The following is a 72,089-nucleotide window of genomic DNA, read 5'->3' as shown; positions in this document are numbered from 1 at the left end:
TTAAGACACCAGCCCAATGGAGATCCCCACTGTAGTAGTGTTACCAGTGCAAGAGAAAAATCACAGCCATGTAAGCAGGCCATATAGCAGACTTTTCTCCCTTAAAGTATTCATGAGGTAAAGGTTTGCTCATCCTCCTTTTTTCCTCTGTGAGTGGTAAGGCTCAATTACATCAGTTTGCAGCTGTGTACATCTTCAGGCTGTGCAGTGGAGGATCTGCTGTCCTCACTTGCTGTCCTCACATTCATGCTTGAATTGTTATGGCTGCTCAGTTGCACTAATAAAGGCTGCTAAAGCAATAGAGTTTTAGAAAAGAAAAAAGCATTAATGTATATTATGATGCCATGGCATAGGGTCTCCCTTATCCCCTGTAGGGTAAATGCTAGCAAACACAGGACACTCACCCTGAGATTTCTCCTAGTTACAGATCAAACTGTTGTTGTTTTCTAGTAACACATTTACTTAATTTACAGAATATAATAACTAGTATAGTAGCTTGCATATTAAGTATTATTGAAATAAATGTATTATTTTAAAAACAAACTAAGGAAGTCCAGGAACCAATGCAAAAGTCTTATCTTGTATTATTTTTGCTTGCTTGTTCTGCTTCATTATGTGGAAAATGTGGTTCTTTATCCCAGGTGCTCACTGATTTACATATATGAAAGAGTCTGAATTTTCACACTGGCCTTAAAAGGAACCTTCCTTTGCCCCAAGTGCAGTGTTAAGTGTTGCAGTTTAGTGTCCTCTATTCTGAAAATCTGGACAAAAGTCTGAGGTAATTTCTTTCTTTGGTACCTATTTAAAACATCCAACTCCAAAAGTGATAGTCTTTCCTCAGAGATAATCTTTCATAACTGGGAGTCTCAAAACAGACCTTCACTCCTATCTGCCAAAGCAAATCAACAGACAAAAGTCCAGCAAAGAAAAAACAGCAGCTACAGCAAAACTATGCAAGTTATCTTTGCACAGGGAGGAGACTAGAATGCAGCTTTTGTACAGGTCAAAGGAGGCAGAGGAACTCAAAGGGATACTGCTAAAGAAAATGCTTTCATGCCCCTGGCTTCAATACACTGAAAGAGATAAAGCAACTCCCTGGAGAGGGCTTCACTTCCAGGGAAGTTATGTATGGTCTTTCTTAAGATATTTGAAGAATTCAGATTCTTAGGTTTTAGTGAAAAATATCATCTCATTCCATTAAATGGCTGAGTTAGAGACTGTATAGGGATCAGAGAGTGAAGCAGCTCAATTACAACTACAAGCAATTATGTCAGAATGCTAAGTAAAAGTAGCTAAATAGAAAAAAAAACCACTTTCCTACAGTTTAGAGTTTGGGGGCTTTTTTGCTGCGCTGGTTGTGCAGTTCACTAATACTTTTTGGCTTTGGCAGATTTTTATGCCACTTCTGCCTATCAGAACCTTAATGAGTGTTGTTTGTACCCAGTGTCCTTTGGTTAGACACATTTTCTTTAGGAAAACCACTTCTATTCCTCTACACCAATCTGTTTGTTTTTCTCAATTCTTTGTGCAAATGTTTTGGATTCTTCCAACAAAAATAACGCATCTTGGATCAGTGAGAACTGTCCATAGTGCCACTGTTATTGTTCTGGTGGAGGATCTTGTATTTTTTCATATGCTGTCTTTAACATCACTATAAGTGAGTGGTGCCTCCTGCTCTGATACTCACATGATTCTCATTCCTGCTGAATATATTAAAAAGTGCATTTGCAAATGTATTTTGTATGACTTTGATTTTTGGATTACTTATTAAATTGAAGTTGTAGTAAGTTCATACTATTGCTATGCAGAAAGCTATGTCTTTGTCTTAATCAATATCCTCTATTGATATCTGAATGGATTCCTGTCTTGCATCAGTCTTACAGAGATGCTGCTGCACTGGCTAAACAACCTCAACAACCTCTGGCTCATGCTGGCTATTTGCACAGCCTTCATGATTTTGACTGTTTTGTTCTTACTAAAGCACTTACATTAGGAGTAATGTGATCTTGCCTTTTTTTTTTTTTTTTTTTGTGTGTGTGTGTGTGTGTGTGTGTGTGTGTGTGTGTGTGTGTATGTGTTAGCCATGGTTACAGAACAATATTGGCTGTGGGTGAGTAATGTAGGGTGGAAGGAACCACCTGTATCATTAAATGAGACCTTCCAGCTACTGCAAACATTACATCATATAATAATCACTGCTACTCATTTATTGAACTCTATCTTAAAAGCATTCAGATGGCTTGGACTCATCCCTGTCCTTTACCTAATGCAATTTTTGCAAAGCTATCCCTGAATATGATTGGAAACTACTGTTTTTCAGCTGAAGTTCTTTATGGGAGTTGATATCTCATTTTTGCCAACATTACATTTTAATCAGTTAGCAAACTCTGTATTCTGACATTTTTTCTCAATGTACTTGTAGCTAGCAATCTTTTTTCAATCAGCCCTGGCTGAACAAGCCTGCTTTGTCCATCTAGCCTCTTCTCACAAATTAAGTTCTCAATATCCTCACTGTTGTTTTCAGCCTTCTCCTCCTCCTTTGCCGGTTTGAAACCATCTTTCAGAAACAGAGGTGAACAGAATAATGTACAGCCACTCAGACTTGGTCACAGACAGGTCTTTCCTCTCATTGCTTCAGATGGTCTGGTGCTGCCTTAGACAGTGGACAAGACTGTCAAATCCACGAGAAATTCATTCACCTCAAACCTGGCAAAGGAGAGGACAGCTACAGTATCTGGCATGGGAGATGGCTGCCACCATGCTGCTGTCCAGAGGCTCCAGATTTCTGTGGTTTGGCTTTCTGATAACAGCCTCTCAGTGATGGATCAGACCAATGGAAAAATTGGGTTATTAACTATGGTCCCCATATCCCATGTGAGGAGCACAGCTGGCATTGATATTGGCCTTGTGTCTCAGCAGGGTTTACCACATTTATCCCAACCAAGAGCCTGTATACACATTGTATTAGATTCACTATTGCAGCTCTTTAACCTCTATAATTTCGTTATTAATTTCATGCATCTTTTAGAACTTGTATTCTTTTGGTTTTCTCATATCTAAGCAAGTTGCCTCATTGCAACTTTTCTTGAGAATTCATTTGACAGTTCTCTTTTGTTGCATCATTGTCATTTATTTGTCTGGGGTAATAAAAGTGCTGTACTCCTCCCTGCATGGACAGTTTAAAAACAGTCACAGCCCAATAGTTTCAGAAATGGGTCTCATAAATAATGAGAAAAGAGTGAAATGGTGGACCTAGGTGTGATGTGATGACCAGGACTGCAAAGGTGGCCTGTAGGTTTTTAATACTTTGTTATAATATATGTAATATATGTAATATTTTATATACAGTGTAAGCTTTGCCGCAGAGTTGGAAGAATAGAATTTGAAGGCTGGGCTGTTGGCTTGGTGCTCTGATGCTTGGGAGCATTGCATCAGATAATAGTATCTGAAAAAGTACATGAGAGTTTTTGAGTGAAGAGAATATCAACATCAAAGCAACTGTCCTTGATTAAGCAGATGACACAAATTCAGTGATGTATGGTCTTGGACAAGACAAATAATATTACTGACCTAAAGGGCTGCTAGCACTATCAAAAACATTTGCATTGAGCTTCACAGGGCTGGGATTTAATGAAAAAAAAAATTAATTTAGTACTTCTAGAAGCATGGAGACATGGGAGGTCTCAAGGTGACTTGAGCACCAGTAGAAGTGGATTCTTAATGGCTGTAATTTTTGCGGACAGCAGGAAAAAGTTCTGACATATCTTCAGTTTTTGTTGCTCTGTGGCTAACTTGTCATGCAGCCAGGTTTCCTGGTTTCCAGCCACAACAATTTTTTATAGAAAGAAGAGGAAGATTGTTTTCATTTTTAATCCATTAATTTCCTTAAGAAAGACAGTGTGGATTTGAAAAGTAATGTCTTAACATTTTGAGCATGTTTGACTCATCTTATCTGTCTGATCTCTCACTGCCATAACAAAGCTGTGTGAATACTTTGTTCTGGTGTGTGGTATTTCAATTCTGAGATTACATTTTGGAAGCAGTCCTGTATCCCACTCCACTGTCCAGACCAACTGAACTGAAGCCAGTTCACTCTGTGCTGCTACTACCAAAGAATGTTTCAGGAGTTTGGGTAGCTGGGAGAGAGAAAGATGTACTCTGAAACCAGCCACAGACGTCCCCAGCTGTAAATGGTGTCCATGGTACCTACTCCATTTTATTAAGGGTTTTCACTACGCCAGGTCATATGCCTGTAGACTACTCTATAGGAAATACTGTATTTCTACTCTCTTCCCTACCTAGTATATAAATCATCCGTAAAACTGGCCATTGCCCAACTGCTGGCACTGCAAATAGTCCCACAGTTTATTGCACATACACCCAGACACTCCTTCAGACAATATAGGTAATCCAGTCACCCTGTGGCTGTCAGACCTTGTGCTAATCCTGTATACCTCTTTTAGACTGATCACTGATGAAAGTTTGTTTTCTTGGTGTTATTTAGATAGGAAGACTCGGTAAAAAAGACACAGATGGCAACAATCATTTAAAGATCTCAATAGCTTGTGCTCACCAAGGACTGCTTGTAGAACAAGAAATATGCATTCAGGCCCTGAGGAATCACAAGGGTCAGCGGGGTTCATCTGCAATGTGTTTCAGTGCAAAATTTTAAAAGGAAATGTTGTGAGAGTTAGTTTCTTCTTCCAGAGAAGCTTTGCTGGTCATCTCAGTTCTGTGTAGAGCTATTGTTCTTCACCAGTGCTTCAGGCTGGAATGGGAATTATTTTTCTCTTCAACAGTTTAAAAATGGCAGATTTCATCAAGGCAGGCTACTTCCATGCTTTCCCAGTGCCCCTGGGGTACTATCAGCACTAGCAAAACTTGTGCTCTTGTTGAAGAGTGGGTTGAGTGATATGGTGGTTGAAAGCAGTAGCAGGCTTGGAGATCATGGCAGCTTCACTGAACCATGGCATCATACAAGTGTGTCTGAGTTGGCTCTGAAAGCAAAAATAGGGCCAAGTATGTGGAGTGGCAGTATTACTTCCCAAATTATATCCAGTCTGCCTCAGGCTTTTTTAAAGACATGTCCACTCTGCATGGAGTTTCAAAGTAGAAATTCTTCATTGCAGCACCACTGGAGTCAAAAGGAAACAAAATGAACTGCTTCAAAACAGAGGTAACCTGGATTCTGTTTGTCAGTCCAACTTCTATATGGGAGACTAGAAAGGATTGTGGGAGGTGGATAAAGAAGACAGAGGAAGGAATGTTGGCAGAAAAGGAAAAAAATGTGGAAAGAGAAGGGAAAGAGTGTCTCCTTATCTGTCTGCTCTGCAGGTGGTAGGTCTGTGACTGGGATAGAGATACTAGAAATATGAATGTGGTAATGAATTACAGAAGGGGTTTCATTGACCATTTATTTTTACAGTCTGTCAATGTTTCTCCTAAAGCTAGGGTAATCTGGAGACCTTTGAATTAATTCAGAAGCAGATCCCCAAGCTGCTGATTGCAAATTGCCGATTCCTGTTCCCCTTCAAAAGAGAGATTCTCTCCCCTCTTTTTTATGCTCACAATGAAGTGTGATTTTCTGAGGCTCTCTATTTGTATTCTTTGCACAGAACAATACTTTTATTGTTACATACTCTGGCCATGCTTCTTCTGCAAACACTTTTAAACACAGCATGTCTGGTTTATTTTGGCTTCCTTTCTCTTTCTACCCAACGTATTAGAAAAATAGACATGTATCTCCATTGCACAGTATTCACAGCACACTAATCTGTGCCATTTTGCATCTTCTGCCACTGTTGATCTTGTGTGGTTATTGAGAACCCTTTGTGGCAGTCATTGACCAAAACACTCTAAAACTACAAAAGCTTTATTTTCCCAGTATTATCCCAATTTTCTCAATAAGAGTGGCAGAGCCTAATCTAATTCAATTCTTGCAATGAGGTCTCAGGTCTAAGTACTTACATAACTGTTTTCTAAAGAACAGACTGCCTGCAAGGACCCCCACTCCATCTTCAGTCCTAGTGATGTGACACCACTGAATCCATTTGAACTCCAGTGTTTGAAAACACTGGTGACAATGACAGCAGCATGAGATTCACCTGTGTGTATTTTATATGTGTCTGTAATTTTTTTCATCCTACTCCTAACTTTGTTTTCAGGTCTGTACCACTGATGTTCATAAAGTGTAATGATTGATAGGTCTAGATAGTTTTTTTTTGTTGTTGTTGTAGTTATTAAAGAATTTGGAGTTTTGAAAGAAAGCAGTCAGTTGCCTTTCTTTGTATGACATTTTTCATACAGAAAATACAGGATTAGTCATTTGATAGCTGACATTTGAGTCATGTTGTGTTTTAGTCTTTTTCCCTTAAACACAATGCTACACAAATGCCTGTTGCTCTGACATCAAAATCCATCTATTGTAAAAATGTCCTTAACATTTGGGTTTGCTTGAGGAGATAGCTTTAATTCTCTGTCTGACAGTCAAACAGGAATTCTTCTGGTATGGGTAGCCTAGGAACTATATTTCACAGCTGCTCAGCCTTCTTTGAATGCAGCATGACTTCAGAAATAGACCCATTGAGGGCACTACTGTATTTAATCTTCTGTATAGAATATTCCCCTATCTGTGTAGCAGTAATCAAAAGGGAAGTAATAGCAAAGGGAGAAATTTACTTCTTCTGTTATTCTCCTCCTTTCACAGAATCACAATGCAGGGAATGCATGGCTGAGCCCTCCATCCTCCAGCAGAAAGAATTTCCCTTGTGCTTCCAGTCTTCTTACCTGAAAGTGTTGAGCATTCAGCACCTCCTTCCAGTTCCAAAACTGCTTCATGATCAATTGTTTTCAGAAAGCCTACATCTTGTTCACTTGTCTAGAAAATGGAGTTAGGATTTGTACACATCTTAACCAATCATCTTAATATCTTGTCCCTATCTTGAAACTTAATATTCCCCAGTTACTGCTGTTTTGGATGATCAAATTAAATGTTTACTACTTCTTTCATTGTCTTCATCTTCAGTGGAAAGGTTTGCAATTAAATGTCAATGTTGCCAAAGAAACCACAAAGTCACTAGTTATTTCTGTCTGTGAAATCACAGAGTAGCCATATAATCTTGTCTATGCTGGCTAGTGAGGATAGGCACATGCTAGCACCAGTGTGCAGTTACCACTACAATATCGGGCAGAGAAAACTTCTGAGTTGAGAAAAGAGACGTCTTGGAGACCATTGAGACTTAGGAATAGATGTCCATTAGTTAATCACTGGAATTTGAACATTACAGTAATTTGCTTTTCCACAGAGAACTTGTGAAAACTTACAACAGACTAACTAGATTCCAAGTCCAGCTGAGATAGAAATTGCCTCAGTTCTGCTTCAGTGATTGGAGTAATGATGATACCATCTGAGCACTTGAGTTCATGTTGCTGTTTGTAACCATGGTGAGAAGGGTATATTCCAGTGAGCTGAGTAACCTAGCATGCTGGAGTTTAATTATTTTTCTGTTTCTAGTTCCTCAGCTTCTCTCTGTCTTATTAATGTTAGGAGCAAAAGTAATATTAAAAATATTAAAAAATCCAGATACAATATTTTGTATGTAGCTTTTACAAACTTCATTTGCTGATATAGGGACACAGTAAGTTAAGTTTATTTGCAAATATTTTGTTAAATTTGGAAATATTTCCCACTCTTCTTGTCAAGAGATTAAAATCTTAGATTCTTTTTCCAGTGTGAATGTGATTAATTCCTGATGTTTCTGATGACTCATCCCCTGTTCTTACTTTGTCTTCTTCAAATGTGAATGGGAAAATATATGCAGCCTCTGTCTAATTCTCAGATCTGTTTTGGTACATAGGTAAAATTAACTTAAAACATTCTTAGGAAGACATTAAGGCTTTCTTAGGAAGCATGCAAGGCAGACACACTATTCTTGCAACAATGGAGAATAATGTTTGGATTAAAGTTATGGCATCATTGTTTGTTATCATTTTTCTGGACATATCAAGAATAGTCAAATAAGCAGTTAATTCTAAAGTGTCTGAGTCTTAGTTATATTCTTGTTGGATGGTAAGAATAATTTTTTCTTTCAATTAGGAAGCAAACTCATGTAGAATATCTTGGATGTACTTTGAGAAAGAATAGTGCTGAAAATGTGGTGAAATTAAGTATTTTATTGGAAGCATTAACATAATGTTTATTTCATTTTCAGCAGTGCTGAAAAGCAAGCACAGTGAAACAGAATTTGCTTGCATATAGGCAAGCACAAATGAGTTTTCCCATTTTATCACAACAAAACTGATTTCTTCTTTGTCAAGGGATAGCAAGGGAAAGAAGCATCCTTACAACTTTTTTACTTGCATTTAGCTGAGATTTATCTTAAATACATCTTTTAACCTTGGTTTTTAATCCTAGTAATCAATTGAAAGAATCTTTAAGAAGTTGTCAGCCAAAAATAGCAGCTCTATTGCCAGCACCACCACCCCTTCCCATCCAACTCTGGCAAATGTTTCCCTTCCTCCCTTTCTCTTCTTATCCAGCAGTGTCATCCAACAGAACCAGAGTCTGGGATCTGAGACTATACAGGAAGGCAACTGGGGAGAGAAGAGAAGAGAAGAGAAGAGAAGAGAAGAGAAGAGAAGAGAAGAGAAGAGAAGAGAAGAGAAGAGAAGAGAAGAGAAGAGAAGAGAAGAGAAGAGAAGAGAAGAGAAGAGAAGAGAAGAGAAGAGAAGAGAAGAGAAGAGAAGAGAAGAGAAGAGAAGAGAAGAGAAGAGAAAAAAGATTGGAGAGGACAGAGATGTCTTCTCTTGTTCCTTACATACTTTCTAAGTATCCTGTCTACTTACAGGGAAACAGCACCCTATCTGACAACTAGCTTAGTGTGTTTTAAAGTAATATACTTTTCCTAATCTTGTATTTGGAAAAAAGTTATGACAATTGATAGTCCTGAAGTGTTATTTCAAAAGAACTTTTGAAATAGTCTGTTTGGAAACTTCAGAATTACTTGTCTTGAGTTTTCTAGGAATAAATAAATGGTCTCCTTTTTCTTACTCTGGTTTACAGAACCAACCTAATTTGTACTGCTCTCTCCATCCAACCCCAGAAGGGACTTTTTAAAACAAACTCAATGGCTGTAGCCTGCTCTAATGCTTTGTCAGATCCCAAATATCATTTGCCACCTGCCATCCACTGATATACATCTTGGTAAAGAGTGTTTTTCATTTCATGTGAACTAGGTTGTTTTTGTTTACATGCAGCAGTATAAAACAGCTCCTATTGTCCATTGTTCCTTTATTTACTCTCAGAAAACTTATTTGTTTCTGGCAGCCTTCTCTTCAAGGAATGTGATGCAGAGTACAGATAAAAGTGCAAGCATCTGTTAAGATGACTGGCATTATTCTGACAACAGTGTAGAAATCATCTGCTTGGGAAGGTAGGGAGGCACAGCCAAACAAAAATGACTGTAGCTTTATTCTGCAGTGGCTTTGATAAAACACATGCTTTAATTGCAGGAGAATTAAAGTAGCTGTGCAAAGCCTGCTGCTTATTTCCTCGGCTTCCTATTCATGGCAGTAGTGCACAGACTGATTCCTTCAGTAGGAGCTGACATTTATGTAGATGCTAAGCTCCAGCATCCTTTTAAGGAAAATAGTCTGGATAAAGGCAAAAAAAAAAAACAAACCCAGAATTCTTCAAGTATTTATTGTTCTTGAAAGCTTTAAGGAATGTTTGGAATCCTAGAAGTTGGTACCTGACAGACTTCAAGTCTTGAGCCCTGGGTGATAGAGGAAAGTCTCTCCAGTCATCAGTGCTATTTCAGGCAACACTAAGAAAATTCTTGATGTTTTCTAGTTCAAGCTTTGACCTGAACTGACCCTGTTTAATTTTAAAATCTGACCAGCAGGGTCTGAAATTACTTTTTCTTTAACTAAGAGTTGAATGCCTATTTAAAGGCTTGAGGCCTCTACTATCAATATTGGTCACCTGAACAAAGATAAGTTGTTCTATTTGACTTTTATACAGGTAATTTTGTCTTGGCAGCCCTAAAAAATATTTCCAAAGGAGAAAATTATTGAAATCTGAGATTCTCTGGGTTTTTTTGGTTTTTTTTTTTTTTTTTTTATTTCTCAGTAAAATACGTTTTTAATAAGGACCTAGGGATCTTCAGTGGTGTCTGCTGAAAGTGGTGTTTGCTTCTCTGATGTTATGTTTTTCTCATTATTGCTGGCTAGATTCAATAAAATAATGTTCTCAAAAGAGACCAGCTCTTACTCTTTATTCCGTTCTATCCTTCTGTTTTATTTTCAGTTTTTATTATGCAAAATGCAAGGAATTCCTCTGATGCTTTCAGCAAACACAAGTGCCAAATTCCCTAAATCAAAAATAGCTGTAGAGAGTCTTCTGCAAGACCCCAGCACTTTCATAAAACAATCAAAATTAGATAACTGGCATGTAAACCAGGGAAAGATTCTCTCCCATCACTGATGTTTCTCTGGACTGCACAGGGATATCAGGTTGATACTTTGATAGATTGCAATCTGTTTTCAGCAGCTGACCCAGACATAACATCATCATTTCCTGATTATATTGATATGCGTTTCTATTATTTGCTTATTTTGCGCCTTGAGAAACAATTCCTTTTTGTTGTTAAACTGTAAACAGCATAGCAAGACCTCATATTAAATCATAATTATTTACCATGCTGTTCACGCACCTTTGTCCCTGGGGAATGTGGTGACGTGAATTTACAGGAAGATCAGGGTATTTCTCACCAACAGTTTCCTGTTATTGATATGCTTTTGTTTAGTTGTGATCTTTTTTTTATTCTTTCAGGTTCTCAGGGGAAAAATAAACAGGCACATGACATTAATCACAGTCCTTGGGTATCGTATTGGAAGTCTCACAAATACTTTCAATGTGGAATTGTGAACTAGGTTTGCATATTTGGAAAACACCAATGACAGCTCATTGTTTGCTAGTACTTGCTCCCATATTCTGATAAATTATTCCAAATTTTTTTTTTAATTATTTTCTGATTGTGTTCCTTTTTAGATGCCAGAAGGTCATGTTTATGAATTGTCAAATTTTACAAAGACAACCTCGAATGGTTTTCATCTGTGTGTGTAGATTTGCATAATTGGGCTGTTTTTATTTGAGAGAAAATACAGATCACATAAGAGATATAGAGGTAATTAAAAATACAGAGTCCTTTCAGCAAATACTATGAAACATGGCCAAAAATATTTTCTTTACAATAGTTTGCCAAGTTTTTTTTCTTTAAGAATACATGAAGCCTATATTCTTTCTGCAAAAAATTATTATTCTAAAAATTGTATTTACCAGTGTGTCTAAGATGTAGCTCCTAAATATTTTTCAGTGGTTTTGGCTATCCTACTTTTATGTCTGTCTCTATGGGTAAGTGGTACACTCCTAGCCAAAAATATTTGCAAAATATCTTGATTTTGCAATAAGGAATTGCAGTAGAACAACCAAGAAAGTTATCAACAAGCCAAACTTTGGGAGGTCTAGATATTTTTTCTTCCAAAGCATTGTAGAAATATTGTGGTTATAGGCAAAATGACATTGTGTCCTAGAGAACTCACACCACGAAGGCCACTGAGCAATATATCTGTTGGCTAAAGTACCATCACAAGTAATGTAGTAGCTATTCAGATTCATTACCAAATTCTCAGAGTTTAATAATTTTGTTTCATCATTGTTAAATAGCATCTTTCTTAGCATCTGTGCTATAAGATTTAGAGAAAAATCTCTGAGTTGAACCTACTTGTCCACAGCCTATTTTTGCCTGTAGATTTATTGTATTCGGTACTTAGTACTTCAGTGCTGCACTGAGTGTGTGAAACTGTTGTTTTTCTTCATTTCTGCTGCCAGTATTAGGGATTAAGAATAAGATCACAAAACCTGTATGTAATATAATATTAATAAAAATCATAGGATTACATAATGGATTCAGATGGGAGGAGCCTTAGAGGTCATCCAGTTCTAAAGAGACACCTTCCACTCTCCCAGGTTGCTCAGAGCTCCATCCAGCCTGGCCCTGAACAGGGATGGGGCATCCATTCTTTGGGCAACCTATTCTGATGTCTCACAATAAAGAATTTCTTCCAAATATCTAATCTAAACCTTCTTTCAGTTTGAATCCATTCCCCCTTATTCTGTTACCACATGCTTTTGTAATTGTCTTTCCATGTCATATAACTTCATACTGAGGTTTTTAACTACCTTCTCCTCCTGAAGTGTTTAATTTCTGGATAACATGTAGATGCTACACAACTTCTTAAAATACTCAGTTGTTCCTTCCCAGGCAGGCCATATAATCTAAATGGCTCTGTAAAAAGTTTTTCAATCCTGCTCCACTGGATTTCTGTGAATTTGTCCTCTTTTGTAAGCTCTGCCAAAAGAGATCTGGCTGCTTTTGAGATGAGGAAATGCTAAGAAATATCAGGTTATTAAGTAGTTTTAGGTTGTTCATTTTATCCTCTGGACTTTCCACACCTTGAAAGAAAATTGCTGGTTCATTACTGAGTCAGATGTATTTCTTCCCAAAGCTATCAGTTTAAGAATTCATAAGTAGGCAAAATTCACAAAGTAGGCAAGATACCTTTCTCTTTATGGGGAAAAAAAAATTACAAAACCCACAGTTATTTATTAAGCAGGCTATAGCAAGGTTTTCTATCTGATTTTTTTTCAATAAATAAAAGTATCTGTCAAATCATAAAAGTGTGTCATCCCCCCAAGTAAAGTCAATTTTTTTCCATTCTTAGCAAAACTCAGGACTAACATATTAAGTCCCCACACAACAACAAGCTCACCTCCCATTCTCTGATATCACCCGTCAAGACCTTTGGTGCTGAGTTCTCTCCCAGCACATAGTCCTCAAGAATCCATAAAGTCCTGATTTCCCTTCAGTTTTTTCCCAACACATTGCCTTTTTAGCATCACCTGTTGGGGTGTCAACTCCAAGTTGTGCAAGCTGTGCCCTGGCTGTACCAATTGTTTGTCCTGAATTAAGCCATGGCTTAATATTTCACTCACACTGCTGATGTATTCTTTAACCTATTGCCAGAGCCAGCTGACCCGGTGAAGATGAACTCAGATAAAATGTTTTGGAAATTTAGGAAATACCTAATTCCCTAGTCATATCCACAGATACACTCTGAATGCACAGTCTTAACACAGTTCTTCCTTCCTCAGTAACGGTTTAAGATACAAATCTGGATCTTCTATTTAAGTACCACACAGGATGGAAAGTAGTCAGAATTACATTTTATGCAAAATATTTCAGATTCTTTACTCCTACTGGTTTGATGTTTGGGATCACTCCTCATGAGAGAGGAAGAGAAAGCGTCTGTAATTTTTCTGAGTCATTGACTATTTTGTTGCTGTTGTTTCTCTGTAGTTCTTGCTCTCTGGTAACTACCTCAAGAGCCATTTCCAAAAAAATAGTGAGATGCTTGTACTTTGTTATATCTCTCTGAAACCTCAGTAAGTGATCTTGATATGTTTACCATCTCTCTCAAGATATTTCTATTATTATTCTTTCATTCCACAGGAAAAAGTTATTTCTGTTGTTGTTAAGTGCTCTTTGAAAGCAGAGATGTCTGTCATGATCATTATAGAATTATGACGCCAAATTGGAATGCCTTTTCCTCTGTATGGATGCTTTGGCCACTTTGATTTGCCTTATGTTTGACTAACAGATTGCTTTCATATTTGTCACAATTAGGAGGACAAATGTTCAAGATAACAGTCAAAACTAGACATTCAAAGGTCAATGTTAGGTAGAAAAACTTATTCACACACCCTGCCCTGCTTCCAGAAATACCAAGTTCTGGAAAACTAAACTTTACCAAAAAGTCATAGGTCTCTTCTATTTCCATAGTTCAATGTCTTATCAGAAAATTTTATTTTGACACAGAATGTGTGCTTATCTATTCAATCAGCAGCATATTCCTCTACTTCCCTTGTGACAACTATTTTCTTCTTATTACTTCCTACTGGTCAAATAACAATAAGAAGGTCCTTGATTTCCCTGCCACTGCATTGGATGAGATGTTTTTTGTATGTTCCTTCCAACTGAAACAACCCATTCCATTCCAACTTCCACTCACTAACTGGCAGATAATGTATGTCCTTGGTACTGTGTTGTATTTCACTATATCTAACATGTATATAGCTATAAGTACTATTTTAACACAGGATCCAGAAGAATGCTGTGATATTTATCTCACAAATAAAGATTGAGGTAGTGTTCACCTCAATTAACTCACTCAGGTGCAGTACAGGAATCTACTGTTTCTCTGTGGTTCCCTTCCAACCAAGAATATTCTGTGATTCTGTGGCTCTGTGATCTGCTCTCCCTAGATTCCTTACATAATTTATAGAGAATGATAACTTTTTTGAGACAATTCCGCTCACCCTCTAAACATCAAGAGTGGGTCAGACGAGTGTGTACAGTTGTTGTGAATAACCTTGAATGAATGGGCTTACAATTGTAGAGGTTTAGAAGGAAAGCTGTTTGAGCACCTTAAGTAAGAATTGTGTAGGTGGTAGATAGAGGGGACAATGGAGGGCTGGAGTCCAACCTGCTCCTCAAGGCAAGGCTGCATGAGGTCAACTACAGCTTTGTGGCTGACAAGACAGCCCTGTGTCACCTTGGCACTAGGACACACTAACTGGTTCTCTTAGTCCAGACTGGTGGTGTTTGCAGCGTATTTCCTTTTGATGTAGTAAACCCTGCTCAGAACCCTTGTACTGCATGTGCACCCCCTTCTCACCTTGTCAGCTTTTCTTCTTTTCAAGGGGGTTAGCTCTGCTCATTGTCTAGGTGTGATTTACCAGCGAACTCAAGCTCACAGAGGCACCCAGCACACAGTGGGTACACAGCTTCTCAAGGAGCTGTGCAATGAATGGTCTGAGGGCTCAGCCACTATTACAAGGAATGACAGATACATTCTGCCTTTGAAGAGGCAGGATGCAAACACAGGTCAGCCTTAGGCAGGCCTATACCTGTCATAGATGCCTAAACAAGATACCAGTTTTGCAGCTAAAATGTGTATTTTTTACTTGAGAGATCAATTACACAAGTGGGATTTTAGTAATGCAAATGCCTATGGATGAATTGTACACATCTCTTACCTGCTGTTTTGCTTGCAAACAGAGAGCAGTGTTCCTTAGTATGAAAATCTGATTGATTTGAAGATACATTTAGGCTGGGACAAGTGTAAATATTTGAGTCATCTTACTGGCCAAAGCAGTCTAAGATTTTGTCTAACATCACCTTGGAGGCAGTCTGGTCTCACTGAGACACTGCTCAAACCCAATACATAAAGTGGGAAGGGGAATTCCAGTGACAGCATCACAAGTCCCCAGAAATGTCTCCAGGAGATCTAATTGTCTTGAGTCTCCAAATGGCTTTTCCAAACAGTTTTGATCTGTGTTTTAGCTAAGAAAATGTAACACAGTCATAGTAGAGTTTAAGTCCTGAAGTCTTTTCAGCTGTAATGATGTCCTCTGATGACATACTTGGCTAATGAGAGCTGAGTCACAGTAATCAGGAGACTGACAAGAAATGGGAGTAATTGTATGCAGACAGCCTCTCCATTTATCCCAGAGGTAGCTACAGAATCCCATGAATCTCATTTGCATCTCATGCAGGGAAATTTCCAAGTGTTTCCAATTTTCCAAAGCTGCATGATGGAATATAGTTTACAGTATTACTTATATTCCGAAATTTAAATACACCATTCATAAGGCTGATCTCATGTGAGAACAGAGCTCACAGCCAGTGAGGTCTACCACCAAGAGTGCATTTTTAAAACATAAAACTCTGCTATCTTTCCTCTTGAAAAATACTTATTCTTTCTTTTCCAAAGCTATGTTTTTCTCTGGCATTTTTCAGATATTTATGCCAATATCATTTTACGACAATTTTTGTCTCAGAATACAAGATATTAAACTCTTCCTCTCCACACAAAACAAACAAATGAAACAGAAAAGCCTTTATCTGTTGTATTTTTTTCTTCACCAGAATTAAATCCATTGTTATGATTACCAAAAATCACTCATTAATGTCACCAACAACATTCTGGAGAAAACTGAGTATAATATAGATGTCACTTGATAGTTCTTAGTTAAAAAAAATACCAACAACATAATATGTTATCATAACAATTTTACTTACTGATTTTACTCATAATATTTGATGTGTAATAAGTAATGATTTTACTTAGAAAACTTGATTTTAAAGTACAAAGTGCTTACTTGCCGTTATAATGGCTTATGGCATGATACTAAGATGTATGCTTTTCCTTATTTTTTATCTGGATTTTACATAAAATTTACTAAGCTACAATTTAAAACAAGTCATCACCAATATCCAAACCTGCAATGTTCACAAAGAACTTTGCTACTGCTTTAAGGGGAAAAAACTAAACACAGTAATTCTTACTAATGTCCAGGTTGCATCATTTGTCAATTCTTTATTTGATTCCACCTGGTTTCTTGCACTACAGTGTTAACTCCTGAGATTCCATCCAGTAAAATAATATTTAATTACGAGATTTAGATCAGCAAGAGCTGAGCAACACTTTTTCAGCCAATGGTGAAATTTTCAGGTGATTGACTACAAGCACAATCTCAGTACAGTTTACAGAGATAGAGAAATTATTTATTTCTTAAAAAGAAGTGAACAAAGGACGTGGATCTTTCCCTTGGAATCAGGGTTCTTTGTCATTATGATTTGAGCAAATAGCCACTCCACCAGCAGGCTGGTGCATCATGGTAGTGTTGGCTGTGAGTCTGAAGAAAATTGCCAAGAAAAGCCTTAGTGGCTATGAATTTATTCCGGTAAAAGAGTCTCTGTCAGTGGGGTTTCTTCCACTCTGAACTGGTTTAGGCAGCACCAACAAAAGTACTCTCTTGCTCAGGTGAAGAAATGTTGCCAGTGCTGCTAGAACAGGAAGACTTTTACATGCAGGCAGCCCAGCAGTGTGGGTGCACCATGCACTGCTGGTGCTGCACAGCTGCCAAGATGATTGGTGACCCCTGCTTGTCCCCCAGTGCCTGTTTTGTCTAAAGAAATGGATTCAGATTGGCAGCAAGAGGAACACACTTCAGAAGGACTTGCCAGACAGCTGCCAGGCTGCTTCCATGAATGCCCTAGTCCGTACATGCAAGAGTATTACTGGTTATGCTCACGTTGGCCCTCAGAGGTGGCATCTCCAGCTGAGGAAGGACCATGACTGCAGGTTTATATTGCCTGGTCTCAAGGGTAACCTCTACACTGCCCATATGGCTCTACACAAATCATTTCAGGAGGGCTGTGAATGAGATGCCTGGAAAAGGCATAGGAAGTATGTAGCACTCAGCAAGAAGTGTGCCTGAGACAAGGGAGACACAGTCTGGGATAGGACCAAAGCACTAGAAGTCACACCTTGGGGAATGAAAGAAAACAAGGAAACCAAGGTGGAGAGAAGTAATGAGACAAATAGGATTTGAGTAGGGCACAATCTAGCAAGCCACAGCTTTACAGTAAGCATTACTGGGTGTGGGTTTATGGTTTTCTCTTTCCTTTTGATTTTTGTTTTCTTGTTTTTATTTCTCCCTAGAAGTTTGAGTGTCTGTGTGAATTCAATGGCAAGGCCCCTTCTTCCAAAATCAGAAATATTCTATGGTATTTGGAATTTAAAATTCCAACTTACAAGGCACAAAGTTATTTTCTGAAAATGATGCCTCATTTTAATAAAAAAAGTAGCAAATAAAATTCTCAAGCATAAAGAGAGATTTCCTATACCACTGGTAATGAGTATCTGAGTTTAAACAAGATTTCTGGCTCTTTTAGAAACATACTTTATTAGTTATAGACTATTTATCAAATATAACTTTTGACTGAGTCATTTATTTCAAGCAAGAAGACAGCACCTGTGGCTAATGAAAACATTTGCAAGTGCTAAGTGTACAGATCAGAAAGGAAAATATTTACCTTTCATGATGGCATGATGGCAAGGAAAAAAATCTGAAGACATTTTAAGCTGCTGCTTGGAAACTTGGCACTATGGTCAAGGCATTAATTCTAGCAGACTTTGCACCCTATGTATGAAATAACACTTGCCCTTCTCTAAGCACTCATTGGGGAGGCACTTCAGAAAGAGAACATTCATCTTCATGGGGAGAATCCTAAGGCATAAACTTAGATAGTAGAGTGACAAATTATTTTCAATACCGCAAGGATTTGCAGGAGACCTGAGTCTGTTTCCACTTCTCCCAGTCTGGTGGGTAACCCTGGCTATATTACATTGGTACATTGAGTCTTACTTTCTTCATTTTTAAACAGAAAAGGGAAATGTGCTTTAGAGATAAGGATGTGATAATTATACAAGGAATAAATATGGCTATTTTTTAAATCACAAGTATAGAACATAGTAATCACACTGTATCGCTACAAGCTTCACAGCCCTCAACACTAGCTTAATATTTATTCTATTTTTTTTTCTGTTTTTTTTTCTTACATGTTTCAGATCATGGAAGGAAACTTACCCTTCCAAGAAAAACTGGACAGAAATAGTATAAAGAAGTAAACATTATAAGTATAATTAAATCATTTAAACCTGTTGTGTGGGAAAGGGAATAGATAACAGGTTTTAGAATGAGAAGTCATTTTGTCTTACAGAGTTGGAGGAGAATGAAACATGCTTTATTTGAGAAGTAACTTTTAACTGTGTCCTGGAATAACATCTGTGGTGATAAAAATATATAGAATAACTTTTTTATAATAAGAGTTAGAAAAAAAAACACAGTCAGGAAGAAACCAACTAGCACAGTAGTGAGGTTGAATATGCTTCAGCCTAGCAAGACTCAAGAAGAGAACACTAAATAGGAGCTCAAAGAGCTACTTTAATAGAGACAACAGTGTTATATAGCACACCATAGAGTCAAAGAATGGTTTTGTTTGAAGGCAACCTAAGGATCATGTCTTTCAAAGCCCCATACAACCTGGACTTTGACGCTTCCAGGGGTGCAGCATCTACAGCTTCTCTGGGCAACATGCATGCTGTCCACATACAAAGTTATACCACTTGTCTGACTCTCCTTCTGTGTGACTTAAGCCTTAGAGTCATAGAGGAAATAACAGGGATATTGAACTAATGTTACAAGTTACAGGTGTGATACATCACTGTGCATGATAACCATAGCCAGCATTTGAAGTTGAGGTGTTTTCACATGTGTATACTTAGCTACCTGGCTCTAAAATTGTGTGGTTTTCTCAAAGCAGTGTGGGGCTGTACAGTCCCATACGGTACTGGGACTTCTTTGTACTTTACTCTGTGTAAGTTCACAGGAAGACATGGTCTTTGTCCCAGAGCATGTTAATGTCTACCTAGAAACAATGGCATGAAACAAAAGGAGGGAAGCAGAGAGGGAAAGGGACAATGAGGTCTCCAAGTTACGTGAGTCAACTCCACATACAATGGAATTGACCTGAATCCTCTGAAGGGCTCCTGAGGTAAATAGTTTTGGTGTCCTGGTATGTGTCCGGGCAGCTGGTGCTTTTACACAGCTTTGATGGTCTGTCTATTCAGTTTTATTCTGATGTGAAGGATGTTGTTTCCATTGTAAGAGAAGAAGGCCTAGTTTTGAGGAGGGAAGCAGGACTTCCACATTTACATGCTACTTTGGGAAATGACTTTGGGAAATAAAATAAAACGTAGGACATACAGTGTTTTTGCAGCATGTCTGAGAACTATAACAGGAACTGATATTGGAGTTATCTGTCCTTCTGGATTTCAGTGCTTCTACACTGAGGTCCCAGCAGGTTCAGAGAGATATGTGGGTGGAGGCTATGGAGAGGATCTTCCAATTATTTGATTTATATCCCTTAAGAAATTAATAAAATTTAATTGCAGGTGACAGTCAGTATAATTTATGTGCACCATGTGTCTTACATACAAACATACTTGTGTGACAAAATGCTAGTTCCCAAAGTACCTGGGTGAATAAAATATTTTTACATGAATCCTTCTGGAGAAATGGTTGCAAAGATGCAAAAGCCCATTGGAAACAAACATCTGTCCAGAGACAGAGGAAACATTCATGACTGTTGAACAAACTTTCAGAGCTCTGATAAGTAAATAAATTGTAGCAGTTTTATGCTCAGATCTTCTTCATTAAATTGTTAGGCTCCAGGATACAGAAAAAGTACACACCTTGCACCATAATCAAGTTTTCCCATCCCAAATTATAGCAAAGAGAAATAAAGCTATTGACATTCCTCTTCATATTGAACCACAGGGTACCTGAAGGTGTGCCTTGCAAATATTTAGAAAGCACTTCATGAAAGAAGATGATGCAATAGGTAGGTCACTGGTCTGGTACCTACAACAGCTGGTAAGAGCCCTTGCTTTGGCACAGAGTACCAGTGGGATCTGGGGTGGGAACCTTGGCCTCCTCTTCCCTCTACTTGCTGCCTTCAGTGCCTGTAGTGCACTTCTGTCTGTGAGTATGGCCATGGGAACACACTGTGGACTGCAGGATACTTGTGAAATGGTAGAGGAAGCAACATAGAGGGGCAAAAATTTCTGTAATACACAGGACTCCCTGTTGTTGTTTGCTGGAGAAAAATATTCCTACTTGACTAGCACAAATTCAGCCAAGTTCCTACAGACATTGCATCTGAGCTTTTCAGAGCACAAAATCTATAGGTAACTCATCTGCTATTTCTCCATGTGAGCACTGCCAGCTGAATTTTCAATGCTTCTGTCTCCTCTCTTACTAAGGGTGCTATTTATAGCACCTCTGGCTGCATTCCACCTAAAGGTCAGATTGTTTACAGGGAGTAAGGATATATTGTGTTTTTTAAATAGAGAACACATATTTTGATTCATTAAAAAGAACACCAGCTCTTTTCCCTGCACAAGATAATAGACAGACCTTACTCCTTACTCACAACAAAGACCTGGCTGCAAATCCAAAGCATTCCAGAGAACAGAGATGGATGAAAAATTGGGAAAGTTCAGTAAGGGTTTTCACATGCATGCAGGAAAGTAAAGAACATCCAACTAATAAACACAAATAAATACAGATGAATGCAATGACATTTCTGTCCACTGAATGCCTAACCCTGGTTTTATGTTTGTTTTTCTTGCAGTGACTCCTGCTCTGCTACTAAACAGCATATAAGGTTTCATACTTTCCTGCACACTTTCATATTCTGCAGGCATGATATGGCTCCCATTATTTATTTTCCAGTCACAAAATTCTTTACTATTTCCTTCATTGGATGCATAATTTGCTCAAAAGTTTTTGGGCTCTACTAACCTAAACAGAAAAGGAAAATGTCAGATATTGCATAAAAGTAAAATGTTTTAGGTATATTATATATTATATATATTTTTTTTTTATCTGAGTTTCACATGTAATACAGAAACACTTCATGTTTCACACTGGTGAAACAAACGAGTCCCTGACTGTGGCGTATTATGGTTCTCACCTTTCTTCACTGCTTTTTAGTTCTTCAACTTCTCCTTGTCTCCATATAACAAGGGGGAAAATGTCACAATGATAAGAACTGGTCTCTCCATTCAAATGCTTAAAAGCATAAATAAAGAAATGAGCCATTCTAGTACTTTTATAGACCAGTCCTTTGCAGCATAAAAGCACATGGAACAGGCAGAAAATTACACGTGGACCTAGGTAATTCACATGCCTGAGCAAAGAGAGCTATTTTTGGCAGTTAGGAAATCAGGTGTCCTGAGAAAGAAATCTTATCCAGCGTATGGTAAAAGAGGACAATGTATGGCCAGTGAGCTGATTATAGGCTCAGGCTTAATTGGAGAAATAAGGTCTTCAGCCTCTCCTCTCCTGCTAATTCCAGCCACTGCCATGTCACATGTAGTTGCAGCAGTACAGCTTGCCCCTGAAATGCAAGCTTTCAACAGACCTTTAAATCTGATCCTCCTCCCATTACTGAGGCTACTGCAAAGTTAAGAGCATAAGGAACAGGGAAAAAAAGTGTTTAAAATTTTTTTTAAAGTTTATGTGATTGGAAAGGGCTGTTTAATGCTGTGAAGACATCCGGGGAATTTGAGTTGGAGCAGGGTAGGTGGCTAAGGTCTGACCAGGCACATAGCAATTGTGGCAACTCCCTCCATGAAGGGAGCGTGAAAGCCTTCCAGTACCTGAAGGAAACCTACAAGATGAAGACACGCTTTTTAAAGGGCATGTAGTGACAGGATAAAGGTGAGCTGCTTTAAACTGAAACAAGGTAGGTTTAGATTGGATATTAGGAAGAAATTTTTTACTGTGACAGTGGTTAGGCATGGGAACAAGTTGCTCTAAGAAGCTGTAGATGGCCCATCCCTGGAAGCAGTCAAGGCCAGGTTGGATGGGGCTCTGAGCAACATCTAGTGTAAAGTGTCCCTGCCCGTGGCAGGGAGGTTGGAACTGCATTTCACCTCAAACCATTCTATGATTCTATATAAAGAAAAGATGCAAACTCCGCAGCTGAATTTGTTAATGTGCTGTGGATAGGGAGGCTCTCATGGCTCAAGTCAAATAATGACCCCTGTGAGCCCAGGACTTAAGTCTGGATGGTGCTTCTTTAAAAATTGCCTGTTAAAATAGAAAACCATGAGTTTCAAAAAATTCATCTTATTTCAGATTACAAGAAACTGGAAGGTGCAGGTAGACAGTAAGTTCAAGAAGTGATTAAACTGAAATCTGCCCAACAGATCTGTTCACAGATGAGTCTTTCAGCACAGTACAAGTACCTCTGCTGCCAGCACAGTTTGAAATACAGAAGAACAGTCTTGTTGTTATTACAGATCTGGTCACTAGAAAGAGCTGCCAGATGCCAAAGAAGTCCTGAGAAAAAGACTGTCTAGTTTGATGGCTGATAGGGAGCTAAAGGTCATTATGAAGAACATATTGGACTAGAAGAATTTCCAGCCTGAACCAATATGGTTTTTCTCTCTCCTTAGGTTACATTTTTACTGCAGCACTGGATGGCTTGATCTTATCATGTGCATGGGTAGACCTCAGCTACCATGTGCTTCCTAAGTGAAATCATCAAGTTCCAGGTGTCCCAGTATTTGCGCACTTGAATCAGATGATCTTGATCTCCTTCTACTTTTTATCCATCCTTAGGATCAATAAAAAACAGCCACCACACTATGATTATCTGCTTAGCTACTTATTCAAGACAAAGCAAAGCTATCTACAAACTTGAACACCTTCAGTACCAGGGAGAGATCTGGACTCATGTATAGTCCATATCACTGCTTTTGTGTGGCCAGGTTTTGGTAGAGTGGAGAGACTATAAGAGTGGCTTCTATGAGAAGCTGACAGAAGCTTCCCCAGCATCTGACAGAGCCAATGGGCACAGATTGGACCCACAGCTGGCCAAAACTAAGCACATCAGAGAAGATAATAAGACCTCATTGACATAATGGAAAATTAACTTATTTAAGAAGGAAAAAAAGATATTGTGCATATATAATTGTACTCACAGAAGAGCAGAATGAAAATATGTGAGAGGAACAACCATGCAGACACAAGGTCAGTGCAGAAGGAGTGACAGGAGATGTTCCAGGTTCCAGAGCTGAGGTTCCCCTGCAGCCCGTGGTGCAGACCATGGTGAGACAGCTATGCCCCTGCAGCCCATGGAGGTCCCTGGGGATGCAGAAATCCATCTGGAGCCCCTGAGGACACCCATATTGGAGCACATGGATGCCTGAGAGGAGACAGTGACCCTGTGGGAGGCCCATGTTGGAGCAGGTGCTGGCAGGGACCTGCCCACCCATGGAGAGAGGAGCCCATGTTGGAGCAGGTTTCCTGGTAGGACTTGTGACCCTGCAGGGAGCACACACTGGAGCAGGTTGTGCTTGAAGGACTGCACACCATGGAAAGGGACCCACACTAGGGTCATTCTTGAAGAACTGTAACCCATGGGAAAGACACAGGTTGAAGAAGTTTCCATGCGAGGTACCCCACACTGGAGCAGGTAAAGGACTCCTCTCCCTGAGCAGCAGCAGGAACAATGTGTGATGCACTGAGGATAATCTCCATTCCCTATCTCCCTGCACCACTGCAGAGAGGAGGCAGCACCCAGGAAGGAGAGAGAGGTGGAGACAAGGTGCTTTTATAAGATTTTTTCATATTTCATTACCCTGTTCTGATTTTTTATTTGTAGATAATTCTAATAATTTCCCCACATCAAATCTGGTTTGCCCATGATAGTATTCAGTGAGTGATCTCTCCATGTCCTTTACTCAGTCTTTTTTTAATTTTCTCTCCACTGTTCACTTGTGGAAGGGATCAACAAAGAGAATCTTTGGTGGTTATCCCAGTAATTATTGGTAAAGCCTTGATAATTATTTAAGATCATTTATGCCAACCTTATTGACTTAATTAATGCCCAGGCATTTGTGCATAGTTTTCATCAAACATTGCTTTATTGGTTGCTTTAAGCCAGTTGTGGTGGTGGTGGTAAAATGTTGTGGATGTCAGTGCCAGCCATCACACCAGCTAGGTGAAGCCAGAGGTTGTTTCTTGACATGGCCACTGCAGTTTGAAGAGACTTTGTAAAGTAGAGGAGTGAGAGAATTAAGGAAGGGAAAGAGATACTCTGCTGTTCTCTGTGATTGGTTTTGTACTTTGTGTTGGACAGTGTCAATATTGCCAGCCCCAAGCTCACAGTCTCTTTTGGGAGACAAGTCCCAAGAAATCATTACATCAGTTTCAATGCATTAAAGGATTTAGTCTGGTCTTTATAACACCATCTCTTAGATTGAGCACATGGCTGCTGATTTCTGAATCTCTGAGTGCACACATGCAAGGAAGTGCATTCCCCTGTAGAGAAGTTTATTGCGGGATAAACAAAAATTTACCCCAAAAATCTTTGTATGTTCTTAAACATCTGATGAGGTTCCTAACTAATTCTTTGCAGGAAGGTCCTAGGCTGCTAACAAAGCATTCAGTCATTGCACAAAATCTGTGGTACATTTTTAACAGGTGTAAACATCCTCTGTTCTGTAGATAAATTACTTAGGCTTACAAGATTACAAGTACTTCAATGTATTAACAAAGAGTGTGGGGGAGAAGACACAAAACTTCTTTATGATGCAATGTTTCACCAGAGCTCATTTATGTTCCTTTTTTTTTCTTAAATGCCAGGCTGGGATTAAGGTGAGACAGGATACTGTTGGCTTCCCAGGTGGAAAGTGCAGGACATACTTGCCCACAGAACAGGCTTGAGTTTTCTTTTTGTGCTGCTCTTTTCTTATGCTTATGAAGCCTGAGTACGTTAAAAGCTGAAAACTAGCAATGTAACTTGCCTAAATGCCTTTAGAAAACCAAGAACTCAGTCACTGCCAAGAGAAACATGACTTCCTGAAACTGGACAGCATTGCTTGGGTTTCCTTTGAAGAAAAAAAAAAAAAAAAAAGGAGGAAAAAAAAGGAGAGCGAGCCAAATGCCTGAAATATATAAGACAGGGTAATACAGGAGTTAAGGGGAAGCTACATAGGAAGCAAAGCAAAGCCTAAAATAAAGAGCAGGAATGGAAAACTAAAAATAACAAACAGGAAAGTGTAACACAACTGCAAGGGCTCTGGTGCATTCTCCCCCAGCATTGTACCATTTTTTTTTCAGGAAAATACTAATAGTGTGTTTGGATTTCAATGGCATTCCAAACTATTATTTGTTCTTCAAAAATAGATGATTCTCTTGTGAAGAAAGATATTTTCAAGTAATGTTCATTGGATTGCAGTTGTTTCAGTTTATCAAAAAATACTTTATTCAATCTAGGTGTTTGCAGAACAGAAAAACTACATCAATTATGTAATTTTTTTAAAAATTAGTCTGTCTCCTTAGAATAGTGAAGATAAACTCACGCCTAATCAACTGTTGCCCTTAATTTCAGTTGAGGTTTTACTTAATAGCTTTCAAAAGTAGGAAGGGAGCAAGCACATGAATCTGAGGTGCAACAATTTTCGAAGCATAGTGAATGGAAGGGGATCAGGGAGGATTAGCAGCACCATGTACTAATAAAGATAAGGAAATCTCTGTCTTTCTCTTCATCCAAACACAAGTTTGTTTGTTTACACACAGCATTTTGTTTGTTTACACAGAGCATTTCAAGGAAGGCAGCTAAGGGACATGGGGCTGCCAGAACTGTGGCTGGATCCCTGCTGGTGCCTGCAGAAAAGCCAGTCTTTCTAGGTGTGGGTGCCACACAACCACCCAACCATGACTGAGGTACTCAGCACATGTACAGGGGTCACTGGCAGTTGCTACAAAGGAGAGAGGAAAGAATACTTCACCATTTGGATGTCTTGTTTTTTTTAACATCTATTTGATTGCTAAACTCACCCATTCAAATAACTAAGCCAAGTAGTTGAGTTGTGCATGGTTTCTGGCTACCCAGAAGATAGATGGTGCCACTTTTGGAGGGGAAAAAAAGCCTGAACACACCAGTTTGTCGGCCACAGTTTCCTTGGACAGTGACAAACCCTTGTGAATATCATATTAAGATGGGCCAAAGTGAATCATGATGTTTGTGAAGTTATTGGTCCAGTGTGTGAGATTCCTATTTTTGGCACACACAAGAACAGGAAATATTTACCAATTTTGCAGGTGTCAGGAAATACTTTCAAAGTGCTGCTATGACCTGACAGTCCATTTAAATAGGTAGCCAGCATGTGCAGAGGTGATAATACATATATTTTAATTAAAAATATATACTTTGATGTGTTTGCTCCAATATCTGTGTCCTAGCAGGTTAGAGTAGCAAATTCATATTGTTAATCACACTGTAATGATTAGGCAGTGATAAATCTCACAATACAAATGTGAATGTTTTATGTAATAAAATCATACATTAGAGTACATTAAAGATGTTTCTCACAGTTGATGTTGATAAGACTGTTTTTCATTAAAGGTTTATCTACACTGGAAATATATTTCTTACATATTATTTGAATTGTGGGTGAAATACATCTGAATATATTTCAGGCTTCTCTATTTTGTGCATTTCAGACAATACTCTAAAACATTTGATTATGTATTGTTTGAACTGTAATAGTATCTACAATACCCTATAATACAGACTGTAATAAAACCTGCATTAAAGCACAGTTCTTATCAGTGTCATCACACATTAGATAAAATATAAGAGTCATTGCATATATTACATAGCTTACAGTCCAGTAGTTGATAAAGTAACAGCTGCCTCCCAGAAATGAGGCCTATTTGCCAAACATATTCATACTGTAAGTAACATGATCCCACTAAAACCAAATTAAATACTAGATGACAGGACCACATTCGGTGATGAACCATTTCACAGCTTTTACTTCAGGAGTAGTAGTGGATTTGGCAGTGTCAGGTTAACAGTTGGACTCAAACAATCTTAAAGATTGGTGTAGTCCCATTGTCACTGGTAGCAGCAGATAAACGTTTCAATGGATAAAGGATAAATAAAAAGATGAAATACTGTAATTTCATTATTAAATATATTCTGTGTGCAACAAACTATCACTGAAGCAACTGAAGAGATGCAAAAACATTTTATAAATTTGATGGAAGAGTAAAAATCATCCAAAAATGTTTCCAAGGCACGCCTCTCCTTCTCCTCCTTTCTCCTGACTTGCTGTTTGTGGATTCATAGGTTAGTCCTGTATGGCAAATGAAAGAGTATCAAGAATTTGCAGGCTCTGCTCCAGGCATGGTAATGGCCAGGCCAACAAGAAAAGACAACTTCCAAATCCTTCCTCTACAGACTGGCCAAAGAGTAGCTGTTCCAAGTAGTCAGCTAGGATCCAACCACCTTGTTTTGAAGATGAAAGTGGTTGAAATGGTGTAGACACAAATCTTTCTGTACATGGGACACCACTTATTTTCTGCAAACATGAAAGGTCACAGAAATTTGCTGAAATAGATGCAGACATTGTGAAATTGTTTCTGTGAATTTGAGAGCAAAAGCATACCTAACCTACATGAAACATGGCTGTACAATCACCAGCAGGCTTACTCTGTCTTAATAGACAGACACAATAGACATTGATGCTTTCAGTTGTTGGGTTTTTTTATTGAACAAGAATAATATTACACTCTTTACAACCAACTGACTTATTAGATTTACATTCAAGAACTCATAATGTCATTTATGACACTATTGCAAAATATTAATAATGTATGCAGTATTTACTACATTCTTAAAATATTTCTCATCAGTCTGTTGGAAGACACAAGTTTGATCCTGCTCTCACTGAAATTGAGAAAAAAAATACTTTTGATATCAGTAGATTAGAATCAATTCACTTGCTAGTAAATAGCCCAAGATAACATTATTCCCTCTCAGACCCTAACATACTGGTTAAAATGTGGTATTATGCTAGTTTGAGATTTATGTTTGTGTGTCTTCAATTATCATTGCAAGAGAACCTGCACTTTCAGCCTGACATTTGGATGTCTACTGATGTTATCATCCTCTTGTTCCAAATCAACATGATTCATGCCTGCTTTCCCAGGTGAAAGCATTCTGCTTTCATAGATGTTGACTTTGGATCTCTTTAAAGACATCAGAGTTTCTGTTGTTCTTAGTTTTAAAAGCATGCTTTCAGATCCTGAACTAAACTCTGGCTGCTATATTGTGTGTTCCCTCCTTAACTGCAGTCATTTTCAAAGGAAATGCTAAAATCAAGCCACACTTCCAATGAGAGTGCTCTGTGTTACAAGGCTGCTCCTAAACTCATGGCATCCAGGTTCAGTCTGACATGGCAACATCAATTTTTGTTATGTGTGGCTCGGGTTGTTTTCAGACATGTTAGCAAGCCATTTTCAATTGTGATTTTTGACTTGCATGTGTATCATCCAACTTAGACTGAATGAGGGGCTGCCCGATCCTGCAACACTCTAAAACATTTAAGTTTTTCTTCTGGCTGAAATGGGACCACTTGCTCATGCAATTGAGAAACAAAGGAATGGGTACCAAAATACTGTAGTCTGTGCTGCACTATCACTTGCTGAGGGTCCAAGACTTCCCTGGTTCAAATAAACTCCCTGTGAGTCACATCTGGGCCATAGCCAGCAGTGAAGATAGAAAGCATGAAGGTCCTTTTGCTGGCCTCTCACCATTCTTCCAGAAGAACTGCAGGTATCACCTTAATGACACCAACTAGCTGGTTTATAGAAACATATATATTTAAATAATGTTAAGCAGCTTCTTTTGTTTCAGATCCCCTTCTACAAATCGGTAGAATTTACCAATCTGCTGTTTCTCTGTACAAAATTTAACTTTAGAAATTCAACTAAATACAATATATATCTGCAGCATCTTGCCTAAGATATTCACAATGTATAAACTGAAATACTGGGTGTTTTCTCTCTGAACAAAAGCATATTTGTCTCCAAGGAATTGTCACCAAACTTCCAAAAACCAGAAAACTGTTAACAACTAATATTGGTTTAATTAATTTACACTCTTGTGCTTTTGTTGTTATTATTGTTATTGAACAAGGGTGTTCCTCCCATCTGAGGTGTTCTTTATATGTGTTTCTTTCATAATGGTTCCACATCAATAGTATCACTCACCCAAACTGTCCCCTTCATTCAGTGAGAGCTTTTCCAGCACCAGGTTGGCAAGAGTCAGGCTCTGGCACTATTTAAATGATCACGTTGAGTTTTCAGTATTACTATACATTCAAAAAGCCATAATACATTTCTCTGTTCAAATACTTATCAAAACAAATATCAAAAGTCATATACACTGTACAGTCTATTTTTAAGTAAACATTTTTCTCATTAAAAACAGGTCACATTTGAGCTTCAGAGATTACATATTCATACATTATAGATCCACTTTGTTCTTAAAGTGTGTTGTTGCATATTCAATAATCTGTGAGAAATGCATTCACTTGAAAGTCTTACAAGTGTAAGTAAATATCAGCGAGGATTTAGCCATTTCATTACTGGAGAGCGATTAACTTTCTCTTTAACGAATTCCTCTTTTACAGAATTTCCATCCCCTGATGCCATGTCATTGTCTGAAAAAACCACAAAAATAAAGGTGGATTTCATGAACATGAGAGCTTTAAAATATTATTCTGCAGCAATGTCCCTGGTTTTACAAATACTTCAGAAAATCCTTAACTGACATCTTTGCAGAAAACTCAGTAAATTACCCCCAATTACCTAGCTGCAAAATTTCTACCAAATTAAGGCAGATGTCATATCTATTTTCTAATGGTTTAAGCATAAGGCTGATGAGTTGACTTCAGTTTCCAGTTCTGACTGTAACACTCACTCCAGTGTGACACAGGACCAAGAAACACATCCTCAATAACTACAGCAGTAAATTAAACTCCCCTGCAACTATTCTCTGACTGAGGCCAGCTGGCATGGAATAGCCTGGTCTGTGCCGCTAAACTCTCTTACTCTCCAAAAATAGGTAAAAGATACTCAGTTTGTCAACTGGAAACAGTCCCTGGCTGATGCTGATTTCTGAGCTGTGACTGAGGCAGTCTGGCACAACTAGCTGGCCTGGGACAGTGTGCTGTCCACTGCCATCCTGTTAGACCATGAAAGGAGTAAAATTGCAATGTATAGGACTTCTGACACCTTTAAGTTTGTTAGGTATATGTAGATATAGTGGTCTTTATAAAACATATGATCAGAAACTTGCCTGTTTAAAACAGAAGCATTTACAGCTGTTTGGATTCACTGGAGATCTCTTAAATGCTATAGTTACTTCTGAAGACCACTTTTAAATTAAACCATGTGTGACCACCTCATGGAGTACTGCTCGTAGTGTCCCTGATCTGCTAACAGTGACAGACTTCTGAGAACAGAAGTAATTGGGAAACTTTTGCGAGGGTAAAAAACACTGTTTTTTTTCCATGCAGTGCATATCTCATCCTGGCTAGGATAAGTCAAGCAGCTAAACATTGAGTCAGAGAAAATTTGGGACCAAAGGCAAGTGGGGAAGAGAAAAGGGGAGGAGGAACAATGCATATAGACCAGGAAGGTTTGAATACAGATAAAACACAGATACAGAAAAAAGAAGGCACCCTTATTATTTTGACACCCTCAGTAATAAATAGAAAAAGGAAAGGCAAAAGAGCACAATCATGTAGAAAAATACAAAAATATCAGGGCTGATTGATCTTGTAAGAGTTTTTTGGAGATTTTAAATGTGATATAAGCTGCAGAAGTTTGCTTCAATCTAACTTTCTTTAAGCTGAGAAAGGGGGAAAGATAAATCTTGTATTAATACAGCAAACTCTACACAGCTTAATATAACAGAAGAAAATTTAAAATTCCTCACAAATTGCAGATTGAGAAGAAATTAAATCCAAAGACCTTTAGGTGAAATCCTATAAAAGTTCCCAGTAGACCTAGATTTAAACCTCTGGATATTTTTGGAATTTTTTTTCTTCTACACATTTGTATTTATTTTGGTTTGTGTTTATATTTAGGGTAAACTTCATTCAGACAAACATACTTCAGTATCATCAGGTGTGAAAAAAGGGGAAAATTTTTATCCCACCTCTAAAAACTTCAGTGATCTTTTCTTGGTGCATCAAAACCACTCCAGCTTGTGACACTCCCTTGTTTTTATTTTTGTCTTAATTCTGGACAGATCTATTACAAGCTTCAGACATAAATATAAAGGAAATAATTTAATCCAGTGATACTGTGACAAATGACTACAATAAAACATTTAATAAAACCATTCACTGACAACTGAAAATATATAAAGCTCTGTCCTCATGGAGAAAAAGAAACATTGTTTTTGCTATGTATTAGCTAGCACTAGTAAATGCAATGTAGTGAAATCCTGAACTGACTGATGCAAATCCTAGCACAGCCTCCCACTGCACAGGTGATGTACACCTGGAACATGCAACAGTTGCAAAGTATTTCAAAATGCTTCTAGCATGTGTCACAGCTCGCCTAATTCATTGCTACATGTTAAGGAAGCTGCCAATAAGAAAAATAAACCTACCTTGTGTTGTTAATGGTTTGCACAGCCCCACCAAAGTACCCACCACTCACATACAGAGTGTTAGTAGATCATGTGCAAGGTGTTTTCTGCTAAAATCCACTGTCCCACAAAGTCTTACCTGTGTGTGAAGATATTTTTCGTCGATTTGGAGGCTTTGAAGCAGACAGTTGAAAAAATGGGAACGTCAGACACTTCCCGGTTACTCTATCACAGATGCCAGAGGGACAGTTGCAGGCTTTCCTGCATTCCATTCCATAGCTACCATAGGGACACTCTGGAAAAAAATATAACAAAGCTGTTCTCAGTGATCCAAGTCAGCTGCTGTCTTAATAGTTGGTCTGCTTGAAAGTGGAAAACCTTTGAGGTCAGCTAGACTGCAGCTACAGGATTTCAGCATGCTGACTGCTTTTTAAAAAGTATTTTCCAATATTATCAAACCTTGACACACTTAACAAACATAATTTCATTTCCTGTAACTTATTTATAATGTGCTACTGGTAATTCTTCCCTGAAAGACTCCTAGATTTAAGCACACTCTTACATTATATTGTCTTAGTTAAAGGCAGTATGAATACGTAGGTATACAACTATAGAAGATTTAGTTAAAGAAGTAGCATTGAGTTTAGAAGGAAGATGACTCCAGAAGCTCCCTGAACTCACTATGTGGTTCACTATTATATTATTGGACTTTCATGACCATTGATATTTGGAGCTGCAGTCTGATACTTGTGCAGGCTTGTTGTGACCTGGGACAGTAGTCTGGGTGGAAGATGCAGCCTGAACCTGAGGAGCTATCCAGCAAACTCACCATCCATCTGGAGATGCTACTGGGTCCTGGGGAGTAGCCTCTCACCCAACACCTTTTCAGACAGACAGATTCTACCTTCCCATGGCAGACAGTTCACTCTTTAGGCTGCATCTCCAGCCAAAAGAGTAAGCATGCCCTGAAGGGATCTCTGGCACTAAGGCAACTCGCTGGTTATGCTGCATCTGGTCACATAATGCCCTAATTCAAACCTCACATTCCTGAGCAAGCTTTAGGAGGAGCACTACAGAGTAGTTGCTAGAATGGGAGCAAATGTTTTCCGAAGAAAATTAAGTCAAGTACAGGAGATTTGCCCTATCCCATAGCTGACACATATCACATGCTGGGTCATATAACTTCCCAGAGGGTTTAAACTAAGGGCTACAGCCCTTGTCTTCCTCAGCCTTGCTGTTGAATAGGATACCTTCCCAAAACCATTACTAAAGAGGCAGAGCCTGGGAAAATCCATGTCCTTTCCAAACCCACCAACAGGTGATCATTCCCAGAAGAGGTGTGAGATATCCCAGGAAAAAGACCTTTATGTTCAGACTGTCCTTGCCAACCCAAGGTACATGATCACCTTAAATGGCAAGGTCTGGAGAGTTTCTGATTCACCTCCTAAGGGCAGATGAATGATTATTCAGGGCTGGACCAAGGAACCATCTTGCCCAGGCCTCCACAAAGCACTTAGGAAAGGTGACATAGTAAGCACAAATGATATCTCTCTCCTCATTTTGTCTCTCCTTTTCAGCTACGAGACCTTCCAATCCAAACATAGTTTCTTTGCATATAACACCCCACAATAAAATTACACTTTTCAGTTTGTTCAGTCTCCTCTTGAGTGAATGCAAATTTTAACTTTGCCATACAGCCTAGGTAATATGAAAATCAAGCTAAAGCACTACAGTTTTGTGTTTATAGTGCAGCAAACATTTTACAATTCTCTGTGTATCAAATGGATACATGGATTTATTCTTATAAATGAAAAGCCCTAGAAGATCAGCCTGTTCCCAGGAATGGACTACACAGCAAGTCACTCCAGCATGGAGAATCTTACTATGCTTCAGCACACTCCCCTTCCCAATAATGACTCTTTGATCTGCTGCTTGTCCAGATAAATCAAAAACACAATCCCACTCAAATAGAAGTGGTCTTGTGTGCATATGCTACCTGGGAGACAAGCAAAGAGCACCATTACATGGATCATCAATCTGCCTGCTACAGGTGCTCAGCCTGGACAAAAAGCTGAAAACCTGTGCACAACAGCATAGAAACAAATCTGAACCCAAAGCACTTGGCTCTGTGTGGAATAATCCTGGCATTAATACAACTTTTTAGATTTCATGGAACTGAGATCTGAGTAAATTTGTCTTTTAGAAGGTTTTTGTTTAACAGGATTCTGCTCCTAAATAAATTGCAGATAGCTTCCAGTGGTTTAATGGAAGCAAGGGCACCAAAAAGTACTTTGCTTCAAGCCATAATGACATTGCTATTGATAATAGTACAATGCACTCTCCTAATAATAAAAGTATCCCAAAAATTGATCTGGAATATATACTGCCCATTTTAGAAATAAGAAATTGAAAAACAGAGTTCAGATCATTTTGCCAGAACCTCAAAGTAAATTGGCAACAGGAAGCCAGAGAGAATTTAGCCATCCTGCATCTGTCAGTTATTGGAAACATGGAAGTTATTAAAATGGTGAGTGATCTGGTATCATGGCTGCAAATGGATATATAAAATAATATGTGGCCCCAGGGAGAGATTGTGCTCTCTTAGAGTTGAGATGAAGAAAGAAAAATAATTCAAAATTACATCTATTATATTTAGTGGAAATAGATATATGGAGAATAGAAGCTTTAAACACCAATTTAAATTTTAAGTGATTAAATTTTTATTACAGTTTTTCCACTGACAGATTGGGAAAAAAACCCAAACATTTTACTTCTCATTTTCCACAGAGCACTGAAGATTCAGCTATGAGGATTCATATCTCAAGTCCTATAATATTTCTTTTCTCCCATTCAAAGGGTGCTATTGCAAAGAAACTCCTATGAAGAAAGTGAAAAATACACACTAGTTCAAAACAATTGTTAATGGATTTATAGGCAGTATCTTGCACTGTGATTATTTTTAATAAACTGAAGATCAGTCAATTATTTCAGTAAAATATTTTTCTGGTGAGTGCACCAGGAAAATATGTATAAGTTCTACATGTTTGCAATAAAGTACTCCTCTGGGTTTCACACTCAACCATGCACATGAGCTTATTTTAAATAAAGTAAATAAGTGTGTACTGTATGTGAATCAGCCTAAGTGTTTTTTGCAGCATCAGGTCCTAAGTCATTACTTTAAACTGAGTCTATTAATACTCCTGATATTTAACTGTCAAGATATTCCCACTTTCAAGAATTTATTCTAGGAAGTTATTCTAAGGCTTATCTGTATCTATTTACTGAAGTGGTATACAAACACAGCAAAACCCGCTGCATTCATGCTTTGCAAACTCTTTTATTAATATATCTTGGTTTTTAAAAAAAATTCACCCTACTTCTTACGAATATAATACGTTGCCACCCTTTAAAGATTCCCCTGTTTAAATGGAGTGAGAATAGCTCCTTAATGAAAAGTGTGATTACAGCCTCTGACTAAAGAAATCAGCATGCAACATGTGACATGGAATAAACTGAATGCAGTGCCTGGCTGCCCATCTCACAGTCATCTTGTGTTCTGTTATTGCCATCCTTCAGGTAGGAGGGTTTCTGTTTGCCCCCCCCCGACCACATCCCTAGGATGACTGAGCACCTCAAAGGCAGGACTAAATTAAACAAGACAAAGTCTTCAAGCACTCAGGCAGTGCTACTTTCTCCATCCCCCAGACCCCAGCGTGAGCACCTGCACGGGCAGGCAGCCAGCAGTGCCAGAGGGAGCATCACCCCCAGGACCGTGCAGCTGCGACAGGGACCCCGTGACAAGGTTAGACTTGCAGGATTAAAGTCTTTGCAATTTATAGAAAGCCACCCACCAAATCAACAGAAAGAACAGGACTAGTGCCTGGGTGTCCCAAGCCCTAGTCAAAAATCTCACCTCCAAGCAGACCCTGTCTGTATTTCCTCACACAGGTCCCCAGATGTAAACAATATCACCCATTAATAAACATGCCCCAGTACATTCTAATGACAGTAGGCATTTCTTCCCTTTTTCCTTGGCTAAAGGATGAACTGTAAAAATCCCATTTAACTCCTTTCAAGCAAGAGGCAAACTCTGCATTTATGTTGCTGTCAAATTGCCACAGTGGGTGCATACAAAGTGAACATCATTACCTTTGCAGATACCAAATTCATCACCAAAGTCATCCTCCTCAGTGTAAAACTGACACTTCAGCCCAGGACCACACTTGACACCATCCATACCCGAGACAGTACGATAGCAAGTCTCCCCCAGAGCAGCTGCACACACTCTGCAGCAGCCACAGTCATCCAGCACTGTTCGCTTACAACGTGCGGTACTTTTGCATGCGTTACTGTCACAGGGATCAGGGCAATCTACTGCATATTTCGCACTCCAAGCAGCTCCAGCAGGCACGGGCATCAGGAGTAGTGTGAGGAACAGGAAGCCCTTCATGTCTTGCAGGGGTAAATGCTCCATCCCAGAGAGCAAGTCTCAGTGCTCAGCCTGCTGGTGCCTCTTGCTGAGGGAAGCAGCGGTACAGAATCCAAAGTGGTAGCTGCACACATCAACCTACAAGTTTATCAGCTTTATAAAGTGTGTTGCCCACATGTTGCACCGTCGTCAGCTTCCTCAATCCGGCAGTGCTGCTCCTGCCAGCCTCCCTTGTTTCAGTTTATGAAATCCAGGATGAAGGTTGGATTAGCACTCTGCTGCCATCCAGGAATTGAAAAGCCTGAGCTGATGTAATCTGTTATGTTTAGTTGGTTGTTTTGCATGAGGACTAAAAACTCTCTCACATCCGTTTCAAATGCTCAAGGACGTCTGCCAAGAGAAAAAAAAAAAAGAAAGATAAAAAAAACAATCAACCCCGAGGAGGTTGCATACCTTCCTGCAGGACAGAGATTGCTCTGATGCTGGGCACACTGCTGACAGGAGAGTCAGCTTGCTATCACAGCATGTATGGCCAGAAGAAAATCACACTGAATCATCTTACTGCTGAAAGAATAACCTTTAATAGAATAAATCTTTGCCATACTCTTTCGGGGGATGGTTTTTTGGGGGAATTAAATGAGATCATGTCATTTGATAGCCAAACTCAGATTTTTAAGTAGTTTGTCTGCCTGCATTGAAACAGTACTTTTTAATCAGTATTTAAGTGGAGGTGAATTAAACATTTTGCTCAAAGATTACTGCTAGAACTAAAGCTGGTCAGAAAAAAAACAATCCTTTTGGGGAGTCTTCCATAGGAAGTTCAGGAGAATGAGCAATGAGCTGCCCCAACTTCACAACCAAAGGGGAAATCCCCATCTATCATCAGCACTGTCTGCACAGCATTAACATAAATCCAGCGGGCTGATACTTCTCACTTTACACCACTTCTCTTCTGACAAACTCTATGAGATGCTCTGATGTTCTTCAATTAAATCCATGTAAATAAACAGAAAACAAATCTGTTTCACCCATCTCCTCTCTTACACTTTATTTATCCTGCCAGAGCCTTGACAAGAAACAGCAAACAAGTGGAGCCCAGTGAAACTGATGCTCCACTGGAGAGATGAAATTTTCTGCATTAAAAAAATCTACAGGAAAGGAAAAAGGGAATAAAGCTAGCCATAAATAAACCTCTGAATACCAAAAGTTGCTGCCAATGAAGTTAGTGGGAACCAAAGCAAACTGAACAGTGTATGACCAGCTTGTCATTTGGGAATCCTGTGTCTCAAGTGGGCTAAGGACATTGCCAGTAGGTTGCCAAGTAAAACAAAGGACTAGACTAGAAATACAGGAACAGTAGGAAAGCCTTTTCTTCATGAATGCAAATGTGAATTTATAAACCCAAAACCAAAATGCTCAACTCTTCTGTATTGTGAAGATGGGGAAAACAAATATACTGTATGTTTCATTTGGGTAAGGTGTTGTTTTGGGATGGGGAGGGGAGGGGACAGGAGGGGAGGGGCTGGCCAAGTATGTTTAACACTTGTCAAAACTCAATGTTTTATTTTTTTTAAAAAAAGGTAAAAAAATTAAAAAGTTAGGTTGAGGTCTCATATAAACCAAGGCATTACTATTGGTAAGGATGAGCTGAAAGCAATTAGCTCAATGAGTAGTGGACATCTTTATGTTCAAAATAAAAAGTATCTATCCTCTAAGAAGTAAAAGGAGTACTCCTAAGATGGAAATGAAAATTGCAGCCAAAACCAGATGAGGAACACAAGTTTAAGGTTATGATTAGGAGATCAATTAGAAATTGATGTCCTGTTTAAAAAAAAAAAAAAAAAAGTCTGTTTAAAAAAATAAAAGTCTGTTTAAAAAAAAAAGCAGCCAGCCCAGTATTTCTTCATACTTCTCAGGTCAGCAGATATAAACCACTACCCATGTCTGCTGGCATAGAATTGACTAAAACTGACATTGGTTTATGTTTCTAGGTCAGGCTGTAAGCTGTGGGGCTGAGGAACCACTGTAAATCCCACTGGGCAATCCCTCATGTGGGAGAGAGATGCTAAGTTCAATCAGAGAACCAGGGAACACAGCTAGGCCAGTAACTCTCTCAATACTTGTGCCAGATCTGGTCCCAAGGGTGAAATAACAAAAAAAAGAGCTTTGCACACTTGGTACACCACAGGTCTGCAGCAGTAAGGAGCAGGAAGGCTCACCCTTAAATTAATCCACATCTGCACTTCAAACTCATACCTGCTTGCTCACTCAGAGGAGATAAGAGATGATGTGTAGAGTGCAGACCCATCCACACACATACCTAGATATTTATACTTGGTATCAACTACCAGCTGGTAAAATTCTATTCAGTAAATACTTCTAGGAAATGCTCCTTGTCTAAAACACCAAAGGACATCTGAAAGGGCTACATTTCACGTTTGTGTTTCTCACAGTAAAAATGTCCTAGAGAGATGATAAATAAAAAAAATTACACACAGATGTGGTGAGGAAAAGAAATTGTAAAAAGAATCAGCACACTCCCCTAGCAACTAGCCAATATTATTTTGAATAAGATGGAAACTGTATCCTATGCTTGGAGCTAGAGGCCAAAGTAAATTATTACAATGGATTAAAAAAATATATGTAATGGAAGAAAACAATATGAACAGATAAATATCTGGATTATACATTAATAGCATGGAAGAAATAAGGCTACTGTGATCTTCCACACTGTCCATTGATTAGATAGTGGAATAAATCCAGTGTCACTCTGGTTTTAATGTTTCTCTGTTGTTTTACCTGTTGAATCCATTAAGCTTTCCTTTCCAGTGAGAAGTTTAATCCTGTAAAACCCTGAATTAAGCTCTTCCATGAAAATTGATGCAATGGGAATTAATAAAGCTTCCCCAGATATTGACAGCAGAAAATTTGCCACCATTATTTAACTTGTGGTATAAATATATTTCAAAGGTCGAAGACCTTCTGGGCCAGATCACAGCTATTTTTTTCCCCAAATTTACAGCATAAATTGTCTTTTTGCCAGCTTACATCATAATTATATCACCATATATAAGGTCTGACACTCCTAGAAGCAGAAGAGAAGGTTTCAACTCTTGAGTTAGATGCTTCACAGGGAACCAACAATCTAATATCAGTGCATTGTGTTTCCAGCAGAACATTTCTGAGAACCATTTTTGCATTTCTTTTGTAAATAATTATTTCTCAAGCAAAACATATTGAGGTTGCATTTATGCCCTCTGAAAAGTGTGACTCCCACCTGTTAAAAATCCCCATGAAATGGCAATCTTCATGATACATGATTAGTCTGTGGTGGTATATGGGCACAGTTATGTGCTTTGTTCATTTTACTCTTCAGAAAGAGAAACATTCACCTTCAGTCTTCTCAATTTAAGCATTCTGGCCACTGTTAATATCCAGTCTTTTGAATGTACAAAGCTGGGATAAGCAGGAAGCACTAATATCTTTTTAAACATAGGAAAATATTTAATGCATGACCCTTGTTTCTAATTTCTAAAAGACAATCCCTAAACTAAAAATATGTTACCAAACATTCCTGAACAAACCAACCTTTTCCCAGGCTTCCTTTTCAAAAAGCTGTAAGCACAATGCTATATGAGAAGCAAAAATTCAAAGGGAAAACACCGAAAGGAAGCTGAGCTGCAAAGTCCAAAATGAAAAGCCAGAAATAGGAAGTAAGAGATAAGAATCAGGAAAGTGAGATAGCAGCAAGGACTCCCCTTTGTGTGATTTCTTTTCTTGTATCTTTTCAATGAATTGCTAATTACTCTTTGTTTCAGCTGTAGCATAGCAACTCCACTCTGGTAAAAATAGGTACTTTGGGACATTTCCTACTTGCTGAAGGCAAGAGATGTTTACATGCTTTCTCCAGGCAGACTAGGTGCTATGCAGAGACCTCGGTAGGCACAAATTCAGGAACCACCATAGAAATGACTGGATATGCTGGGTTACCTCAGCTTCTTTGGAGCACAGCAAAAATCTACTTGCCTCCACATGTGCAAATATGTGGCACATTCAGCCTGGGAGCTGCTAGCCAAACCTACTGCATATGATTTATGCTCTCTCTGAATTTGCCATTGAAATGGAGCTGGATCCTGTCAGGTCTGGACTCAAGTGGCACCATCCTGTTCTTCCATGGGCTCCAGTCATGGTTGGCTCTGGTTGCAGGACCTCTGCCCTCTGTGGCCTCTTCACAGAACAGGTATTCAGTGATTTTACAATCACCATACTAATCTGCATAGCAGAAATCTCTGTCTTTCTCTCAATTCAGTTACAAATCAAGTGAAACAGTTCTTCTATTCTTGGAGTAGGTGTTCAGGAGGCAAAAAAAGTCACAGAGTGGTGTAAAATTTCTACTACTTTGTCGCTGTTGAGGCAGGATGGGAATAATGAAGACTCCAAGTCAGGAGGCAAGAAGAGAACTGATTTATTTCAAATACACTGCTCTTTTTATAGAGCACATCGTGCAGACCAATTTCATTTGTCTTACCATTGGTGCACTATGAATAGCACATGGTGGCAGAACATAGCTATAAACAATATTAACAACAAGAGAGATAATAAATTATTTACATGCCTTTCAGACTCTTTCCCAGGCTTAGCCTGGTAGAAATCTCTCCTTTTCTCTCTGACTGAACTGAGAATATCCACACTACATGGCAGTAAGGGTCAATTTTTTCCATGGTGGGCAAGTCTGGGTTTGTCACACCCAATAAATACATAGTTTATTAAAATGGGAAACATGATGAAAAAATATGTTGTGACTATGTTATGCTGATTTTTTTTTTTCATACTTTCAAGACATCTACATTTCCAGAGGAAGAAAGGTGTTTCAGTGCCCAAGACCCCCAAGATCTATACCAAGGAATTTCAGTACAGTACAAGTAACTTTTCTATACTTCAGGAAATTTGCTTCTCTGAATACAATGGCTAGTCACTCACAGCCCAAAACTCTGCCTTCACACACACACATCAATACTTTTGTCTTTTGCGACACTTCTTGGTTCTAGAAATCTGAATCATCCCAGATAAGTCATATGTACACCTGGGGAGACATAAACCCTGTCCCTATAAACAAAATATATTTTCAGGACTGATCTTCAAATATTCTGTTTCTTTATCAATAAAAACTCCAAGATGTGAATGAAGATTCCTTGTATGTTCTGCTTAGAGGGTCAGGTGTCCGTATGGTAAACAGCTTTAATGATGAGATGTGGCTATTTCTTCCTTCTGTTTGACACAGCTAACTGATGTAGAAACATGCACTCATTTCTCAATTGTAATGAAGCCTCTGTTCGGGGTAATTCTCTGCATAACTAGAATAAAATATACTAGATTAGAAAAAAACCTTTTCATCAGTTTTTTCCAGACATAAACAATAACACAACAATCCGTAAAATTACAAATACCATATGGATTTTATCTTTTCTCTACACAATCCAAATGGTAATTATACTCCGATTCTACCAGTCCCTGATAAGTAAGCCAAATTCCCATTGAATAATTTTTTTTTTCTTGGTACCTGATCATTCTGTGCAGAATCTGAAAGTGCATTGTTTGGTTTTCAATTATTAGGTATAGATATTAGAATCTGATAACTTAGTATTGGTGGGAAATATACTATTGCTTGCAACTCAAGTTGATTTTGATATCTGTTTTTCAGATTAAAAAATTATTAACTCTATGGACCTCATGGGAATAGGATCATATCTTAAGTATTAATGTGATTTCTACTTTTCTGTACTAAAACATGTCTTTTGAAATTTTGTTGCAGTTAAGTATTGGAGTAAGTTGCTATGGTTTTGCAACATTTCTGCAAATATTTTGGCCATGCTTTATATATAGTTTGGACTTAAGTAGCTATTTCCTGTAATGAATGACAAACCTATTAAAAGCTTGTTATCTTCTTGTGCTCCATGTGCTGCTAACAAGCAAATCTGTAGTCATATGTGTGAAATGTTGAGTTGTTTAAGTTAGGTTAGGTGTCTTCACGAGCTGAAGCTTCCATGTATTCTTTGCAATGTAGCCAGGATGATTTCCACTGGCAGAGAAAAGTAAATTTGAAGTAATTGACTTAGATAAGCAAGTATATCAAATTTATATTAATCATAATTTTTCTTCTAGGAGAAATCTCTCCCTTCCATAAGTGTTCATCTCTGAAATATAGAAGTTTTCCAGAATAATTAGGTGATCCCAGAAAGGCCAGAGGAGAACTTCTATGTTTCCTAAGTAACACAACCTCAAGGAAGAGCCAGAGAATGTCTGAAAGGAGTGAGGACACCAATGGGAACTTTTTTCAGATTTTTTCCAGTGTTACACATACTTTCTTTCCTTGGAATAAGTGGCTGTTTTATTCTTCCTTCTCTGCCACACAATCTCTCTGGCTCAGCCTTAGTCCTCATTACACTGTTTTTCTGCTTTATTATACTCTGCTTTCTCTCTGATCTATGTGCAAGTTTACTTACACCACACACAAAAAGCATCCTAAAAATAAAAGCTCAGCAGACTTTATTCCGTCTTTATTGCTTTCTCTTATTCACAGTTCTCACACTCCATCCATCTTGTCTATTCCAGCTGAAGCCCCTGAGATTTGGATTAACTGGAGCAAAGCCTTGTTAAAGGAGACTTTAGGCAGATGGTTCTCAGGCATTTCTGTGCTATATGAATTGGTATCTACTTCAGAAAACAGGTTTGGAAATAAACCAAATTAATATCTTGGCTTTCATAGAAAGAGACACCAGTCAGGAACTCCAAGAACATTCCAGCTGGAGGGACTTAACACAGACCATTTGTTTCTCCAGTGTGGCAAAAGGATTTTCATGCACATGCTTCCTACAACCTTTTTCCTTTGTTCCATAAATCATATGGCTGTGTTTGCAAATAATTTTTTTTTTCTTTCCATGGAGCACACATATAGTGGGTGAATGCTGACCCGAGTGACTTAAGTGCTATGTCACTCATTTCAGCAGGGTCAGGATTTCACATGATGCTTTCAATGTTTTATGATCTCTGCTGTGTGTTTTTTACTCAAAATATGGAAAGGAATGTTTGCAAACAAGCTCTAATCAGAAAGCAATGATGAGTAACAGGTGTATATTTCCTGTTATAAGTCTGGTCTCATTAAGGAATAAACTGCTAGATAGCTTAAAATTATAAGCTATAAACCTACAAAGAACACTTCCAAATCTATTTTGGCTTGTATATAATTATTTTCAGCTTTCTTAATTTATTGATAAAAGAAGTGCAATAGCTAGCAATACTACAAGTGCAGAACAAAACCTTGCATTTTTACTCAGAAATGTAGCAATTTATATGCACCTATAAGTACTCAACATATATGAGAGCATAAAATATAATACACAAGTAGTCTTTTTTAAAATTTTATTCATTGATCAACGTTAGTTATTGATCAAAGCTATGATCACTTGAAAATTATTTTCAGCCATTTAACAAAATGCCTAGAAGATTTATTCTTTTAGAAAAATACCTGAAAAAAAGAAATATGAGTGAAATCTACAAAGCTGGAGTTATCTTTCCATGTTGTGAATCTGACAGACTGCATATGTGATTTCTCCATAATGGCACATTATTCCTCTCTTTTACTTTCTCTTCTGAATTCTCATAGACTGAACATGAGCAAATTTAGATGCCTCCTTGACCATGATAGAACAAGATTTTTATTTTTCTGAAATAGTTCAAAATCAGAATAGTTCATGCACTTTCTTAGGACATTTATTTAAAACCAGATAGCTGCTACTCAATCCCATGTTTTAATTGAGCCCTGCACTGTGTTATGGATTCTCTTCCTGTGCTATAACGTTTCAGACTATGAACATTGTCTGGGTGCTGAGTAGGTATCTCACCCAGACTGCAAAGAAGCTGCAAAGTAAACAAAGAGGCAGGTCAGCTGCAGATAATTATTGACAGTAGGAAACAGCCCCCAAAGCTGTGGTGTACAATATATTCCCTTGTGGGTCCCATAAGACTATTAGAGCTGGGCAGAGTACCTTCAGTGGTGGCTATAGTGGCTTTTTCTGTTTTATAAAATGAGAAATATTTGTTTTTTTTCATTTACAAAGCATTGGATGTAAAAATTAAAAGTCCATTTTCAACAATCAGCATAAAGGGAAAGGGGTTTTTTATTTGTCTATTGCCTAAGATAAGTGCCTGAAATAGGACTTGGAAACCACTGACTGGGCAGCTGGAAATCCTTTCAAAGTTGCTCGAGTGTTTGTCTGGGCAGACACTTCCCAGGATGGCTAAGCTGCAACCAAGTACCATGAGGAGGTAAAAACCCCAACCCAGCACTGTTGGTAGAATAACAAATCCTTCTCCAAATATGAGTATCAAAGTGGGTAACCTTTACTATGACCCTGACTTCAGTAACTGGGTGCAGGAAAAACAAGGGGAAGGAAAGAGGTCTGGAAGAAAAACAATTTAAATAGCACTTTAGAATTTAATCTACATTTTGTGTATTCTTTCCGCCAGCAATGCTCTTACATTATTCAGGTACTCTCAATATTTTTGCTCAATGAGGCAAAGACTGCTTGATAACATCATTTTTCATAAGGTGGAATAGTCTGTTATAAAGTAAGAGCCCTGAGATTCTAAGCTGACTCACAGCTGAGACTTTTAGGAATCAAGGGAGGAAACCCCACCATTGTTGAGGACTTTTTGCAGGACAATGGACACATTCAACAGATGCACAATCCAGCCTTCTGGTAAAAAAATTACCAGTTCAAGGACCAAGGATAGTGAATACTTGAAGACAGAAGAAGAGTCAGTGATAATCAGCAAGTTGTCAGCAAAGTTCAAGAAAAGTGGTAAAAAGAGGACTAAGGGCGGACCAGGCAACCACAGCAATATGTGAGTAGAATTAGGTGATCCAATTAGCATTTAATCTTAGATGTGTGGACAGTTAGGACTGGTCAATCATGTATTAGCCAGAGGGATGTGGACATTAGAATATATTATGAATATAGGTTTCTGTAAAATAAAGTTGGCTTCACATGATCACATTGATCATGGTGTGATGTCCCATTGTTGCTTCTCTTTCGACCGCCACTTTGATCTCGGGGGTTCCTTGCCACTGTCCCCTGTCCCTCCCCACCTCCCCGGGACCCTCCGGCTAGCTGTCCCCTCTCGGGGCCGGGGTTTTCCGCGGTCCCGCTGCCCTGGGCTTACCGGGCAGCGGCTGGGTTAGCACGGTCCGAGCTGCGGCATTGCCTCGGTTGCCGCTACGATTTGAGATAAAGAGACCAAGAGAGACCAATGGTATGCTTGTCCAGAGAGACTGTATTGCCTGAAGCGTTGCAGGGACCAAAGGCCCTGGGCTATTGCCCAGATACAGTTTTATACAGCAAAATTAAGAGATAAGGTCTAAACAATAGAGACAGTGTCCAGCTAAGGCACATCAGAACCACCCCAGGGGCCAGGTCCAATGGGAACTGCTCAGGGGTGGGGAGAAGGGGGTCTACAGAGGAATGCTGAAGCGGGACTTTCCCGAGACAGTGGAGCATACATAAATGTATCTTTTTACCTCAGTTTACCATTCCCAAGGCCTTTCTAAAACAATGGGGCATACATGAATGTATCCTTTTCCTCAGTTTACCATTCCCAAGGCCTTTCTAAAACCTTCCTCCACGCTATAATGTCAGCATGATAGCAACATCCCATTTCTGATCCCCCGCACCACACAAAGTTATTTCACTGGCAGTAATGGAGACAGATCTTTAAAAGTCCTGTCAGCGGGGCTGGACTTCTGGGGGACTCACATGCCCAGATTCTTCTCTCAGGGTAAGCGCTATGTTTGCAACACAAAGCAAATGTAACGAACATTGCTTGAGTGATTTCATACAGACAAAAAGACAACATGGAGCAAACTTTGGTTTAATGATAAAGACAGATTATGTCTCAACAAAGACAAAGTGACAAAAAATAGCGAACACCAAAACTCTTACATTTATTGATAAATCTAATAATACTAATAGATCTTGAATAGCACTAATGAATCTTAACTAATAAATGCAGATATTACAATCTAGTAAACTAAGTAGAAGAATAAACAACCCTAAAAACTTAACAAACAATCTTATTTCTATCTAGTCCTCTTGACAGCTAACTCGTGCTAGCCCTGGACAGCTGCAGGCCTAATTTGCCTTTTTCTTCTTGGGGAGAGGCCCTGCTTCCTTCCGTGGGTGATGCCTTCTCCTGTGTTTGTTCCTTTCCTTCATGGTTTCAAACACCCTGGAAGATAGGAGACAAACCATCCATTGTCATTTTAAGACACACCATTAAACCAAGCACTGAGATCTCCATTTTTATATGAATTTCTGTCTTTCCAGGCTGTGACACATTTCTAAATTGATCAGTAGCATGAGTCTGATCTTGTTTCAGTTCGTTCACATTTCTTCCTCCTTATGCTTCATCCTATTTTTAATTTGATCAGCCCCATCAAACCAGGATTTGATGGAGCTACTCCCATTTGTATGAGTTGTGTCTTGTTGGGGCACAGCAAGGTTTCATTCTGAATGCTGGGATTTAACTAAGCTGTTTGGGTTTAAAGTGGGTTGTAACCTTGACTACGGCTGCAAGGGGCGATCCCCCAATGCCCCCAGCTTCCCCAGTGGTCCCTTTGAAAAGGCTCAGCCTGTTTGAGTCCAAAGGCGCAGCTTGGAGCAGGAAGAGGAGGAACTTGCGCACCGTTTGCACAGCCCGCAGGGAAAGGGGCCTCTTGCCGAATGGGCTGGCTGCTGCGGCTGGCAGCAGGGACACTCGGCGCTGCCAGCCCTCTTGCGGCCTCTCTTCCCTGGCTCCCCGTTCTCCTTTCTGGGAGGGCTTTTGCTCCTCTTTGCTCTGCCCACAGTCTGCAAAGCAAAAAATCCTTATCAATCTTTCCATCCTCTCAGAAAGCTGGCAATCACAACGTCCAGCACTAAAATCTATCCGTCTCAGCAAATTCCTCCAAACCCCAAAGAGCTGAGAAAACAACGCAGCACTTTCAGGAAAATACTCCTCCTTTCTACAGCCCAAAGAGCTGGCATAAAAATGTGGGTATCAATGCTTCTACATTTCTTATTTCTACCTCTCTGCCTAACATCTTTTTATCTCTATTTTTCCATCACAAATGTCAAGGGAATGGGTCAAATTAAATTCAGTCAAATTAGTGAAGACCCAAATAAATGGTTACCCATTTTCTACTACCCAAAATAATCTCTCTCGCTCTCTTTCTCTCTGAAACAAATTCCTGCTTGCCAGTAAGGAAAGTTTAATGGAGCCACAGCATTGGCAGCTCCTCCTTGGGGAGTATGCTGGGATGCTACAAAAAATCCCGTAAAATCTCCAGGATCCCCATGAATGCAGCCCAGATTACTGATGTTAGCAAGCAGTGGGGAATTAAGGATCTGATTGGAATCAGTGAGGGTGCCAGCCTTTGAGAAACCAATCTCTAGAGAGTCAAAGCCCAGTCTGCTGATAGTGCTGCTTTGTTGGCTCAGAGTTATGCTCCAGGATTTCAGGGCAGCCGCACAATGAAGCCTTGGGCAGCATCTGCTGTGCCTTTCCCAGTGCATGGGACAATGGGATCCTGGCACAGGGGCATCTCGCATGGCTCGCCAGCAGCTTTTGTCCCCTTCTCCCAGTTTATTGATCTTCCTGGCATGTCTGGATCTCCTTCCCACTCACCTGAGCACGAACAGTGACAAGTTTATGCTCTTGTTTCAAGGAGTAGTAGTACTCCACACACTGTGCCACGGTCTTAGTCTGAATCTGTTGTGAAGAGAAAAAGAAGGAATCTAAAAATGGCCATCCTCTAGGCTGCATTGGAGAAAAAGTAGAATATGGAATAAACCAGGAAGTAAAATCATGGAGTAAATTGAGTAGGGTGTAAAATGAGATTAATATGCAGTAAGAGAGTGAATTGTAGTAAACCCTGCATTATGCTACATGGTAACAGATATAATGTGCAGATCAAAGCCAAATCCATCTAGCATAGTTCTTCTTTCCCCTGATCACTCCAGTTATCCCAGCATAGTGTGTTGTGGAAGCACCAGCAAACCTATGAGACAAGTCTGACAGAATAAACCTTCGTCTTCCAAAACAGCTTGGAGAAAAGGGCTGGAGAGGCAGGATCATCATTTTCACGTAGGCCTTCGATGTCCCATTTCATTCCTACTTTAACATTTTGGGTACTTGAGAAGAGAGAGACTGAATTCCAGTATTTGGTATCAGAAAGAGGAGCATTTTCCTTCTGATCACCTGCCAGAGTAAAGAATGTGCTGTGGCTTTACCTGCTTCTGGATGAGATGGAAATCCTTGCCATAGGTGTGGAAAGCCTTTCGGAAGGACTCCTTCTCCTCAGGTGTCCATCTATCAGAGCCTGGCAATAAAAAGCAGCAGGTAAATTGATCCCTCTCTCCACTTGAAGTAGATCCCATTAGCTGCCAAAACAAAATCCGCGCCATCCATCATTCACGTGTGTACATGCCTGCCCTCTCAGAAGGTAACAAAGTCAAGAGCAGGCATTCCCCAGGGAAAAAAACATGGACAACAAGCTGAAGGAGTAGATGGTGGTGCTTTCCCTGCTGCCGTTATGCTGGTGTTACGTCTTTAAGCAGAAATGCTTGACAGGGCAATTAAGGGGACACCAGCGTCTGTCAGTGAACAAACAAGCTCTGCTTTGGTTACCTGCGTAGTGATAATCAGCCATGGGATGGCCTTGAGGCACCGGTGGCCCTCCTGAGAGCAACATCTCCAGAGCCTCCTGCAAGATCAAAAGGAAAAGGCTCTAGCTGCCCCACAACACAAAAAAGGAGCCAGAAAATTGAAATGCTGCCTTTCAGCTACTTTGCCTCTTCAGAGATTCCTGCCACTACATCTCATATGGGTTAAACACTGTGGTTAGCTCCTAGTCCCTTCATTTTTCCTGCCTATCCCTTTGATCCTGGTCCCCAAGAGTGGCATTTTGCTGACCAACTCAATGATTTTGATCCTCCTGCACCCAGAATTGCCTTAGCTCACTGAGGCTTCTGGGAGTTTCCCCTCTCTGCACCTCAAAATATCTTAGACAACATTGAACTCCAAGAGATTTACAAGGGAGCAGGCTGCAGGACCTGCTGTCAGTGCCTCCAGGAGAGACATTCTCCCTGCTCCAGCCCTTTGGGCTCACCACTGAAGCGGCTGGAGGAGACACGGCAGGCAGCAAAAGTGCTCTGCTTCTTGTCAACTCCCTGCTGCAAAAGCAGCCAGGAAAGACTGTCCCAGTGCCCAGGCCTTATTAATTCCCTGTCCACTCTTCTCTGCCCCCAAACAGCCGCTTCTTACCGGAACGTTGCCGCGTGCCTGGTGCAGGCAGTGCAGGGCGAGCTCCAGCTTAGCTGCTGCCCTGGGCATGCCACGGGCGCTGGCCATGTCCAAGAGTTCTCTGACTGCAAGCACAACAAAAACCCACTGAAAGTCAGGCTTGAGCTGAGGAAGGGGAAAGGTTGCCATACAAGGCAGAAGGAAAGCACAAGAGCTTAAGACAACAGGTTGGAGAGCATGAAAAGGAGAGCAAAGAAAGGGGCAGTTGAACTAAGGGTGCGCACAGTGCTGGCCCTCCCTTCCAAGCAGCTTTTGTAATAAGAAGTGGGGGCCAATCTCCCCTCTTCCAGTGGCAAATGCTTCTGACCAATTTGGAGAGCAGGACGGTTGCTCTTTTTCCTGCTCTGCTGCAAAAGCATCCTCCTTGCCTCTAACCCTCACATGCAGGAAGATGGGTGAGACAAGGAGAGAAGCAGAGCCTGCAAAAAATGGACTTTTCTCCCAAAAAGGAGCATTTTACACACCCGAGTATCTCAGGGGTGGAAAAAAAAGCTCGACAGCTACCTCTGTCCGGTTTCTCCATGTCTGAGTCATCTTCCTCCCAGGGCTTCCAGACGAGGGTTGCAGGCTCTTCATCTTCACTTGGTGGTCTGGTCTGCAGCTCAGGGAGCTCAGCCTGAAAGTCACTGCCAACATTGATGTGCCTAAAGGAAGAAGGAGGTGGCAAGAAGGGTAAGAAAGTCAAATGGTCAAGAGACACCTCCCGTGGACCCACAGGCTTCAACCAATCCCACCCTGACTCTGAAATAGCAGTTCTCCTCCTCGCCATTCCTCAAGTTTGCTGCCCTTTAACCCCCTTTGCCAAAACTCACGGCTTAAGGTTGGCTCTTGCTTTCCTTTTCATTGTGCCTCTCCTTTCCACCTGAAAGAGATCAAAACAATGCTCCAGATAAAAATCATTCTGCCAAGATGTGTCAGGAGCCTTCCTTCTCATCCTCATCATTGCAAGCCACAAGCTGTGCTGTCCCAGCTCCCCTCAGCTGGGTTTCAATTGCTGCCTTTTCACTTGGAATTTCCAAGGCAGGACCTTCTAGCAGTCTGCAGTTTCCCCAAGAGGGGAAGCAGAAGGCCAGGCACTACTGCCTTCAGTCCAGGGAGCAGTGAGAAGACCCAAGAGAATGGCAGGGAAGATGTGGCACTGGAAATAAGGAAAAGGTTCCTCAGCCAGAGGATGGTTGGGCACTGGAATAGCCTCCCCAGGGAAGCTCTTCCAGTGCCCAACAAGCCTAAGAGAGCTCAAAAAGTGTCTGGGCACTGCTCTTGGGCACAGGGTGTGGTACTCAAGGCCATCCTGGGCAGGCCCAGGAGCCGGGCTTGATGATCTTTGTGAGTCCCTTCCAACCCAGAAAATTCTGTGATATTGGGATTGTGTTCTTGAGAAGGACCACTCCAGATGGCATTCCATGCCTGCCTCTGACCATGAGGTCTCTACAGGCATTGGAAAACATGGACAAATCTATACCAATATCTCCATAGAAAAGAGATCCAATGCAAGAGGGGAGAAAAATACTTATAAAGATATTAAATGGTACTGTTTCTTTATATGATGTAAGTATGTAAGTATATAAGACTCACTGAAACCAGATCATTTTTGCAGGTGAAAGCCAGTATTGGATGGGAAGCCTGGCAAACTGCTTCCATGCCCTGAAGGACAGGGATCACAGAGGAGAGGTCCCATCCTTCTGGTTTTTAAAGCTTTGGAGGAGGCATGAGCAGAGTCAGGGCGTAGCAGGATTTGTTGCCACTGAACCCCTGACCTCCTCAGTAATATTTTGGGGCATCCACAACATAGGTTTAGAATTTAAAAGGGCACCAAGAACTTTTAATCAGGTCACTAGTGGATGAGAATCTGCAAGTGCATGGTGACAGCTCTCTACGTCCTCTATGGAAAGGTCTGTATTTCCACTGGAGGCAACATTATTCCTACAGATGCTGGAATAACACTTTCATGTGTAACCTTGTCTGGGGAAAGTACCACAGACTATGTCTGTCGTGGTTGGCGGGACAGCCAACTGGATCCTCCTGCCATTCTCTTAGTGGTTTGAGGGCAAATGGGCATTTTCTTACCTTTGACAGTCCCAAAGTGCCGTGGGGATGCCTGGCAGCAGACAAGGAGATGAGGATGTAGATCCAGAGGCCAGCTCTGATGCTTCTGAGAGCAGAAGGCGGCTGGTCAGGGACAGCCCAGGAGCAGATCCTGCAGCTGCTGCTCCACCGCTGCTCCACCAGTGTTCCATCAACGGCCGCAGGAGCAGGAGACAACGACAGTTGCTATGGGCACAGCCCAACATTCCAACATTCCATGCAGAACCCCGGGGCACCCAGGGGGCAGAAACAGCAAAGGGCCAACTTTGCCTCTGTTACTCCTTCTGCTGCAAGTTTGCTCTGAGGACCTTCCCGCTGGGGCATTTCTCCTCAGTCCTCTGGGCGGGGAAAAGCAGTGCAGGGACAGCTCTGGGTCTTCTCTGTGCCTCTCTGCAAGGTGCCTCCAGCTGAACATGCACAGGAGCCTGGCTCTGTCAAAGCACGCTGCCTGCACTGGAGAACCAGAAGGACTGCTCCTGGCTCTGAAGCAGAAGGCTCTTCTCCGGCTCTGACAGGAGCAAGAGGTTACAAGGTCAGAGAAGAGAAGAACTTCTCTGGACCAACTCAGTGGAGAACCAGCTCCAAAGCCCTGCCCCCCTTGCTCAATTGACTGGTGCCCAAGAATATCACTTGCTGTTTTCTCTCTCTTACTTCAACACTCCTTCCTTGAAACTTGGAGAAACAGGATGCTTTTCAGGCGAACTCATGGGGACATGGGAACACACACATACAGGGACAAGCCATCAGCATTTTTCTGTTGCAAACATTAATGAAGAATTTCTATGCCTATCTTCCAGCTCCCTTGAAGAAGTTAGACGTTCGTCTCCAAACTCTGGGATTCCTCTAAAACACTAACACAAGCAGAATTACTTTTCCACACTAATGGCCTTCACGTTTGTTTTAATACTTAGGTCCCACATATGACAAAACCCAGCCAGTTTTACTGCTTTCCTACCTAATGTTAAGCAAGAGCAAATCTTGCTTCCTTCCCACCCTGCATGTTACACACACACCAACGAGTCAGATATTCACTCATTTGCTACAAACAAGTGAAATACCAATCTCCACTGGTCACATATTCCAGCAAATGAGTGAAACACCAAGCTCACTCTCCACTGGTCACATTGCTCTCTCAGTTTGGGAGAGCAGTCTTCCATCTCCTGTTCACAAAACACTCTTCAGAATTGAAGAAGAATTTCCCTCAGACTGAACACCTTCCCATCTTTCTTGTAACAAGGCCCTCCCTGTGGATAGTCTCAGTTCAGTCAGAGGGAAAAAGAGAAATATTTTCCCAAGCTTAGCCTGGCAGAAATCTTTATCTTTTTCTTTCTGACTGAACTTAGAATATCCACATCTCCCCATCTTTCTTATAGGCTTCCTTCACGTACTGGAAGGCAGCAATTAGCTGAGCCGAAAGCCTTGTTTTCTCCACGATGAACAATTCCAATTCTCTCAGTTTTCTTCACAGGAGAAATGCTCCATCCCGCTAATCATCTTCACAGCTCTTCTCTGGACTTCTTAATTCATAGTTAATGAAATACTCATAACTCTTACTTTTTAGTACAGGAGTGATTTAGAATGATTAAAGTAATATTTAATTTTTAATTTATTAATATTGCTTCTATTCTAAATATTCCTATCTTGAATTTCTTTATGGCTGCAGAGAGACTTGTCTATTTATTGAAATAAAGCTGTTGTAAGAACGTATTTATAGGGCTGTTTCTTGCTTTTTGCCAAAAATTATAGTAATAATTCATAAGCATGTAGTCTCTAATTGTATATGTATTATATCTATTGTTTATATGCAGTTGTTTACCTATTAAATCTATTGTTTATATATTAAATCGAATGCATGCCTTTGAAAGCATCTAAGTTATATAAGTTCCTACTGTATTATTCTATAGGGGCTTTTTAAAATAAAGGCTTTTTTGCTTATCTTTCTGGGGTTCCTTGCTTTAAAAAAACTGTGCCACCTTGAATTCAATTGTGATTACATCACACCTACTTGTAATCTCTTAGACGTTAATAATGAAATGCATAAATCAATCCAAAAGAAGCTCGTTCAGGTGATTGTGGGGTTATAAGCATACTGGGGTAGTAGTGTCTGAACCAGCTGCCAGGTCACTAAAAAGATGAGGATACATTTTTTTAAATTAGCAATCTGTAATTACAAGATATAGCAGTCATATGGAAATGACTTGCTCTAATTTATCTGGCTACAATGAACTGATTCTTCTGGCAAGTATTTAGGAAAATTATCTTGAAAATCGCATGGCTGGATTTGTTTTAATTCTGTTTTCAAGATGCTTCTTCCTGATGCCACATTGCATTGCCCAAGAGGAAGGTTACTTCTACAGCTTGCTAGATAGCAGGCAGCTCTGTAGTCAGAAGGTAAAACACAGGCCTTGACTAGAAGCTGTGTAAGCATCCATGCTTCAAACATACCACCACAGCTTCAGGAAACAGTTGTTGACAATCGATAATGACACCCTCTGTACTGAGAAATAGAAGGCTATCTAAAAAAGAAATTAACAAAATATTGAATATGCAGTGCATTACATGTACAGCCAAAACTAGTAGAAAACATCAGGCACTAATGCCCAGCACAAGAGCAGCATGAACCTGAGGACCAAACCTGACTGGCATCTGCACCCCAGTGGGATGTGAATGAGCCATCAGTCCCCTCTCATGGATAGAGGTATGGGCTGTGTTCCAGCACCGTGTGCTCTGCCCAGTGCCCTACAGCACATGTGAGTGCCATTTGTCAGCTCTTCTGTCAAGCACACAGCTTGGTCAGCCTTAGGGGCAGCTCCTTGTGCCCAGCCATGACTATGTGACAGGCAACAAGCAAGTCAGACCTCTCAGAAAATAATCCTTCAGAAATATTGCTTACCTGGAATACCTCAGTGAAAACAGATACAGAGGCAAAAGTGTGACAGAGAACTCAGCTCGGCACAGACAGAGCTATGATGTGTGAGCATAGACAGGAGCATATGCCTGGCCAAGGGCTGAAGGTTTTCTGAGGCAGGATCCCTTAATCCCCTCATCAGTTTCCAGTTAAGCTAAAAAGAACCCAGGAGAGTTGATCTGGTAGAAGAACCCAGTGTATAGGAACTGGGAGGTACAAGGGGACACCTCACAGCCGCCTAGAGATTACTGTTAAGGTATGTTGGGTTGAAAGAGACAAGACTAGATTTCTGTTACTGAGTGAAAGTGGAATTGCAAATGCTGTGCTAGTATGTTTAGGAAACTGCCATGAGATGCTGAAAATTAGCTCTTCTCAATCTGGTAAGGAATGTGCTTCCAGACTAATTTTTTCAAGTGTTTCATTGGTGTTGGCCATTGCAGAACTGTAATATACATGGAGCTCTTCTCTGTGGCTTTCCTGTTTTGATCTCCGTTCTGAGAATCAGCCCAGCAGCGCATTTAGCAGTGAATGACAGCAGTGGTCATCTCCTTTTCCTGAACCTTTCTTCTGCCCATCTCTGGCTGCAGAAACAGTTATCCTTCCACCATGTGTTTTCAGAGGTGCTAACAAAATGCAGAATTGCGGGACACTTTGCAGGACTCCTGCCCCTCCTCACACAGAGAGGTGGGAGGACAGGCACTTCCCACCTCTGAAACCCCTAGCTGGAAAGTGAGAACAATGGTACATTATTCTTTTCACTTTTATGTATCATTTGATTTTTTTCCCCTCAGTTTTTCCCAGTTTTCTCTGGGAAATCCCACTGGCATCTCCCTTTGCACAGCCTTGGGCAAGAACTGGCTCTAAGCCCACGCACACCACAGTGACAGGTTTTATTGCACTATGGCCAATGACTGACTCTGTTTTGTGGTGTCCAGTTGCTTCCTTCCTACATATATATTCTTTATGGATATAAAGGATATAGCCTTCTTCTGCTCTGCTCAGAACTGTGACACAGCTCCTGGTCAATAATGAGGGCCAGTGGGTTGTTGTGCTGGACCTGTTTCTTCATGCCTCTGCAACATCTCAAAGTTTACAGTATTTGGTACATATTAGTGCAATAAGCACAGAAGCAGAGAAAAACTGCAGGTGGTCTCTTCAAAATTCTTAGTTACAAAAGATCTAGAAAATACTTGGAAGTACAGCGACCTAACCACAGCTTCCTTCAGAAACATACCAGGTCCTTCTCTCACTAGAAGCCTGTGGAAATCCATAGCTAGAGTCCCCTTTGTTTTGACAGATGTTAAGAGCTATGTTAAAGAGCTATAATTACATCTATTACAATTAGTATTTACAATTTTTGAGCAAACTATTAACTGAAAGAGTGAGATTATGAACCAAGCTGGGAGATGATTTTGATTTGATCAACAAACAAACAAAAAAACAGCAATAACAGACCCAACACCCACCCCAACCGCGTGCCCCCCCAAAAAAATTGCACAAAAGTAAAAAAAGAAATTAAAAAGAAGGAAAACGTCTAGGGAAAAAAGATAGACATTATTTTTATCTCTAGATTTGTATCTTTATAATGAAGACTAATTGGAAAACTGTTTCTCTCTGTTTAATATTTTAACGATTTGAAATTGAATTTAGATAAATAAATACTGAATAATGGTAAAATTAAGTGTTTTGGTTGTAATAACATCACAGATAAATATTTGAAGATTTTAAGATTTTTTTCTGTTTTCTCTCATTCAGCAGACTCCTCATTCACTATCATTCTGAAACTGAATTTTTGTGCAAGTACACAGTAACAAATGTTGCACACTATTTATTAAAATGCTCTTCTTTCATGGATCTGTGTAACTGAAAGCCTTTCTTTTTATCCAGTCAATATATTCTTCAGTCAGCCACACATAAATTCCAGGTATGCTTGTGTTTTCACATTCTTCTCCAGAAGAAACAGTCCCAGGGATCTGACCAGCACAGATTAATGGCGCACCTGAGTCTCCCTGGAAGATACATCAGAAGTAGCTGTCAGTGTGCCCATTTCTCACCAGAGGAGCATGCAGTGCCACCTGCAGTGCACAAGCATGTTTGGAACGTTGCCTCCAGCCTTTTCTAGCCTATGAAATGGAGCAGTTGGCTTACATCATTCATGGAAGTTGGGTGAGGAATAAAGAAAGGTTGCTTTTCAAACCTCAGGGATACAGCCTTTGATACAAATGCTGTGGAGCAGCAGAGTGCTATCATAATTCTATTTTAAAACACATTTTTATTGTTGGTATAAATTGATTCTCACCTCTTTCTCAATTGCCTTATTAGATTCAGTGCAGAGAGCATCACAAGCAAGATCCAAACAGCCCTTTTGGGTATACAGTTAATTCTGTCCTATTCAGATATTGACTTCTGGAAAGGATCAGATGATTGAGACCCTGATAGCTCTGCTTTTTCCCCCATAACTACACGTGGTGTCTAAGGAGAGCACCATAGCTAGTGAAATATACCTGAAGTTAATAGATAATCCCAGCTCAAATTCCCATACTCTTGATCCTGACTGGCACACTGACCTAAACTAAACAAAGCTGTAACAGGTCTTTTTCACAGCAATAAAGTCTTTCACAAATGCAGTTAAAATCACTTCAAATATGATCAGCCTCCTAAGATGTCTAACATTGCTTTGTTCCCAGTGAAAAGGGAATCATTGTTAAATATATGTCCCGTCCCCCCCACCTTTGTAACTTTGCTTCTTACCTCACAAGTATCCCTCAGATATAATTTACTTTTCCCTGGAGCACACAACATGTTGTTGGTTATTTTTGGGTCACTGGCATAATGTTTGTCACAGCTTTTTCTACTGACAATTTAAAGGGTTGCCTTCTGCAGACATTTCAGTGGCTTTTCTGGTGATGTGTCTTCCCAGCCAATCACCTGGCAGAAAGTCAGGCAGAGGCAAAAGTTGCACATATTTATTCAGCTTGGCAGTATCATTCAACTAAAAAGGAAAAATAAAAAAGAAAGAAAAACAAGGAAAAACTTGATTTCTTATTTAGAAAGGACAGGAAGATTCAATTGTCATTTAGTCTCATTTTACCAACACTTCCCTTAAAGATCACTCTTCACTACTGGGGCACTGATCCTCAGCTTAATTGCCCCTTTGAACATTCACAAGACTTTCCATTGTCGCAGTAGAGCAATTTCCCATCTACAGCAGCAGTAGTGAGTTCAAGCCCAGCTTTCCATTGGATATGGTGGGAAATGTAAAACCTACATGGGAGTCAGGTTGCTGGATCTCTGTCCTGTTCACTAACCTAACTTGCCACTAAGTTTTGGCAAACTGAAATCAGATTCTGGTGCTTGCCTGACAGAAATATCTCAAAGCACAGTGTGATGTGCCCACAAAGATGAAACCAAAAGCTATAAGCAATTAGACATGAAAGCAGCAATATAACTGAGGGAAAATCAAATCGCAGCCTATTCAGAGTGCCAGTTCTTGCCCTGAGACATTCTAAAGGGGTTAAATGATTCAGACTCTCTGTTTTTTGTTGGCCTTTGCCTGACAAATCCATCCTTCATCAGAAGTCAGTACATGAAAACACAGCCAAACCCTAACATATATCCTCAGTGCCCTTAAGGGCTCTTAGCTCCTGAACAGATATTTTCACTCTGACGAACACAGCGCCATGATTCATTTCACAGGCTGCTGTATGGTTCTCAGCTGAACAATTCTGACTTTATACCTTTCAAAAAATGCATTCCAACAAATCAACAATTTCTTTAGAAAAAATCTTTGCAGTTCTTGTTGCCAGTGCGGCTGGAAGGTTCCCAAGATGGAAAGTTTATTCCAAGCCATTTAATACTCCATTACCGCAGAAGTGTAGAGATGGTAAGTTCTGGCACTAGTACTGGCCAAGATTCTGTGTCAGATACAAAGGATTTTGAGATATCTCTATCATTCTGGAACGCGTGATTTTCATCACACTCTGGACTTGTGATTTTCAGCTCTAGAAATATTACTTCCTAGTGATCCATTTTGGTTTTGTGTTCACAGATACTCAGGTGCTCCTGACAAGTGGCCACAGGAGAAGGCAGTGAGATGAGCCTAGTCTACACTGACAATGAAGCAGAAGCAGAATGCTCACTAACCCCTGGGGGAAGGAGCTCCTCCGAGATGAACTGTCATCAGGTGCTTGAGCCACAGATGCCTGTAGGTGTTCTAGCTAGCACAGAGACACACATGGTTACCTTCTTCCACGTGTCATTGCCATGTCAAACCAGTGATGCCATCTAAATACTAAAAGCCAGGTTTCAGTCACAGGAAAATAGAAGCATAGAATGTTACAGTTGAAAGGGACCAGCTATTCACTGCCTCCCCTGCCACAGGCAGGAGCACCTCCCTATAAATTCTTACCCCTCTGATAGCGTTCAGGAACACACATAATCACGGGATATGATTATATGCAGGTGCTTTTATTGAGAGCTCTGGGAATCAGGGATACAGACCCAAATCTGACTCCAACATGGCTTTCGAGCTGAACGTATTTTATGTTCTATAGTTATATAACTTCCATATTAATTATTAAACTTCTATTGTTTTATTCTAGATATTGACATGAGTTTCTCATGATCTTTATAAGGCCCCTGACCAGAGTTTCTCTTGATTATTCTTATCATTAAACAGTAATAATATTTAATTACTAAACAATCATCACATCTAGCAATTATATCATTTATCATGTACTAGCTACACAGGTGCAGGTCTAGCAAGGTACAAGGCCTCCATGTACCTGGGGTATTTTTTTTTCCAGGGCCTACTAAACTTAATTTTCCTTTTAACCCTAAATCCCCATGATTTTAAAACACTTTTCCTATCATTTTGCCCCCTTTGAAAGTATTTTCACTTCATTACAAATGCAAATACTTTCACTTGATACACTCTTTCGTTTCTGAGTTTATACATGATGTTCTACAAATCCAGGATTGATGTAAATGTTGCCATGGACTGGAGGATCAGAGGATGATGGGTGTGGATCCCATGTCAGTGCCTTGATTATTTTCAGGTTCCAGGATGTCCTCTTCTGTATCTCTCCTTTTACGACACTGTAGACTAACCAAATTACTAAGAACATAATTAATAGGATTATTACACTTTCAGTGATAGACTTAATCCATGAAGTCACATTCCACCCTATCCCTTTAAAGACTTTGTTTAACCAGCTCGTAGGCAAATCTTTCTGCTCTTCTTGTGCTCCATGCTCTATTGTTTTAACTGATTGATGTCATATTCTACATCTGCAATTACCTTTGGGATGTGGATGCAGCAATGATCAATCTGTCCTTTAAGAATCCACAAACTCCCTGCTCTTTCAGAAGCAACAAATCTAAGGCTAATTGGTTTTGTAAAGTCATTTTTCTGGTGGCATGCAATTGTACATTTAGTTCTTTAAATCCTTCCCTAGTGACTCTAGCCAGTCTAGCTACCTGACCTGATAATTTGTACAACATTTCTTTATTCTGATAGTTTGCTATAGGACCAAGGAAAGACTTTAAGGCCCACCCAAATTTCACTCCACTAGAGGGTTCTTGCCATGCTTCATCTTGATTTTCATTATCTGGAACTTCTCATCTTGTTCTTATCTACAGAAGTTCATCTTTTCCCTTAAATGGGGACTTTCTCCAAAGTGGACACAAAGCAGGGAGGCCTCAAGTAATTTCTTTGACTTTCCCATCTACAGGGAGATGGGTTGTCCAGGCACCATCACTTGTTGGCCATACAAATTGTCCTGGACTTCGAAGTGTACTCTTGGTACATCCTATAAGTATTTTATAATTCACTTTACCCTGTTTGTGCTTGATACCTCTGCAGGCACAACCAATTTGTAAGGCTACTGCCAGTGGTCAAATTTGTTTTATTTCTATATCATCACAACTGCAATCATAAGGTTTATTACATGCCCAACAACTTACTTTGTCTGCCTTTATTCTACTACTTGAGGCAGTGTTCACTACCACTGGATCTGTTTCATCTTCTGAACATTCCCATGTAATGCACTAAGGAGTGGTAGCCATGTGCTGGAATTTTTGAAGTACGCTCAGAGACCATGCAGTCCCAAGTCTCTATTTGACCTTTGTGATCTTTTGCCTCACACTTCCACACCAGACTGGTTTCTGTAACATTTTCTGTAATCTTTTTATAATGTGGCAAGTAGCATTGCCATTGATTTGGGATGCCCCCCTCCCATTCTATTGGATATCCAGTAGTGCCATTTTTTTGAAAACAGTCTCGTTGAATCAGAGGATGCAACTATTGTCCTATTACTTTCCAGGTTACCTTGATTACCTGTCTCGATTCTGGTACCTGTTTGCATGCAATTGTTTTGTTCTCTTGTGTTTCAGGCAGTTATGTCATGATGATTCCCCAATTTATTGGGTTTCCCCCTGCCTTTGGTATTGGCAGGCAGGCAGTTATTCTGCTAGTGTTCTGCATTTTGGCAAAATCTTTTACTTATCCAGGCATTACATTCTCAGCCCAAATTGCACTGGAAACCTTTATCACCTCTGTTTCTGCCTGCACTTCTCTCTTCATTCTAGAATGAAGAGTGGTTAATTGATTTTTTGCATTCCACATCCCAAAGACCATGACATGAGCATTGGTACAATTATTTGGTAACATTCCTGAAACAATTAAACACATCTTATCTGCAGCTTTGTTGGTCCCACAGTTTACACAGCCCGCAGTCCGTGATGGGATTTCTTCACTCAAGTGTAGTGTATCCAGGAGTCCACTCCAGCTACCTTGACTGCTGTAAAGGTGCTCAGTAGTAGCTGATGGGGTCCAGTCCACTTTTCTCTCAATGGTTCTTTGTTGCAATTCTTAATGCACACCTCGTCTCCTGGATGCATGTCATGAACTGGATTCTCGAGAGTCAGGAGCCTATTCCACACGGAGGCGCTCCGAAGTTGTGCTAAAGTTTTCCCAAGAGACAGAACATAGTTGTATATTCCTGTTTTCCCGTGACATGTGCATTTGGATTGGGTCCAGGAGATTCGCATGGTTTCCCATACAATATCTCATAAGGACTGACTGACATGCCACTCCTAGGCTTTATCCAGATTCTCAGCAATGCTATTGGTAAAGCCTGTGGCCACTGCAGTTTGGCTTCTAGACATATTTTACTGATTTGCCTTTTTAGTGTCTGATTCATCATCTCCACCTGTCCACTTTACTGGGGTCTCCATGGTCTGTGGAGATCCCAAGTTATTCCCAGTAACCTACTTACTTCTTTTACCACTGTGGTTATGAAATGGGGTCCTCTAGCTGATAATATCCCTAGAGGCAACCCAGATCTGGGAAAGATTTCTTGTAAAAACCACTTTACTCTTTCTTTTGCTTGGTTCGTGTGACAGGGAAGGGCTCCTGGCCATCCAGAGAATGTATCAACCCCTACTAACAAGTATTTCTATCCTTGAGTTCATGGTAATTCTACTAAAGCTACCTGCCAATAATCTCCTGCTTCTATCCCTACCCAAACCCTTCCTAGTTTTTGTGCCTGTCATCTAGCCACTGGGTTGTTTTTCAAGCAAATCTCACACTTTGACATTATTGATTTTGCTGTTGTTAACATTCGTACTGAGACCAAATAAGGTTTTAGAAACTTCACCAACACCTCTGCACCCCAATGACATTCATTATGTTTATATTGTAGAACCTCTCTCATTACCAACGCGGGGTACCACTATCTGTCCATGTGCAGTTACATACCACCCTTCTGGATTCCTCCGTGCATTCAGCAAATGTCCCAGTTCCTCAACTTCTGCTGAATATTTTGGCTGTGGAGGTAAATTGAATTGAGATACATTAAGTTTTAAAGGTACCAATGCCATTGCTGTTTGCACCTTTCGAGCAGCCTGTCGAGCTGCCCAGTCTGCCTTTCGATTTCCCTCTCAAATTTTAGAGTTTCCTGATTGATGTGCCTTACAGTGCATAATTGCCACTTGTTCAGGTTTTTGTACTGCTCTTTATCAGCTGCAGAACTGCATCTTGATGTTTAATGTGCATCCCTTGAGACAAAAGCAGGGCCCGTTCTTTCCATAGAGCCCCATGCACATGCACTACTCCAAATGCAGATTTTGAATCAGTCCATATGTTCACCTTTTCCCTTCCCTTAATTCTAGTTCTCTGGTTAAAGCAACCCTTTCTGCCTTCTGGGTGGATCTATTTGGTGGCAATGCTTTTGCCTCTACCACTGTCTTGAATGTTGTTACCGCATAGCCAGTGTGTCTGATTCCGTTCTCCATGAAACTGCTTCCATCTGTGAACAATTCCCAGTCTGGCTGTTCTAGGGGGACATCTTTCAGATCTGCTCTAGCCGCACAGGTGTGTTCTATTAATTTCACGCAGTCGTGTTCCAATGGGCTTTCTTCAGATGTTGTACCTAGGAACAAGGCTGGATTCAAAAGGTTACTTGTTTTTAATGCTACATCCTCTTGCTCCATTAAGATTACCTGGAATTTCATCATTCGACTCAGGGAGAGCCAGTGGCCCCCATTCTGCTCCAACACATTAGCTACCAATGTGGTACATAGACATCTATGTGCCTTCCCATGGTGAGCTTCCTGCCTTCTTGTATCAGGATCACAGTGGCTGAGACTGCCCGCAGATATGAAGGCCAACCAGGACTGACGTTGTCTAGTTGTTTGGAAAAGTAGGCCACCAGCCTTTTCCAGCTTCCCAAACGCTGGGTTAGGACTCCCAGTGCCAGACCAGACACAGCCTTTCATGTACAAAGAGCTGAAAATCTTTGGACAAATCAGGTAACCCCAATGTAGGAGCAGTTGTCAAGGCCTCCTTTACTTTGAGGAAGGCCTCCTTCTGTGGTTTGCCCCAGGTAAATGGCTGCGTCTTCTGGGCCTCATTCTGCAATTAGTCCATAGTCCATGATCCACAGGCGGCACCACCCTGTCATCCCAAGGAAGACTTGCAGTTCATGTCAATGCTGGGGCTCTGGAATGGCACAAATAGCTTGAACAGGTGAAGCCACAGGCGGAGGGACAACAAACACAATCAGTATGATTGATAAGCAAGCTTAATTTATTCAAAAATCCTGTCAGTTTATATAGGGTTTGCTACAAGAAAAGTCAGCAACAGCTCTCATGGATCAATTTACAAAGGTCTTTGCTCTGTTTAGCCTACGTGCATTTACAGCTATAGCCAAGTTTCTTAAGCCAAGTTTCTCATCTCCAGTCATGTTTTCATGGTACATCCCATCTTCTGTGGGCACATCTTGTCATACAGCCTATTGTTGTACAAGCATATCTCCAAGGATATGCTCATCCTTATTATCTCATTCCAACCTTGTACTGTTTCCCAGGCCTGGACACAGAGCCTATTTTCCCAAGCTCTGTTCCCAGGCCAGACACAGCCCATTTCTGATTCTGGGGTCTTAGACAGAGGTATCAATGAATAACTGCTCCATTGATCCATGACTCCTCTCCTGCAACCATTCTCCAACAAATATGCTTAGTTCCCAGTTTTCGCTGCCCTTCTGAGATTTCACATCCCAGCTAAATCACAGTCTGTTGAGCAATTTGTGCTTTCTCTTTAGATACCACATAGCCTCCCATTCCCAGTGTATTTAAAATCTCAATTGTTACCAATATGCAGGTGGCTTTCTCCTCTGTGGCTATCGCTATATCATCAATATACTATAGCAGCAGGTATTGTCCTCTCGGTACTTGCCTGTGGGAACTGAAAACGTCTCTCAGACATTTCTAGAGGGGATTTTTCGCAACTCGAACACGCGGCACGGGCGCAGGCGAGGCGGAGCGGGCGTGCGCAGGCTGTGGGTGCTGGCACGAAGCAAGGAGACGGGCAAAGCGAGGTGGAGACATCAGGGCCAGAATGGGAACAGGAGGGTGGTTACGTCAGCCTTGGGGGGAACAACAGTGGCTCATCAGATGCGGTGCGGGGCAGAGTGAGGCCAAAGCATAGCCAGGGTTGGAGCAGGAGCGTCCACACCCCCGTGATGACCCAGGCAGGGACGGGGCATGGCCAGGATGTAAACATTCCTCAGGGCACTGTTCTGTCACCGTTCCCATGGCAACAGCTAGCCCAAGCCCACGGCCAATCCCTGTCAGCTTCAGACATGGCCAGAATAGAACAGTTATTGCAGCAAGAGTCAGTTTCACCGACTGCAGGGATTGCAAACGTGAATCAGTTATCAGGAGAAATGCTCAAAGGTTTATCAGGAATTAGTGTGGGATTTGCAAATGTAAATCAATTGTCAGAAGAAATGCTAAAATGTTTGTCAGAAGTGCAGATTGAAGAGCAGAGTGCGGTTCCGACCTCAGTTGGGGCAGCAGCGCCATCTGGTGGCGAAACCACAACATTGCAACAGGCGTCACAGAACTCGTCCGGTCAAGGCACTGCGCCACCCACTGGTGGGACTGTAACATTGCAGGACTTTTTTCCAATTTCTTATCAGAAAAAATCCAGGGTGAAAAAGGTCACATCTGCACGGCAGCAGGAGCCTCACTGACACCAGAGCAGTGCGGGACTCAGGACACTTCTGATGAGGCACAGCAACAAGATGAAACGATACGCATCACTGCTTTGGAGGGTGTCCCAGCTTAGACAATTCCAAAATCAAGGTCTGACAAAATTTCGGGGCAGGAAGAGTCAATTTTAATATCAAAGGGGGTTGTTGAGTTTCTTTTATGATATTTAAGCACATCCTTGTAGTCACAGCCAGAACTGTTGGTTCATCTTCCAAAAATTTTCCAAATAATGCAGGGCAGTCATGTGTTCTCCTCCACAGAAGATGCTTCTCTTTTCTCCAGAGACTCCCAGCCTTCAACTTCGCAGATGCTGCAAACTCCGTTGGTATCGGTGAGTGCTGCTGCACCGGAGCTGCAGCCACAACAGATGACTCCACTCTACAGGCAAGTACCCACTGAATTTACAGCTTTCAGAGCGCAAAAGTGGACTGGCAGGACATTTGAGCAGAGTTGGAAAAGGAGAAGGGTTTATTACAGGGCTCAGGAAACATAATGATGCCAGTGAACTATGACGCTCAGGGCCAAAACCCGAGATGGGAACGCCTGGATCGTGGAGCAATCAAAGATTTAGCTAAGGCCATTCGGGACAATGGGTTGTTATCACCATATTTCAAGCAGATGTTAAAAAGTATTTTTGGCATATATGACTTAACACCATAAGATCTTAAATATCTTGCGACATCAGTTCTTACAGACACCCAAGCTCTCGTGTGGCAGAAGGCGTGGAGGAGATCCCTGGAGGAGCTGAGAGCCAGATACCAGGGTGGGCCAAATGCAAACCTCACCATGGTGCAGCTTGCTGGTAATCCTCCTGAGGACGATCCAACTCAACAGGCAGTGAGGCTCCCGCGTCATGTGCTCAGTGACATCAAAGAGGCGGCACAGAGGGCAATTCTTCAGATTGCTCCAGTGGGGTTTCAGGACAACATCTATACCGAGATCAAACAGGGTCCTTCGGAGCCACTTTCTTCACTCGTGGATCGTCTTTCTCAGGCGGTGGAGCGGCACGTGACCGAGGAGGGAGCGAAACCACACCTGGTCAAAAGTCTCGTGTTCTTCAATGCCAATCTGGAGTGCAGACGGATCATCAGCACGATGCCACACCAGGCCACCTTGGCAGACATGATCGAGGCGTGCAGCAAGGTGGGGACACCACAACATGTTGCTTCCATCATGGAAGAACACTTGGGGGATCGAATTGAAAAACATGTTAGGGAAGTTCTTGCAAATTATACAAAAGGCAACTCCAATGCAGGGAGACGCTGCTTTGGGTGTGGGGCACAAGGACATATTAAAAGGAGCTGCCCACAACTGGCAAAGCCCAACAAGCCACCAGACCTTTGCCCTCGATGCAGGAGAGGGAAACATCTCACAAGTGAGTGTCATTCACAAACAGATGTGGATGGGAAACTTCTTGCAGTTCCGGGAATCGGGAAAAAGAGCACGAATCAATGCCAGCGCGCTCAGACACAAATCCTGGCAGTGGCACAGAACCAACAGGAACAATCCTCAGGGAGCAACAAACAGAACCCCTCGGCAGAGCAATCACAAAATCCCCAGCGACCCAGACTTGGTACCACCCGGATTCCAATGCGTCTTGGCAACCTCCAAACTGACGTGTCTTTTGGACAATAGCCATGCAGTGATACCTACAGGTGTCACAGGGACTTCTTGGAAAAGGCAGGATTTTTTAATAATGGCCAGGGACAGAAGCAGTGTCCTTGGACTTGTTGTTTATCCATCTTTGATTTCAGCAAACCATAATGGGGAGCTGATGGTCACGGCAAAAGCCTTGTGACCACCTCTGACAATTCCACAAAACACACCGATTGCTCGAGCTATGGATTTGCCATGCCGGTGTTCAATAAACGGGACTCTTTTCCTGGTGATCAAGCAGAGGTGCGTGCATCTTGGGTGAAACATTTGAGCCGGGATCGGCCCATCGTTACTTGTCAGTTGACTTGTAACGAAAAGACAATTGCTATCACAGGGATGCTCGACACAGGAGCGGATGTTACAGTTATTTCATACATTTTTTGGCCTCGGGAATGGGACTTGGTTGCACCTTTGGGTTCTCTCACGGGCACAGGGGGGAGTTCCCTATGCATGCAGAGTGAGAATGCAATTGTTGTCACAGGCCCGGGAAAAAAGACAGTAGTTATCCATCCTTTCATCGTGCAAAAGCCCATCACAGTATGGGGAAGGGACCTTTTGGCACAATGGGGACTGAAATTAGAATTGGATTTTTAACAGGAGTCACTGTGGCACTCGCCACTCTGAAATTGACCTGGAAAACAAATGATCCTGTTTGGGTGGATCAGGGGCCCCTGGAGTGGAAAAAATTGAGTGCGTTGAAAAGTTGGTCCAGGAACAGCTCCAAAAAGGACACATCAAACCAACAGACAGCCCATGGAATTCCCCAGTGTTTGTCATTTGCAAGAAACCTTCAGGGTCTTGGAGACTGTTTCATGATCTCAGGAGAATCAACGAGGTCATCGAAGACCTGGGGCCACTGCAGCTTGGGCTTCCATCTCTCTAGATGATCTCGAGGGACTGGTCGCTTGTGATCATTGATCTCAAGGAATGTTTCTTCAGCAGTCCACTTCATCCAGATGATGCTGCACGCTTTGCATTTTCTGTCCCAAGCATCAACAGAGAAGAACCTCTGCAAAGATACCATTGGACAGTTCTTCCTCAGGGGCTCAAAAATTCTCCAAGTATTTGCCAATGGTACGTGGCCCAAGCTTTGCATCCAGCAAAAGAAAAACATCCAAAACCAAAAATTATCCATTATATGGATGATTTGCTCATTGCAGCACCAGCAAAACAGGAGGTGAAAGAGGTTTGTGACTGTGTGATTGTGCAGGTGCAAAAAGCAGGACTGGAAATTAGTACACCAAAAATACAAGAAATTGCACCTTGGAAATACCTGGGATGGAAGATCACGAAGCAAACAATAAGGCCACAGAAACTGGAAAGCAACACAAAGGTCACCAATCTCCAGGACTTGCAACAGCTTTTGGGGGAGATCAACTGGATAAGACCGATCCTGGGAATCACCAATGATGACATCTCGTCATTGTTCAATCTTTTGAGAGAGGACAACAACATCAAATCTCCCAGAACTCTGACACCTGAAGCAAAAAGGGACCATGAAAAGATCACAGACATGATTCAGCAGAGACAAGCACATCACTTTGTAGAATCATTGCCTTTTCATTTAGCAGTGTTGGGGGAAACAGCACAGTTATATGGGTTGATTTTTCAGTGAGATTTGTCTCAAATGGACCCTCTTTTGTTGATAGAGTGGGTTTTCTAGCTTACAGGCCCTCAAAAACAATTCTCACAGATCTAGAAATGGTAGCACAAATTATTATTAAGGCGAGAACCAGGTTGCTGACAATGTCAGGCAGAGATTTCTCAGTTATTCATGTTCCTTTAAAAAAAGTGTATTTTGAATGGGCGATGCAGAAATCGCAGGATTTTCCAATTGCTTTGTTAGAGTATCCAGGAGTTTGTACAATTCATTTTCCAGCTCACAGGATGCTGAACGCAAAAGTAAGTTTCAGGGAAAAACCAAAAATAAGCCAGGAACCAGTGGAAGGGGTGACAGGGTTCACTGATGGTTCTGGAAAAACTCACAAATCAGTAGTTACATGGCAAAATCCAAAAGCAGGGGAGTGGGAATCAGACATTAAAATGGTACAGGGTTCATCTCAAATTGTGCAATTGGCAGCAGTGGTCAGGGTTTTTCAATTGTTTCAGGAACCTCTCAATCTGATCACAGATTCAGCATATGTTGCAAATGTGGTCAAACGATTAGAGGGATCACTTTTGAAACACACTGACAATGAAATTTTGTATTCATATTTATCATGCATGAGGACAATTCTAGAAGGTAGAGAACACGAATATTTTGTTACACATATCAGGGCACATTCATCACTCCCAGGGTTCTTAGCTGAAGGAAATGCTCACGCAGACAGACTCACAATGACCATATCACAGACATTGCCAGATAATTTTGAGCAGGCAAAATTGAGTCATGCATTTTTCCATCAGAATGCACAGGCATTGATGGAATCATTTTGCCTTTCTAAAAGTCAGGCAAAGGAGACTTGTCCAGACTGTCAGCTTGTGCAGCCTCCTGCATCTACAGGAGCTGTCAATCCAAGGGGATTGCAGAGTCTTCTCAGCTGGCAAGCTGATGTCACAAAATACCCATTCTTTGGGAGGCTCAAAAATTACCATGTTTCAGTTGACACATTTTCAGGGGTGGTTTTTGCATCATTACATACAGGGGAGACTGCAGAACATGCCTGCATTTGCATCACTCGGGGTGCCACAAGAAATAAAAACATAATGGTCCAACATATACAGGCAAGGTGCTTGACAAATTCCTGAAAAAATGGGGAATGAAACAGATTTTTGGTATTCCTTGTTCTCCCTCAGGTCAAGCAATCATTGAAAGAACACATCACACCCTGGAATCCCTTTTGGATAAACAGAAAAGGGGAGAGGCAGGCACAACACCTTATATGCAGCTGAACAAAGCTCTGTATGTGTTGAATTTTTTAAATGGTTCTTTCTCAGAGCCCACATCACCAATTGTCAGGCATTTTACAAATAGTGCACAAGCAAAGCTAAGGGAAAATCCTTTAGTTTTGATCAGAAATCGGAATCAGGACAAATTGAAGGTCCATTTACATTAATAACCTGGGATAAGGGTTTTGCTTGTGTTTCCACAGAGTGAGGACCGAAGTGGGTGTTGGCGAGGCACGTGAAACCTTATCGTGTGCAGACGCAGGTGGACGCGGACCTGAGGAGCAAAGAAGAGAGCACGCAGACGGAGGCAGACAACGATGCTGCGGATGTCTTGTCAGACAAGGATTGATTACCCAGAGACTTGGGGTTTTTTCAGAGAAATTAAGTGTTATTTGGGTGTTGCTGAATTTCAGGGTTTTTCACAGAGGTTGGGCACATGGACATGGAGTTTAGACAGGCAGTGTTCATGTGTCTCATTCTCTTGCCTGTTGCCTTGGGCAATGGGACAGACTTTCCCATGAAACAACCGAGGGAAAATGTGTGGGAAACTTTGGCAAAGGCAGCGGGTCAGGGCAGTATTTGTCTGACTCATCCAAAGCCAGAGAAACCATTTTCAACATGTTTGGTAGGTGTGCCAGTGAAGGAGTGGCCAATTCCAAAAAATATCCCTCCAAAGGTTTTGAAAACTTTTTCAGATCCTATGGAAGGATGGCATGTTTGGATGCAATACCTTCCTGTGGCACACCTGGAACCCCCAGAGTTAGACATTTTTGGGCCAACAAAAACGAAATACTGCATCAAATTTAATCCATTGGGAGTGGCAAAGACAGATAATCATACAATAGATGCCACTCCAAATCAGCCTTTTTATAAAAATGCATCATCCTGGTGCAATTACACCAAGGTGACGAGTAAATCATCACTTCAACACCCAGTCACTTTACCGAAGGGAGTGTTTTTGATTTGAGGGAACAGAGTTTGGCCTGCTATCCCTGCAAAAGTCGAGGGCGGTCCATGCAGCATTGGGGAACTCGCATTGATAACACCTGATTTGAAAACTTTAAAGGACCAGACATGCAGGGAAAAAAGATCCCTTGATCAATATAGTCCGAATTGTGATGATGATGTTTATACCTGGGACAAGGCTCGGAGAATTGCAGTAGCAATTTTCTCACCCCAAACAGGATCAGGGGTGGCCTTGACACAATTGGACCACATAGCCTGCTGGTTGAGCAAACACAGTCATGCCATTTCGTCTGCACTGAGTGACATGTTAACAGATATCAGCAGTGCAAGACAAGCAGTGCTTCAAAACAGGGCGGCAGTTGATTATTTGTTGCTGTCACATGGGCACGGATGTGAAGCATTTGAGGGGATGTGCTGCATGGACTTGTCCGATCATTCAAAATCCATTCATGAAAATATAAAACAGATAGAAAGTAGTATCACCAAGTTGAAAATAGTAACAGGATCCTGGAGGGATGATGTGGTAGGGGACTTAAGAGAAGTTCCCGCGGACATGCCATGGGAGGAGGCTGTAGTGCAGATGCCCGCCTCCCAGGATGTCCATCAAAATCTACCACTCCCCCCAAGTTATGCAATTATCAGTTATTCCCACCTTTTGGTTATGCCAATCACCCCTTTGTACTTGCCCGTGTTCTAGAAGGTTCTTAAGTTCTCTGATTATAATTGGTTCTTCCCCAGTTACCAGCCTCTTCCCTCATCCTCATTTGTTGTATCCCCATCACCCCATCCTAAGTCCTCCCCCCAACCCTGTTCCTATTGGATCTTTTGTATCCTGACCCTCCTACTCTGTACCTGGTTATAAACCCTACCCCGCCCCTTGCTCAGGGCTCTCTTTGAGCCTGCTCCCTTGCTGTGAGGTCGGGTTGCAGATACCAGCAGACACCCAGCCCTCAGTGAAATAAAGCAGCTTGAAAGAGTCATCCCGCCTGGCACGAGCCTTACTTATTCACCATCGTAGAAAAGCTGCTAGCCGATTCTCTACTATTAAGAGATCTCGCAAGGCAGAACTCTACAGGATGATTTCTTTAACCTTTTTGATCTCTTACCATTGTGGAAAGAAATTTTAAAAATAATATTTTACATTCTTATAGGGGTTGTAGTTCTTCTGCTTGTTACGCCATGCATTTTCATGTGTATTCAAAGG

General features: G+C 40.7%; 1 protein-coding gene across 2 annotated transcripts; it reads right to left on the bottom strand.

Annotated features, from left to right (window-relative positions):
* Positions 1-29,959: 29,959 nt before the first annotated feature.
* Positions 29,960-36,474, bottom strand: ESM1 (endothelial cell specific molecule 1). 2 transcript variants are annotated; one of them, XM_021553886.2, is made up of 3 exons: positions 36,150-36,474; positions 32,140-32,295; positions 29,960-30,060 (listed from the first exon to the last, which is right to left on the bottom strand). In XM_021553886.2, the coding sequence occupies exons 1-3, from the start codon at positions 36,472-36,474 to the stop codon at positions 29,960-29,962; spliced, it is 582 nt and encodes a 193-aa protein (XP_021409561.2). The 2 variants fall into 2 exon arrangements, with proteins under 2 accessions (XP_021409561.2, XP_021409562.1); XM_021553887.1 differs by lacking the exon at positions 32,140-32,295 and having other exon boundaries at positions 36,150-36,450.
* Between the last annotated feature and the right edge of the window lie 35,615 nt (positions 36,475-72,089).

The sequence above is a fragment of the Lonchura striata genome, chromosome Z (assembly GCF_046129695.1).
Source record: "Lonchura striata isolate bLonStr1 chromosome Z, bLonStr1.mat, whole genome shotgun sequence".
Classification (NCBI taxonomy): domain Eukaryota; kingdom Metazoa; phylum Chordata; class Aves; order Passeriformes; family Estrildidae; genus Lonchura; species Lonchura striata.
The sequence above is the reverse complement of the archived record's forward strand: the minus strand, read 5'-3'. Positions and strand labels throughout refer to the sequence as shown.

Bases quoted from the DNA above. Each gene is read 5' to 3' on its own strand.
- ESM1 (XM_021553886.2), bottom strand. From the start codon at position 36,474: ATGGAGCATTTACCCCTGCAAGACATGAAGGGCTTCCTGTTCCTCACA. The intron at 32,296-36,149 runs GTAATGATGTTC...ATTTTTTTCCAG, and splicing joins TGAATTTGGTATCTGCAAAG to AGTGTCCCTATGGTAGCTAT. The intron at 30,061-32,139 runs GTAAGACTTTGT...TGGTTTTTTCAG, and splicing joins AAAAATATCTTCACACACAG to ACAATGACATGGCATCAGGG.